Source organism: Podarcis erhardii (assembly GCF_964252035.2).
Source record: "Podarcis erhardii genome assembly, chromosome: 4".
NCBI classification, from domain to species: Eukaryota; Metazoa; Chordata; class Lepidosauria; order Squamata; family Lacertidae; genus Podarcis; species Podarcis erhardii.
In genome coordinates this window covers 58,580,138-58,652,226 of record NC_138508.1, presented here as the reverse complement: position 1 = coordinate 58,652,226, position 72,089 = coordinate 58,580,138, and the positions used below count along the sequence as shown (strand labels likewise).

The 72,089-nt window shown below is 42.5% G+C and overlaps 1 protein-coding gene across 5 annotated transcripts; it reads left to right on the top strand.

The window, feature by feature from the left end:
• The first annotated feature begins 41,662 nt into the window (after window positions 1-41,662).
• Window positions 41,663-66,867, top strand: DNMT3L (DNA methyltransferase 3 like). 5 transcript variants are annotated; one of them, XM_081858618.1, is made up of 14 exons: window positions 41,663-42,506; window positions 45,387-45,563; window positions 46,655-46,747; window positions 48,254-48,334; window positions 49,287-49,331; window positions 50,083-50,162; window positions 50,552-50,664; window positions 51,981-52,152; window positions 54,555-54,639; window positions 56,805-56,893; window positions 58,631-58,706; window positions 60,218-60,348; window positions 60,653-60,738; window positions 66,081-66,867. In XM_081858618.1, exons 2-14 carry the CDS (start codon window positions 45,509-45,511, stop codon window positions 66,223-66,225), a joined length of 1,251 nt encoding a protein of 416 aa, XP_081714744.1. In that variant the 5' UTR covers window positions 41,663-42,506; window positions 45,387-45,508; the 3' UTR covers window positions 66,226-66,867. The 5 variants fall into 5 exon arrangements, with proteins under 5 accessions (XP_081714744.1, XP_081714743.1, XP_081714745.1 ...); XM_081858617.1 differs by lacking the exon at window positions 41,663-42,506 and adding an exon at window positions 44,714-45,116; XM_081858619.1 differs by lacking the exons at window positions 41,663-42,506; window positions 49,287-49,331 and having other exon boundaries at window positions 45,258-45,563.
• The last annotated feature ends 5,222 nt before the right edge of the window (window positions 66,868-72,089 follow it).

The window sequence follows — 72,089 nt, the reverse complement described above, 5'->3', positions numbered from 1 at the left end:
CATAACCACCCCATGTCCTTAATCCATTCTCCAGAGCAGATTTGGGGAGGGTGCACGATGCGCAGAGGGACAGCACAATATTTGCATTGTATTTTCAAAAAACTTTGCAAAGTTTTAAATAAACTGAATTCAGATGTTCTGCTGAACAATGTAGATTCCCTAAATTTGCTAAATGTGTGAAACTTAGCTGCAACTAATATAACTAGATTGTACCTGATAGTCTCCCATAACTTAGTTGCAGGACTTTTTCCAAGTTTGCAGAAAGGAATCATACACACACACAGAGAGAGAGAGAGAGAGACAGAGAGAGAGAGAGATGATAGATGATAGATGATAGATAGATAGATAGATAGATAGATCTACTTTTTAGAACTAAAATACCCAACAGATGAAGTTAGACAACAGATCAACAGAGCCAGACTGATACCCAGAGAGAACTTGCTACAAGACAGACCCAAAAAAGAAAATAACAGAACACCTCTAGTCATCACATACAGCTCCCAAGTTAAAACAGTACAACGCATCATCAGAGATCTACAACCTCTCCTGGACAATGACAATTCTCTTTCTCAAGCTCTGGGAGGAAGACCTTTCATTGCCTACAGACAGCCACCCAGTCTTAAACAACTCCTAACCCACAATAATACTACAACCAGACTTAACACGGACACTGGCACCAGAGCCTGCAATAAACCCAGATGCCAACTTTGCTGCCACATACACCCGGACAACACCATTACTGGCCCCAACAACATCACACATACCATCTCGGGACTATTTAATTGCTCATCGTCTAACATTGTGTATGCCATCAAATGCCAACAGTGTCCTTCAGCTCTCTATATTGGACAAACAGGCCAGACCTTACGCCAAAGAATAAACGGACATAAATCGGACATCAGGAATCACAAGACAGAGAAACCAGTAGGAGAACACTTCAATCTCCCAGGACATTCTATACAAGATCTCAAAGTAGCTGTTTTACTACAAAGGAATTTCAGAAATAGACTGGAAAGAGAAGCTGCTGAATTACAACTTATCACCAAACTTAAAACCATGGAGAAACCTGGTCTGAACAAAGACCTTGGATTCTTATCTCATTATACATGACAAAGCCATTTTTCACCTTTTCACCCCTTGCTTTTTCCTGTAAGACCTATTGCAGTCGTTAAGAGTCGTCAGCAGGCTCATCACAGCTATCTGCCAATCACCCATTCCCACCACCCTTCTGAGTAATACCCCTCCCCACCTTCTCACTATATAGAAGGGTCTGGAAACTTCTGTTTCAGTGTATCTGAAGAAGTGTGCATGCACACGAAAGCTCATACCAAGAACTGACTTAGTTGGTCTTTAAGGTGCTACTGGAAGGAATTTGTTTTGTTTTGACTATGGCAGACCAACACGGCTACCTATCTGTAGATAGATAGATAGATAGAGATAGATAGATAGATAGATAGATAGATGATAGATAGATGATAGATAGAGATAGATAGATAGATAGATAGATAGATAGATAGATAGATAGATGATAGATGATAGATAGATAGATAGATAGATAGATAGATAGATAGATAGATAGATGATAGATAGATGATAGATAGATAGATAGATGATAGATAGAGAGAGAGAGAGAATCTGTACCAAACTTCAACAGAGAAATAAGGAAATAACACAGGAATAAAGCCTTGTATTCAAAAGTGCTTTTGCACAAGTGGAAAGCACTTCCTCTCATGCAATGAAGAGCCCCTACTTTCACTTTAAAAAAAATTCCCATACTATACAGGAACAGCTGATGGAGGAGCAGAGTGAGCTATTGCGGCTAGGTGAAAATGCTTCCCACTTGTGCAAAGCACTTCCTCTCATGCAATGAAGAGCCCCTACTTTCACTTTTAAAAAAATTCCCATACTATACAGGAACAGCTGATGGAGGAGCAGAGTGAGCTATTGCGGCTAGGTGAAAATGCTTCCCACTTGTGCAAAAGCCCTTTTGGATATAATCCAGCCCTCTGTAACCATATGTATTCCTCAAGCTGTTACATCAGTGAATCCTTTTTTGGATAACTACAAGGTGTTATGGACAGAAGCAGCTGTCATTTTGGAGCTCTAATCTGAAGCAATGATAAGGTGAATTAAACACGGATGAAGTCATTTTCTAAATGATAACTGAGCATGTGGTGCAATTTGAGGTTCTTTGAACATTCTAAGGCACCAGGGAACAAGATATCTAGATAGCTCATTTCTGAATCTCGAGTGTCTCCACTTTCATTTACAATGAACTTTCAACTTTTATCTACAAAATGGCTTGTGGGGAGGAAACCTTTGAAGACAGTAAAAACTCTAAGATCCTAGCATTGATTTTTTTCACCAGGGATTTTTTTCAGCTGGTACTCACCAGAACTCAGTTCCGGCACCTCTCAGGTGGATGCCATTGTCATTATAAGAGGACAAGAGTTCATGGTGAATTCCAGTCCCTCCTTTTCTACAGAAATAGCACTGGTTTTGTGTCTTCTTTGAATATTTGGAACAATTTCACTGTGCTGGAGAGAGAGAGGGAGGGAGGGAGGGGGGGAGGGAGAGGACCTGGGCCCCTGGTGGCAGGTTAGGGGATGGCAAAGTTACCAGTTTGTTTTACTACATACAGACACATCACCCCATTACTTGCCATGCCACTGCAGTTGCATGCTGTCCATTCTGAGGCAGTGATTCTGAGCTTCCCTAAAGTAAATTCTCAACCTATATTCCCACTCCCACCATTCCAAGCACCCCATCACATCGTCAACCAGCATGTTGGCTTTGCACATGAAACCATGTGTCGTACGGGAGGAAGAGCACACAGACATCCCCTTGTGTTGTAAACAAGCCTCATTGCCCTCACTGAAGCCAACACTGCTCCCCTTCCTGTGCCTTGAAGAGCTACAGAGCAGGTCAAAATTCAGCTTTTCCTTCTCCCTCTGAGGGGCAGGGGCTCGCCAGTTGAATTTCAGCTCATCAGAGCATGACCCTGCAGCCATGAGCAGGGCTCAACAGTGAGCTCTTAGACCCGCATGCTCATCATGCTAAACACCCCCTAATCCTGCCCATGTCCAGCCCACTGGACTGGCAGTGCTAAGGCCGGGGAAAGTGAAGTGATGGTATTCTTCCAGCCCCTCATAAAAGTTCACTTCAAATAAACTAAGTAATCCCTAAGAGACTGGAGCACTTCTTTGTGAGGACAGACTGTTGGTGAACAACAGCCATCAACTATCCTCTCCTGAGCTGGAATTTCAAATCTTTCAATGGTCACCTCATAATTTTACTCTCTTGATTTGCTCCCCTTGATGGTGTCTATATATTCTGGGGCAAATATTTTCAGTGTTGAAATCATGGGGTATATAAACTGAGACTTGATATCAATAATTTTCGCATCCCAAGACATCCTGAGAGCTGTCATATTTAGTCTAAAGCTGGAAAACGCACAGATGGCCAAAGGGAAGAAATGTGACACATCCACTAACTAGGCTAGGATTCACAATTCTCATGCAAATTGCAAACACATTTCATGATAATTGTACATAAGCAAAATATGCAAATTATTTGCTGTCCTCTGAGTAAGGATACATTTCCCACAACTTGTCCATGTTGAACAAGTTGACAAGACCCCAACCTAAGGCAAAAAGATTTTTATTTTTTTTAAATAGACTTTGCTATGCTGAATATGGGGGTGCAGGTGGTGCTGTGGTCTAAACCACTGAGCCTAGGGCTTGCCGATCGGAAGGTCAACGGTTCAAATCCCCGCGACGGAGTCAGCTCCCGTTGCTCAGTCCCAGCTCCTGCGAACCTAGCAGTTTGAAAGCACGTAAAAGTGCAAGTAGATAAATAGGTATCACTCTGGTGGGAAGGTAAACGACATTTCTGTGTGCTGCTCTGGATTCACCAGAAGTGGCTTAGTCATGCTGGCCACATGACCTGGAACAACTGTCTGCGGACAAACGTTGCCTCCATTGGCCAGTAAAGCGAGATGAGTGCCGCAACCCCAGAGTCGTTTGCAACTGGACTTAACTGTCAGGGGTCCTTTACCTTTACCTTTATACTAAATACAGGGTCAGAGAAATAAGTATGAGTAAATGATACAGAGCAGAAATCAGCAGTAAATTAAAGAAGTTTCCATTTTGAACAAGAGGTTGTCACTGTACTAAACAACACTGTAAAAAGGTAAAGGGACCCCTGACCATTAGGTCCAGTCATGGCTGACTCTGGGGTTGCGGCGCTCATCTTGCTTTATTGGCCGAGGGAGCTGGCATACAGCTTCTGGGTCATGTGGCCAGCATGATTAAGCCACTTCTGGCGAACCAGAGCAGCACACAGAAACGCCATTTACCTTCCCGCCGGAGCGGTACCTATTTATCTACTTGCACTTTGACGTGCTTTTGAACTGCTAGGTTGGCAGGAGCAGGGACCGAGCAATGGGAGTTCACCCCATTGCGGGGTTTTGAACCGCCAACCTTCTGATCAGCAAGTCCTAGGCTCTGTGGTTTAACCCACAGCGCCACCCGCATCCCTTAACCAACTCTGTACTCATCTATAAAAGTCATACAGAGATAACCTTGATAATATTTGAAAGAAACCCTCCTCCCATATCAATCTAGGCACAAAGGAGCTCCTAGTTGTGATCCCAATGCTGAATGAGGTCCAGAGGGCATGGGTGGGTGGAATTCATCCTCTCCAGGAAATACCATATACCAACTAAATTGACATTTTGCCAACACATAAGGATGCCTCTTTGCTCAGGCTTGGTAGGGGTGAAATTTAATGGTGAGTGGTAGAATTTTTATAAAGGTTTCCAATGCACATGTAGATTTTTACTGATGTTTTGTGTATGGTTTCGTGTTCTGTACATTTTAGATTCTGAAATATTGTTAACTATGTTTATAATATTATATGCATCTGTACCCTGGGACCATCTGGTAAAGGGTGTGCTGTAAATAGGCTAAATAAATAAATATTAAGAGAGTGCTAATTTTCCATGATGATATAGAAAAAGGCTCAATATACAAAGATATAAATTTATGGGAGTTGTTCTGGAGAGTTTCTAATAAAAATGGTATAAATCTGTTTGTTCACTATTTATATTCCTTTTCTGTCACTTTCAGTCCCTTGTTCCGGGGACTCAGGATGAGTGGCAAAAATCCGACATACAATAGAAAGCTGCATATTTCTATAAAGTAACTATATAGTAGCCACAAGCTCCTTCTCACCTCCATGCCTTCATGTTTTGTTATCTATCCTGTTCTGTGAGTACTTGAGGCTCACAAGAGAAGCAGGTAGTATCTCTTAAAGTTATTGTTACTAGGCAGGGGTCAGATCAAGGAGGTAAAGTCTAGTCAATGTAAGAAGGAAGTCACACCAGGCAAGGGCAGATCAAAGCAGTAAAAGTCCATTCAGAAACTCTCTTATGCAAAGATAAGCAGGACCTTGGATAGTTCCAAGTGGAGCTCTTTACTTCTAAGGTAGCTGCATGGAAATGTTGTCCCAGCAGAAAGCTGAAGTCAACTGAAGTAGGGTGGCCTATAGTGTGGTTGACTCCAACTCCCTAGAGGGGTTGGCTGGATTGTCAAAGGGCTCTTGGTCTTATTTTGCAGTCTGTGGGGCTGGGAGATGGAACTACTGCAGGACACTCACCCTATGAGTCCAAAGATGGTGCCACGGCTATCCCAGTTGTGGTATAGATAGTTGTCTGTCTGATGATGCAGCCTGAGCCCAATCCGCATCAGAGCCTTCTGCTGTGTACTGCGTGCTGCAAGGTAAAAAGGCTGAGGGCCCTGACTCTTTATTTTCTGTCATTTATTTATCCTGCTGAGCTGGATGTTGTTTTATTGATTTCTCCAGGGAATGCATTTTCATGTTATTGTTTCAGTGTTTGTTGCAAACCACCTTGAACATTTTCTTTAGCAGAATGGGCAGGGTGTCAATATGCTGGTGTACAGAAATGCTCTTCATTATTGTCGTGCTTATTATATAAACCCTGGTGAAATGAATAAATTATGTCAATTGGACCTTGAAACATAAGATGGTATGCAGAAATGTTTTTAAAGAGGTGTGAACTACAAAAAGGTTGTTAATAATTCAAAGTGTTATTGATGTTTTTATGACAATTTTCACTAAAAATAGGGGCTTTTGAGAGATTATCAGTCTGTTATGGATCTGAAACTCCCCCTGTTGGTATTTGCTGGGCAATTTAAAAAAAACACAACAAAAAACACAACAACACTAAAACTATGTTTCTACAATGGCTTCCTGAAGCATCTTAGATTTGCACAGACAGAAGTTATTTATATTTTTGTAGACCTGGAAGAGCTTTTTTTTTAAAGCAAAAATATTGTGGAACAGGAGAAAAGTGGCTGGGTAAAAGGGATATGCCTTTTACATTCTCCATCCACACTTCCTCACCCGAATCCATCTTTGTGTGTGTGGAAGCCAGATTTCCATGTGCCTATCATTTATTGGATATAAAAAACCACAGAGAGACCTCTGGGGTTTGATGCTCTCTAGGCAAATGCCCTTACACCTTTGCATGCACTTCAAAACGTGCATCCCATTGAAAGCAATGCAGGGGGTCATGGAGAGCATCCAGACTCGATTTGATGGACATCTCATTTAAGCCGAGCTCCTCTGTTGTGCAGCACACCTGGAAGTGGTTTGTTTGTTTTTAGTGCTGCCATGTTGCCCAGTTCATGAGGAGCTGGCCCGGGGGCAGACACTGCAGCCCACCTGCTCTAGCTGGGAAGTGCCCTGTGGCAAATCTCCCACAGATGGAGATGGCACTGGGGTCACACGCTGGAGGGTCTGCCTTCCCCAAAGTCAGTTCCTTCCATCATGTCATGGTCTCTAATACAGCAAGAGCTGATTCCCAAACACAGTTCCAAAGATTCCAGGGGGTGGAGTGGACAGGGGGCAGGTGCCTGAGGACACACACATCCCCTGAGTCAGGTTTTCTCCCCTTGGCCATAAAGCCCAAGCTGAAGGGAAGAAGAAAAAGAAGAAGAAGAGTTTGGATTTGATATCCCGCTTTATCACTACCCGAAGGAGTCTCAAAGCGACTAACATTCTCCTTTCCCTTCCTCCCCCACAACAAACACTCTGTGAGGTGAGTGGGGCTGAGAGACTTCAGAGAAATATGACTGGCCCAAGGTCACCCAGCAGCTGCATGTGGAGGAGCGGGGAATTGAACCCGGTTCACCAGATTACAAATCCGCCGCTCTTAACCACTACACCACACTGGAAGGAAACAGCAAACCACTAGCTTCCTTTCATCCTGCTGGCCCATAGGCTGGAATGCTGTTTTTCCATTGGAGAGTCATTTGCTAGCAGCCTAAAGGCAGTAAATACACATGCGCAGCGGACATCAGTTCACAGTATTCTGGGCTAGGGAAGGTTTTGGTTTTTTCTAAAGCAGGATTTGTCAGCATACCAAGGGGGTCCCTCATGCACCCTATGTGCCTTCTTCTTCCCTTGTGTTGCCGTTCTGCTCATCCACATACAGTAAATCAACTTTATTAATATGTGAAACTGAAGATGCATAAAGGAAGGTTGCTGACGGTGGGGGAAAGGAACCTTTTAAAAAATGGCCACCCCTTACTTCAGTCTGAATTGGTACAGTCCAGAATTCTACCACCTCATTCTCAGTCACATGTTGTTCAGCTACTTTATATGGAATGATGACCTTGCCTCCTTCCTAAGGCTGCAGCTTCTGAAAATTCAAATTACTGAATTCTTAGGTAAAGGTAAAGGTAAAGGGACCCCTGACCATTAGGTCCAGTCGTGACCGACTCTGGGGTTGCGGCGCTCATCTCGCTTTATTGGCCGAGGGAACCGGCTTACAGCTTCCGGGTCATGTGGCCAGCATGATTAAGCCACTTCTGGCAAACCAGAGCAGCGCACGGAAACACCGTTTACCTTCCCACCGGAGCGGTACCTATTTATCTACTTGCACTTTGACGTGCTTTCGAACTGCTAGGTTGGCAGGAGCAGGGACCGAGCAACGGGAGCACACCCCGCCGCGGGGATTCGAACTGCCGACCTTCTGATCGGCAATTCTTAGGTACTTAACAGCTATTTCATTCCAAACTCATTTTATCTTCCATTAGAGCACAACATTCCACGTTGTACCCAGGTATGGGTTCAAGGTTTTCTTGTTTTCATTTCAAGGACTGATATGTGAAGATGCACAGGTGTTATTAATGCAAGTGACAAAGGCAATAGAAGCCACCAGTAGGTGGCAGCACACAATTGGGAATGGGAGGAAACAAGGTTGGATTGTTTTTGCCCACAGGCAACATCCACACATCCACCTGTTCACATAAGCACATTCATGTGCCTTGATAGAATTTGCAGATACAAAGGCACACGAAGCCCCACCAATATGGTAAGTATTGTGTCATTACAGGCTGATGTAGCTGTCCCAAAATGTTCCCCATATTCAACATACAAAGCTAGGCTAGTCAGCCTAGACAGCTCAGTCGGCTAGAGTGTGGTGCTGATAATACCAAGGCTGCAGGTTCGATCCCCATATGGGACAGCTGCATGGGACACTGAGGTCCAGCGCAGAGGGCCTTCTGGCGGTTCCCCCGCTGCGAGAAGCCAAGGCAGGGATCCAGGCAGAGGGCCTTCTTGGTAGTGGCACCCTCCCTGTGGAACGCCCTCCCACAAGATGTCAAAGAGAAAAATAACTACCAGACTTTTAGAAGACATCTGAAGGCAGCCCCGTTTAGGGAAGCTTTTAATGTTTAATAGGTTATTGTATTTTAGTGTTTTATTGGAAGCCGCCCAGAGTGGCTGGGGAAACCCAGCCAGATGGGCGGGGTATAAATAATAAATTATTATAATCATCATCATCATCATCATCATTTTCCTGCATTGCAGGGGGCTGGACTAGATTATCCTCAGGGTCCCTTCCAACTCTACAATTCTGTGATTAACCAGGTTCCTCAGTGGCACTTTGCCTAATTTCCCGCTCACATTATCTAAACAGAAGCAAAGATTATGCAAAGTTTATGCCAAAACAGAAACATTGTCTAAAAGATGTCTAAAAGAATGAACCATATCCAGCAGTACAATAGCGGCATTCTGCTAGCACAATGGGACTTCACCTCCCTGTTCTCTCCTCATGTACCACTCCAGAGGCTTCCTAAACTTCACTAAACTTATTTTCTTTTCAGTTGCATCATTTTTCTCCATTTTCAACTTGAGGAATGTCGGGGTAAAGCCAAACTAAGCTTCCTAAAACTGAAGTGCCCTACAATTCAACAAACTGTGTCGAATATTTACTTGACACTGATTGTAACTGATGTGGGGAGGAAATATTTAACCAAATTATCCATATAAATAACTTGCCTCAGAGGTTGGTTCATACAGCTTGTGTTTGATTTTCTCGATTATTCTGGTAAATGAGTTTAGTGACATAAAAACACAAAACCAGCTATTTGGAAGCCATTATGAGAGAATATTGTAGGGTTGTTTTTTTAGCGGTAACTGCCAGGATTCCTGTCAGGCATGTCCAGCTGCCAGGATTCCAGTCAAATTCAGACAACAACATTAACTGAAGCAAGAAGAGGTGGTTAATACTACAACTGTCGTGTTATGGTTGTAACTGCTGGTTTGGATTTATTCCCCAAAATTTAGCTGGTATGTTTACCTAATGCTCCATGTACGACTCCATGTATGGCTCACACAGTGGCCCAATTCATTCTTATTCTTTTTCAGTTAACCTTTCCCCCCCCCCAAACGTGAAGCCTTCTTTAAAAGATAAGTTTTCAACAACTACCAGTAGCTAAAATGCTAGACACTTGTCAAGTAAGAAGCTGGTACCATACAGCTGGAACCACAACACTAAAAGGCTGGTTTCTAGTAAGCCCTGAGTGCTCACTGGAAGGACAGATCCTGAAGCTGAGACTCCAATACTTTGGCCACCTCGTGAGAAGAGAAGACTCCCTGGAAAAGACCCTGATGTTGGGAAAGATGGGGGGCACAAGGAGAAGGGGATGACAGAGGACGAGATGGTTGGACAGTGTTCTCAAAGCTACCAGCATGAGTTTGACCAAACTGCGGGAGGCAGTGGAAGACAGGAGTGCCTGCCTGGTGTGCTCTGGTCCATGGGGTCATGAAGAGTCGGACACGACTAAATGACTAAACAACAACAACAACACCCATTCTGAGAAATACAATTGCCAAGCAAGGGTAAATGGGGCAAGAGGGTCTCAAGCTAACCTGGCCCCAAATTGTATGGGGATTTAAATGCTGAAAGAAAACCCTTGAACTGAACCTAGCACTATACAGTGGTACCTTGGTTCTCAAACTTAATCCATTCCAGAAGTCCATTCCAAAACCAAAGCATTTCAAAACCAAGGCACCCTTTCCCATAGAAAGTAATGCAAAACGGATTAATCCATTCCAGACTTTAAAAAACCCCTAAAACAGCAATTTAACATGAATTTTACTATCTAACGAGACCATTGATCCATAACATGAACTGTATTGTAGATGATAAAAATTAAAATTATTTTTTTTGCTTACCTGCACTGATGATAGTCATTGTTTGGATGGGGGGCTTTTATCCATTTCTGCAGTCACACAATCAACCAATCAGTAGCTGAACTGGTTCCACACAGTCACAAAAAAACAAATTAACTGAAAAGGCCTCAAAAACACAAAATAAATAGCAAAAACAAAAGCGCCAAACTTAATCCATTCCGGAAGTCCGTTTGACTTCTGGCACAGATTCTGATTGGTGCAGGTGCCCCAGAAACAATAGCCAACAGCCACATCGGACGTTCTGCTTCTGAAAAACGTTCAAAAACAGGAACACTTACTTCCGTGTTTTTCGCGTTTGGGAACCAAGGCGTTTGAGAACCAAGGTACCACTGTACTGGCATCCCATGTGGCTTCCTTAGCAGGATGTGTTACATGCTGTCAGGAGGGCAGCATTCTGCACTAGATGCAAATTCAATGCTATGTACAAAGGAAGTCTTCTAAAAGAGTGGGTAGGTACCATATCCCTGACCCAGAGCACAGCATGCCTTCAAGAGCACCAACATCAGCTGCGAGAAGTCCTCAATACAGTGTACATTTTCCCTTAAACTGGCTTTATTCAGCTGAACCTGACATGTAACACTGATGGTGCAAAGTGCTGGTGCTTTTTTCCTAGGCATAATTTAGCAACCTGGCTATTTAATAGTAAACAGGATTTGCCTGATTATTTGCCTGCAGATAGCGAATAAACTTTTCTTAAAATGCTGTGCCATAGCTAAGCTCAGTAATGTGAACAGTGTGTGTCGGAATGAGCAAATCGTCAACAGAAAAGCCACTTTTGTAAAACTGTGATGTATGAAAGCCGAGAAGTCAAACATTAAATCATAATTCAATTTCTTTATGCTCTGCCACTCTCAGCTTGCTTCAGTAAAGCAGACCCTACCATAGGCACAACTGATAAGAACCTTTTCCAGCACTGGCAGACGTATAGTGGGGACAACAATTTTTTTAAAGAAATGTGAAAGTTTTCTAAGGTACATTGTCCCTTTGGTTAAAAAAAACGAGGCCACACCAGGGTTGGGTGGAGGAGGTGGAATCTGCTGTGCTAAGGAAGCATGCAGATAATCACTCCAGTCAAACTGGAATGAAACTGCTTCCAAGCTTAGGATTGTAGCCAACTAAGTTCTGCATGGAGTAAACCCATTGGAATTCATGATCCAGCGGCCTAGGTTTTTTGTCTAGCTCTGTAAGGATATATATTTTCAGAAAGATTAGGTTATGTCCCATTGCTGCCCTTCAGTATTGCAGCCCTCAGCAATCAGTCCTAAAGAGTGAGAGGATCCTCCAGAATAAGGTGGAAGGTGACCTGGGAGTCAGCAAAAAATCCCCTCCCCTCCTTTGCCAGGAAAGGAGGTGACTGCTGACTCAAGATTCCTCATGTTGACGATTGAATTCCACCCACTGATATTTTTCTCACACAATTTTCTTTCTTATTTTTATGATTATGAAAATTAACTCCGATTTTGATTTTGTATGTGGAAACTTCAAAATGTTTGTATTAAACACATTTCTATACAGTGGTACCTCGGGTTAAGAACTTAATTCATTCTGGAGGTCTGTTCTTAACCTGAAACTGTTCTTAACCTGAGGTACCACTTTAGCTAATGGGGCCTCCCGCTGCCGCCGGAGCACGATTTCTGTTCTCATCCTGAAACAAAGCTCTTAACCCAAGGTACTATTTCTGGGTTAGTGGAGTCTGTAACCTGAAGCGTCTGTAACCTGAAGTGTCTGTAACCCGAGGTACCACTGTATGGCCATTCCTTTTTGTAGCATATGATTGCAACGTTTTTTGATAACAATGGCTTAGAGAGCAATTCTAGGCATGTTTACCTCTGAGTAAATGGGTCCATGGCTGCAATCTTACAGCTCAATCCTATGCATGTCAACTTAGAGCCCATTGAGTTCAACTGTGGGGCTAACCCACAGACAAGAGGATATACGATTGCAGCTGTAGTCCACATACTAGATAGTCTCTTATCAATGTTCTTCAGTTAGTTCATCGTCATGTTGACAAAGCATGTTTTTGCCATGAAAGAAGAAAGGCTGAAGAGGCACAAAGGAAGTGAGGGAGTTGAATTTCACAAACTGATTTGAACTAACCAGCCACTGCAGAGGGTGGGAAGGAAGACAGCCCTCACCCTAATGAAGCCTAAGATATGGGAAAGGTTTGTGTTCTGCCAAGCATTCATTGAGACATGGTGTGTGTGTGTGTGTGTGTGTGTGTGTGTGTGTGTGTGTTGCAAAGCAGCCTGCAAAATTTTAAAGACAATGTAAAGAATCAATAAAACAGAACAACAACAGAAGGGTCTTTTTAGAAAAAGAAAAAAAAGAGAAGCCAGCTAAATGAAACATTCTAAAAACATCATTTGAAATGTAATTATTTAAGGTCTGTCATTAAAAACAGACACATGGAAGGACTGAACAAGGGCATGTATGCACAAACAAAGCATTCTAATGATCTGACAACAAAGCCTATTATTCAGTAGACTACAGATTGAATTGTTCCAGCTTCTAATAAATCCATGTGTGCTAGATTGTGGACCATCCATAAAATGGATGGCTTATTTCCAGAATTTGGTAGCATCTTTAATCTACTTGAGACTGCCAGTCATCTTTCTGGCCAATTTATGTCCCCCAGTTTGCTGCGTGAGTGGTTTCAGACCCATCAAATGAGGTTCTATATGCATGTATACGTTGCTGGCTCTTCCTATGGCTGATTCTTCCTTCTTTCCCCATCCTTGTAATGATGCTTTTGAGCAAGAGGGGACTTCCATGCACAAGCTCACAGGATCAAGTACAAGCACATGGGCCCAATCACACCTGAAGAACATGGTCTCAACTGGGCCATGAGAGAGACACATTTTTCCCCTCTTATAGCACCCTCTGCTTATAGCACCCTCTGAAGCAGGGCAAACATTAGAACGTGCTTCTTCACACAGCGCATAGTTAATATAAAACATTTTTCTTATGGCAATATAAATCCCAAACTTTTTTAAAAGAAAATCAGTTTCATTCCCTTTTTTCAGCTTCCCGCTTTATCTTCCTTAGCAAGATTGAAAGTATATTTCTTTAAGCTGCAAAAATCACCTAGGGTTTTTCTTCCTTTCTTGTTGAACATTGCTTTTAAAAATAAATTCCTTCCCCAGGTTTTCTTCTTCCTTAAATGTGGAATACATAAACACATTCACATTCTGCCTCGCATTGCTTCAGTGGAACTCACTGACTCATATCCTAAGAGAACTAATTCTGAAGAAAATAATAAGAGTGCCACAGAAATTTTGAATTGCATAAGTGAGTTTAAATGACTGTGATGCACAAAATGATCTTAAAAACTCTAAAAGCTGGAATTTTACAGGATCTACTGACTGTGCTTCAAATAATGTCACATTGAATATGTATTGCACTAAAATGTTTCTACATCTGCTTTAGCTTCATCAGCTCGGAAGTTGAACAGAATCCGTTCCGGAAGTCCGTTAAATTTCCAAAACATTCGGAAACCAAAGCACAACCAATTGGAAATCGCAGAAGCCCCGTCCAACGTTCAGCTTCCAAAAATAGTTCACAAACCGGAACAGTCACTTCTGGGTTTGCGGCGTTCGGGAGCCAAAACGTTCTAGAACTATGCTGTTCAAAAACCAAGGTGTGACTGTACAGTGGTACCTCAGTTTACAAACTTAATCCGTTCCAGAAGTCTGTTCTTAAACCGAAACTGTTCTTAAACCAAGGCGCACTTTCCCTAATGAGACCACCTGCCGCCAGTGCCCTTCCACCATTTGGATTCCATTCTTAGACCGAGGTAAAGTTCGCAAACCAGGAAACTACTTCTGGTTTTGTGGAGTTCATAAACCAAATAGTTCGTAAACAAGGCTGTTCTTAAACTGAGGTACCACTGTACTGAATTCTGAGATTTAGGACAAATCCCCACTGTGGCTTCCAAATCATAGAAGAAATGCCACCCTCTCTAAAACCAACCTTAGAATCAGCCTCAGATGAAACGAAGAAAAGCAGCCTAATAACAGAAATAGAATTTAACGTAAACAACTAATTAACTATGTGACTAGAAAATACATGCATCTGGCACCTAGAGTTTTAAGTTTCCCTTCACTATTTTTGACCTGAATGTTATGAAAAAGCAAGTCGGTACTCCCAATTGTTTCAGGAGTGAGGAAAGGTCACAGATGTCAAGAGAACTTGGACTCCTAAGAATTCCTCAGGGGACCCATGCAGGCTAACACAAGATCACATGAAAAGATGCCTGGTGCCAGCTTACGGCCTCTCATACCATGCTGCTTAGTTTTAAAATGAGAGGTGTGCACTCCACACAGACAGCAGGACAGGCAAAGGGCTGGTGTTGGGTGAAAGCTCTGGCAAATATAGGGATCCTTGAGGTCTGTGCCTTGAACTGGTGTGGAGGAAGCAGGAAATATTGCTTTGCTGATCAGGCAAAGGCAGAGTGCCAGAATCCTACTATTTATATTAGGCCTGGCAACCCAGAGGCTTCCCAGTGCCTAACAATTGCACTGGCTCACATTGCATCCCAACACACCCTTCTATGCCTTAAGTGGACTCTGAGACTTTAGTACACATCATTCATGGCAGCTCATTAGTAAAATTAATATTATTTTTAGCATAAAGGCATCAAGGGCGGTCTCTCTGTCCATCCTACTTGGAGCAGACTAATGAAATGACTCTGATCTGATGCTGCCAACCCATTACCCTAAAAAGAGACATGTGGCTTTATTAACTACATAACATAGGAATATTTGGCAGGAGCAACTTCTCTAAATGCTGAAATGGATAGGAAAAGCAGCATCTGCCAAGCTTCTCTGTCATGCAGCTATTATTAAAGAGACAGGAGCCCTTTTTGGATCAAGTGCTGACAAGCTAATTTGCCCTCCAGTCATCTCAGTGTAACTAACTTGCTTATAGCAGCAGTTTTTAGATACAAGCTAAAAGTCTAGAGCTTGCATTTTCCCCCTACGGCTTCTGAAATGCAGCCACATCTTGTACATTATTAGGGGACTTGGGACCACATCTCCTTTGAAGAAATACAAGGAACCATCACAGCTGTATTCAAATTGTGGCCTTTGCCAAATTCTTTCCGCATGGATATTTGAGTATGCTGGGCTTTGCAATATATTGATCTCCTCAATAGAGAGTTGTTGCGTATATTTCTTCACCTATAGTTGCAGCTAGCTGAATGTTCACTTTACACTGTAGATGACACAATGGCAAGTTTCTTTTTTATTCTGACTTGGGAAGTCGAAGTGCTAAACCATGGCAGCAGAACTGTGTATAGTTGGAAGAGTCAAAGTGCAATGCTCTTCCTGTGTGCTGAGCAGTAATTCTTTGAGTTCAGTGGGGCTTACTCTCAGGGAGGGAGATCTAGGACTGAAGGCTTTGGCTGCACTCCAATAACCACCTATCTGAGAATTAAGTCCCACTGAACTCAAGACAATATGCCTTACTTCTCAGTACACTGATAGAGCGTTTCGCTGTTAGTCTATCAGGATTGGGTTCTCAAGCTTCTGGTCTGAACTGCTGGTGTATTTTTATTCTTTTCGTTGATCATATTTTATTCTCCTTGTTTTTCATAAAAAGAAATCTACAAGCCTGAATGTGAATCTCCATTAATGGTCCAGCCTTTTGACATTCATCAGGGTTTTTGTGAGTTTCGTACAAAGAAAAATCGCAACTTTGCCGCAAGACATTTGAAGTCCTAGAAATTAAGCTAGCAAAACCTCCTACACACATTCTTTTTCCATCCAAGAAATTGTCAGTTTGTATAAGCATGTAGCTTGCTGCAGGAAGATGCTGAGGTGACTACAGAGATGTATTATTTCATGTTGACTCAATTGTCAATAAAAGCTAATATTTTATTTCACTAAAGCAAGTTTCTCAGCACTTTTGTCTTGCACTAGTCAGAGTATTGGTACTTTTAGATATGCAGTCCCATTATACTCCCATTTCATGTCAATAATCATCAGATGATGACAGACATAACATATTAAGAGCAGTATAGTTGGTTTGAGAGCCTCTTCCCTGCACTCACTCTAAGGGTGCTTCTAGGCTGTCACTGTTTGGGGGCGAGATTCAATCAACCATGCAAATTCAGTCTGGGCAGTTAAAGCTGACTTGCTGCAATTGTGCAGCAATACTATATTCCCACCCCAATGATTTTTTTTCTTAAGTAAACTAATGGGAAAACACACTGGAAAGTGTTGGATAACTCTTGTTACTATGGCTCCCACCCATCATGGTCAATGGTCGGCGATTATGAGAGCTGGAATCCAGCAACCTCTGGATGGCAACAAGTTCCCTGTCCCTGGTGTACACAAAACAAAGCCTCCATCAAGCAACTGTCAACATTATTGGCAGTCTCTGGTCTCAGCATTCTAGAGTAACAGCAAGCAAGACATGTGGCACCTGCAGCTGAATGAATGAATCAAGTCTGAAATTGAGTATGCAAGTCTCAATTTTCTCAGAAGGTTGGGGGGGAGGAATCAAAATTAAATTAAATAAGCAAATAAGCAAAAATCCTGACATAACAAGAAGTTGCCTTAGGAGAGGCAGTGCTTTCTAATAACCTATAGTACAATTTCAGCGTCTGCATGTAGATTTCAGATTGCATCCCTCAAGCCCCACATACCCCTGAGAGGTTGAAAGCCTTTATCTCTGAGAAATGATAGTGATGATTCACACCTTCTTATTCCTTCAGACCCTTCAGCTTCCACAGCCAGCATGCCTAGGGTTGTGCATGATTGCATCCTTTAAGCTAAACAGCATCATACCCTTTTCTTTTTCCCACGGCCCCCAGAATGAGCCACCAATGAACTAGTAACCCCTTTCACATCAGTAACCACAATGTTGTTATTTTCGAACTGAAAACAGGGCTGATTATTCATTAGTAATCATGCATTTTTTCTGCCTATGTTGACTAGTTAGATATTTGATAGCCCTCCACAGGTCCTTAACATCCATCTTCACTAGGAGGAAGAAGGAAAAGGTAGTGGCAGTACTAGGCATAGACAGCACTTGCTGGCGAGCAACAAGCTTTTAGAGACTACAGTGGAGGGTCCCTACTCAAGCAGAAGACTTTTGTTAACTTGATCCTATACCTCCAAGATGCCAAGGGGACTCCCAGCCAGTCAGTATTTGCAGGTGGGATTCAGTCACATACTGGCAAATTCAGGTTGCACAATTAAAGTTGATTTGGAAGTTTTGCACAGCAAACCTGCTTCCCCTCAGAATCAGACTTTGTGTACTAGAAAGTGTGGGGTAGTATTTGCTTGGTGCAACATCATATAACTTAGATTAACATCTCTGGCCAAATGTCACAGGCGGTGGTTGAACAGAACACTCTCTCTTACACACACACACACACACACACACACACACACACTTCATTTTAAAGGTTAAACAACAACATATATAACAATTGGAGAGAGTGTGGAGAGAGTCTCTTCCTTTAAATTCCTAAGAGTTTATCTCAGTGAAGACCTTACTTGGAAAATCAATACAACCCAGATGGTTAAGAAAGCCCAACAGAGACTCCATCTCCTCAGAGTATTGAGAAAGAAAGATGTCAGTCAACATTTGATGATCTCCTTCTACTGGTCCACAATAGAAAATGTCCTTTCATACTGCATCACGGTGTAGTACGCTGGTTTGACATCAACTGATAGGAAGTGCCTATAGAGGGTGGTGAATACAGCACAAGATATTATGGGCTGTCCTGTGAATCCACTGGATGAAATAGCAGAAGAACGTTGCTTCAGGAGAGTGAGGAAAATTCTCAGGGATGATTCACACCCTGGGCACTTTCTTGATCTCCTGCCCTCAGGCAGAAGATATAGAAGCATGTCTAGTTGCACCAACAGGGTAAAGAACAGCTTCTATCCATGGGCTGTTAGGCTGCTGAATGAAAATATAACAACAGGGCAACTGACTTTTGGGTTTGGTGGGTGTGCGTCAGTAAACAAGGGGAATTAAGACTAAGAGAGCTGAGTGGGGGGGGTGCTCGTGTAATCTCACTGTATACAAGTTGTACAAGTGACAATAAAGTATTTCAATCATAGCAAATAACCCTCCCCCTTAGTAACTAGGATGAAGCACAGACTATAGCAAAGAAAAGAGAGGATCCAGATTCCCCAATACAATAAAAGTAAAATAACACAGTATCAGAAATCAAACTAGCCAAAAGATTAGATATGCTATAGGAAGTGCCCATCTCATCCATATGTGTAATAAAACTGCAAATATGTCCATGGCTCCCCCACTTACCTCCTTGCCATTATTAGCTCGTCAGTTTTTCATTTAAAGCAATCTGCCATACCTTTTGGTAACATATCATAAAACCCATCCCTTTCAAAATCTGGCAACCACCAACCTAGCTGCTAGCAGTTAAGTGTCCAATAAACAGTCTAAAGTGAACATTCAGTTTTTCACCTTGAACGAAACTATTCTGTCTCCAGCAGAGCCCACCCTGGGATTTGCTGCTAAACCATCCTTCGATTGCCAGGGTTTGGGGTCATTTATTTACCATTGTGGAAATCATGTGCACAGTATGCCTGTGTGAATATCCTGATTCATGCAGTCACTTCTGTGTGACTGTCTTTCCCATAATAGCCTGAGAGGCCGACATGGTCACCTGTGTCTACCATTTATGCCCATATCCTCAAATACAGCTGTCTTGTTTGTGGACTTTTATTTCCTTGCAGGGAAGCGTTTGTAGGTTTGGTGGCACTGTAGCAAGAATGTTCGCTGAACTATTATGTCCACAGGACTGAAAGAGCAGCAGACCAACATTCAGACACAGTTCAACAAGTCACCATACATTAAACTTCTGCTCATGGTCCAGGTAGTTAGCTAACAAACTGGGGCTGAAGCTGCTCTGTCTGTTGTGGAAGGGCAGGAGGGAGCACTTGAAAGTCACCAAGCCCCTTAAAATGGTTTTCCCCCTTTTATTTATTTAATGCTTATCCCAACTACCCCCAAGGAGCTCAGGGTGGCACACAGACATCATTTCCCCCACCTGCATTTATCTTCACAACAACCCTGTGAGGTGAATTAGACTGAGAGATAGTGACTATCCCAAAGTCAAAACAAAATAAAAAAATTCCTTCCAGTAGCACCTTAAAGACCAACTGAGTTAGTTCTAGGTATGAGCTTTCGTGTGCATGCACACTTCTTCAGATACACTGAAACAGAAGTCACCGGACCTTTCTATATAGTGAGAAGGTGGGGAGGGGTATTACTCAGAAGGGTGGTGGGAATGGGTGATTGGCAGATAGCTGCGATGAGCCTGTTGACGACTCTTAACGACTGCAATAGGTCTAACAGGAAAAAGCAAGGGGTGAGAAGGTGAAAAATGGCTTTGTCATGTATAGTGAGATAAGAATCCAATGTCTTTATTCAAACCAGGTCTCTCCATAGTTTTAAGTTTGGTGATAAGTTGCAATTCAGCAGCTTCTCTTTCCAGTCTATTTCTGAAATTCCTTTGTAATAGAACAGCTACTTTGAGATCTTGTATAGAATGTCCTGGAATGTCCTATACAAGATCTCAAAGTAGCTGTTCTATTACAAAGGAATTTCAGAAATAGACTGGAAAGAGAAGCTGCTGAATTGCAACTTATCACCAAACTTAAAACTATGGAGAGACCTGGTTTGAATAAAGACATTGGATTCTTATCTCACTATACATGACAAAGCCATTTTTCACCTTCTCACCCCTTGCTTTTTCCTGTTAGACCTATTGCAGTCGTTAAGAGTCGTCAACAGGCTCATCGCAGCTATCTGCCAATCACCCATTCCCACCACCCTTCTGAGTAATACCCCTCCCCACCTTCTCACTATATAGAAAGGTCCGGTGACTTCTGTTTCAGTGTATCTGAAGAAGTGTGCATGCACACGAAAGCTCATACCTAGAACTAACTCAGTTGGTCTTTAAGGTGCTACTGGAAGGAATTTTTTTATTTTGTTTTGACCATGGCAGACCAACACGGCTACCTATCTGTAACTATCCCAAAGTCATACAGCGAACTTCATGGGTGAGTGGGGATTTGAACCTTGGTCATCCCAGTGCTGCTTCAAGGTCACACCCACATTTAAAACACTCTTATACTGCAGTCATGACTTCCCTGAAGGAATCCTGAGCACTGCAGTTTGTTAATGATGCCAATAATTGTTAGGAAAACCCCTCATAGAGCTGCAAATCCCATAACTCGTAACAAACTACAGTTCCAAGGATTCTTTGGGGAAAGCCATGACTGTTAGAGTGGTAGAAGAGAGCTTTACATGTATGGTGTGGATGTGACCCAACAGTCTATCTACTGCCTTGCCTGCCACTTTTTTCCAATAGCGCCACATGGTGCTAATTAACCTGAAAACCAATAGATAGTGATTCTACCACATTCAGGAGGAATGAAATACGTGGGGTTGATACAGCATGCATTTTTGAACAAAATTATCTCTCTGACAGTTTGTGCAATTGTTAGCAAATATTTTACTTGCTGAATAAATGTCAATTAAAATCTCAATTAAACTAATGCACTTCCCCAAACCATTCTTTAAACTGCTGGCAAATACTTGAACAACACATGGGAGAAGAGTGATAGGTTAATTATGTAATTTCATGTAAATAAAATTCCGCATTCAGCTGTCATCTGCCGTCTCAGAGTGCGTACAAAAGTACCCTTGATAATTCTGCCCTCGCTGCTGAGAGACAGTCCCTGGCACGCCTGAAAAGCAGAGATACTTTTCATGACAGTTGCAACTGAAAAAAGAAATCCATGTTATGTTGAATAGTGTGGTTCCAGGGATCCCTTCCAGCTGGCCAGGTTTACACAACAGAGAGTAGTAGCCATATTGGAGGGAAGTTGAGTATATTTTATCAAAGTTATGACTGACCTGGATTATCAAGGGCCGCCTGCCCAAATCCCAATCTTAAACAGGAAGTTATTTATTACAGAATATACACCATATTTTTAGCACATCAAAATATAAAGCATAACTATAATTATGAGCAACTTGCAGCCCCTGGCCTAATTGCATATGAGTAGGCAAGGAAGGAAAAATGGTGAGGAGTGGAGAGGAGAGGGAGAAAGAGCTGGCTTCAGGTGCCACACGCTGCCAGCAATGTGGTTCTTGATAGAAGGAAAAAAGTTCCGCTGGTGTGTTTGCACCCCTTCTACCCAGTAAGCAGCAGCAGTGACTCAGCTGTCAGGAGGTGAGGGGAGCAGCACCATCCCACCATCCCATCTTCTACTTTATGCCCTCAAATTTAAGTTAAACAGTTGAAGTTGATTTGGTTCCCTTGGGCAACAAACCGACTCCTCCCCCCCCCAAAAAAATTGGACTTTTTGTGATAAGGAAAGTGTCAGGAATGCATTAGGAAGGGTGAGATAACAATTGCTCCACACAATGTCGCATCACCTGAAGACGAATTCCTGAAAACAAATCAGAATGAATGCTCAATAAACAGCCGTCATCACCTAACCTCCTTGCAAACTCGGTGCAAACACATGAGGATAATGCTTCACAGACATGTCATTTGAAAGCAGCCTATCTACTTAGAAGCAATTTCCACCAAGTTCAGTGGGCCTTTTTCCCCAGGTAAGTGTGCAGTTCTGTACAAATATACTTCCAATTCACTCCTATGCATATATACTTGGAAGCAAGCACCACTGAGTTCAATGGGGCTTAGTCCCAGGAACAGTGTGTGTAGGATTGAAGCTTTAATTACCAGCCATTGGAGACCATGAAGCACACCTTGGATGACATTGGGCCAGTCTTCTTGGGCTGCCTCACAGGGTTGTTGTGAGGGTAAAAGAGAGAGCCATGTTATGCCACCTTGAGCTCCTTGAAGGTAATGTTGAACATAAATGGAATAATAAACAAATGTTCTGTTAAGCTTGAGACCCTGTTACTGCACACTGTCCAGATTGAATATTGGCATATTGTAGCAACAATCCCATTTCAATTTAAGAAGATGGGGAGAAAAGGCAGCTGTCACCCCCATTATGAACTGCTTGCAACCCAATCCCATTTACTTGTCTCCCATGGGTGACCTGGCTAACCTTGCAAGTGACAGCTCTGTTTATAAATACCCAAGACTCACGAGGTTGTCCCTTTCCCACTGTCACAGCTAATTAACTCCTAGGGATAATGATGGGAACTATTTTATTTCACCGTCCCCAAACACGGACCCATATGGAGCGGGTCTACCTGAATGAGCTGAGAAAACCTCCCCTACTTCCTCCACAAATAGAGATGTACCAAAATGTTGGAGGGTGTGCAGGAGGCATGACTAATGCTGGACACCCATCACTTGCCTAAGCACTGAGGCTTGTGATTGAAGGGCTTACTTACAAACACACACACACACACACACACACACACAAAGGGCAAGAAAAGGGGAAGGAATGTGTGAGCCTTAACAAAAAATCATCTCAAAGATATTTAGACGATAGCTATTCTAATAATGATTGATGTCTTCATTTATTTTTTAGTGAAGATCACACCATCTTTATATTGAAAATATTTAGAAATGTGTTGTGTGGTTAAAGAAACTTGCATTTTTTAAAAAAGTAGGATGAATTGGTATGCTTTCAGATTTCAATATGACTATCCCTATATTTGCTATGAATTGAAAAGTATCATTGGCATCAAATTGGCAGCCCCCTGCCCTATTTAATCCTGCTGCCAACAACCCATTTGCAATATTTCAAGGACCCATTCACAATATAAAGTCTCTGCCAAGCAGCACCTCCAGTTTATCTAGTCCAGGCTTCCTCAACCTTGGCCCTCCAGATGTTTTTGAGACTACAACTCCCATGATCCCTAGCTAGCAGGACCAGTGGTCAGGGATGATGGGAATTGTAGTATCAAAACATCTGGAGGGCCGAGGTTGAGGAAGCCTGATCTAGTCCATCCAATCACAGGCATGCATGTTCACACAGTGCTTTCACAAAAGAACCTCAAGACGACTTACAACAAGAACATTAAAATAAAATGAATTATAAATATATATATATCACATATTTAATTAAATTGAAACTATAAAGATACGAACAGTATAAGAACACCAGATTAAAAAGATTGTGTGGATGGCTTTTCTTTTCTTTTTAGCAAGGAAGAAAACAGATGACTTGATTCAAATGGGTTTGCTTTTTCTGAAAGCAATAAAGACAGAAGAGAGGAGGCCCTAGATTCATATTCCCCATATTCACTCACCTATGAAGCTTGCCAGGCGACGCTGGGCCAGTCTCTCTCTGCCCATAGCCTGTCTCACAGGGTTTCTGTAAGAATAAAAGGGGTAGAAGGGAATCAAAGAACTAGAAGGAGTCTTGTGGGCCACCTAACCCAACCTGCTCTTTGATGGAGGAAACCCTGAGCTAGAACATTTGCAAGAGAATTGTGGTCCAGCTTGGAGAACTCCTGCAATGGGGAGGCCAACACCCCACAAGATAATTGACCAAACTGGTCCTAACATCATCATCATCATCACTCTACTGCTTCGCCAAAATCTACCCTCCTGTAACTTAAGTCCGTTAGCTGCAGCCCTGCTTTCTACAGTAGCAGAGAGCAAGCCTTTGCCCTTTTCTCTATGACAGCCCTCCAAGTATTTGAAGACTGTATCACACAAACCCTTATGAATGTCCTCTTTTCCTATACAAAAACGACATGGACATTTTTGGTTGTTAGCAAACAAATCAAGCACACTTGTAGTTGGTTTTCACCCATTCAAACTACCCATCAATTTCTCCAGAAAGCAGTTAAAAAATAATAATAAATAGCGAAAACAAGGCAGTGTTTAGATGATGTAAGTGAAGCGAGTGAGAACAAACACCACCTGCTGTATCCTAGAAACTGTTTTTTCAATCCAAGACTGCTTTTAGAACAGCAATTATTCAGAGAAGACTAGAGCAGCCTCCCCTAACCTGACATCCTACAGATATTGGGAATTCATCCCTTCACCTGCCAGGTGGAGGGCACCCAGGGCACCCGGGTCAAGAAGGCTGGCCGAGGACAACTGATTCAGATGATAAAGCAAAAAAGCTCCCTCCCCCAAATGATCTTTACAGACCAACTATGGTCACATCCATACCATACATTTAAATGACATACCGGTAGTTTCCCTCAAAGAATCCTGGGGCTTGCAGTTGGTTGAGGTTGCTGGGCAGTGCAGCTCTGTGAGAAGTAAACTACAGTTTCCAGAGTTCTTGGGGGGGGGGGGAACCATGCACTTCAATTTATGATTGAAGCATTAAAGCATTGGCTGTGTTTGCAAGTCACAGCAAACCATAGTTAATGGTTTATCATGAATACCAAGTCGACTCTCAGTTCACTCCTTCCATGGTGAAAGAAACAGGAGCATGTACAGGTGCAGGTGCTTCTAGATCATTGGGAGTTGAACTCTCCCAATTCATTTTTACAAAATGACAGTGAATATATAGTGAGTCGGGAAAATTAGTACTAAGGCTTGACTTCCAGACCAGAAACCACAGGAAATATACCTGTTTCCAAGATTCACCACAAATCTGAAACAGTTTCATAAAGGAATGTGAACCACAAAATTTGGATGGTCTGCCAATTCCCATGGATTTGCAGTCCAAAAATCCAGGCTAAACTGCCTGTTAAGTTTCTTACAACCTTAAAAGGAACAGTGGGGTTGCGGGGGGGGGGTGGCAATCCTAGTGATGGGGTGTTCCTGTATTAACAGAAGTCAACATAGTGATGTTATATATTGCAACACTGCCAGCAAGCCTTGCAAATTTAGACTGGCATTTTATTTTTTGTAATTTAAGTGGTAAAGAAGAGATTCCATCACTACAGAACTGTGAGACAGACACTGTGGAGCAGGAATGGGTGAGAAATTCAGTTTGGTTCACATTTAAAGTTGAACTTGCCTGAGTTGCACTTCCCAAAACAATTGGTTGGCATCTGCCTGTCTCGGGAGACAATGGAGAGCGAGCCTTTGGGGTGATGTCCAACTGTTAGAAAGTTGCAACGCCTACTGTGGCTGTAGAGACATGTTTTGTTGCAGGTACGGCAGATGAAGGCGTATGGTTCTGCTGCTGCAGAGGCACCATGGAGTGTATTTTCTCTATGCTCCCCCCAGTGGTCATTCCTCATCTGGTCATTACTATGGATGCATGGCCTTTCTGTCTCCAGGCACTGTGGTCACCTGCAAGGGATTCCCAGCCTTGTGCATTCCCTAAAGCAATACACAAACCAAAACACAGCCATTCTTCAAAAAGTGCACTTCTCCAAATTTTGCCGTGCCATTCTCCAGCCAAGTAAGGCATACAAAAATGTGCATACCAGAGTAGAGTGTGCATTAAAATGTATGCGTTACTTAAAACAAAATACATTTTGTTAGAGGAAAGTACATGTAAAAATTGTGCACTCTGGGCAAAACGGCTTGCAAAAATGTGTATATTTGCACTAAAATGCCAATGAATTTTCACGACCACTTGCTTTTTAAAAAAAATTGCAAACTGGTGCTGGAAAAATGAGAAACCGAAATCAACAAATTTGCCCATCCCTAATAGGGAGTTTCCTCCCAGTAGAAACGACAGCAGGATTTGAACTGAAACAGCAGGCTGCATTTCTGGGCAAGGTCTTGGTTTTGTCTTGGAAGGCATCTTTGTGAATCAGCAGAGCAGGCATTACTGAATATAAGCCAGCTGAATGTAGTTCCGGGAAGGCTGTAGAAATGCCAGTTTGAAGCCATCAAAGGAACTGCACTCGGCTAAATACAAGTGCAGCAGTTTTAGCAGCTCCTGGGTTGGCCTGCTTTGCACGTAAGTTCAGTATGTGGCAGCCACTTCACCACCACCACACAGAGAACATCAGAAAGAATGCCAGCAAAGGATTAGCCTTTAACATCTTGATGATGGCAAAAGCTATGGGGGTGTGCACACTTTCTGTATGGGAGAGTGATCGCCATGCAGAGGTGGAAATAAGCAGCAGCCACACTATGAGTGTGCCTGGAGAACTGCCTATGCAGCTTGCCAAATCTTGTGATTGATTTTGCAGAAACGCTGTCTGTAGACACTTTCAGCTGAAGCAGAGATCAGCAGAAAACACAGCCGCCCACCTCATCTTTGACAATTACCACTGAGCCATCCAGTCTACCTCTACTAAAAAAAAAAAGTCTGGTAGTATCTTTGTTGCTCTTATTCCATCTGTGAAACATTAGCATTTACCCACATCTCAAGTGTGATTTCAGGCTTCATTTGAAAAGAGAGTTTCGAAATTCAATATAATGGAAAAGAGTTTTTCTGTTATAATATCAAATAAAATATTTCTGCTTCTGTTCCATTTCCATAGATCAGGGGTGGAGAACCTGTGGCTCTCTAGACATTGTTGGATTCCCATTCGCATCAGACCCAGCCAACGTGGCCAATGGCCAGGGATGATGGGAGCTGGAGTCCAAGAACATCACAGATTCCTCAATCCTGGCCTTCAGGTAACAACACTATTGCCATATATGCACTAACCTTATGCCAGCACTCTGTATCTGAGTACACCTGTTAGCTTTGGCCACTGAGCAGTCATTATCCACTATAGGCATGTACCGTTTTCAATCATGAATATAGCAGTGACCACATAAGCTTCTGCTGCTCTAGTTCCTTAATAATTTTGTTAAATAACTACACATTAATTGTTGCTTCTCGAAAAAAAAATAAAAGGAAAAGAATTCTTAGATGCCAAGTTTGGGACAACTACTCTTTGGTGAGAGAACCCCAGCAGAGATGCACAAAATATGCAGCAAAGTTAAGTATGAAAATATAGACTGTAAAACCTTCAAGATAAGCCCTTTCAGGTGAGTTCCAAAACTGTCCCCTTTAAAAGTTCCTTCCAAAGTTTCCCTCTCCTCCAGCATAGGAAAAGAACATAAGTCTGGTAAATTGAAAAATGATTTACATACAAACTCTCCAAAGTTCAGATTCATATGGTTTTCTGTACATCAGTCAGAAAAGTTGCACAGGCGGTAAAATATAGTTTAGCAACAAAGTGGTAAAAGTTCCTGAACTATTGGTATAGGAACACAAGAGAGGATTGTGAAAGCCATGTGGCTGAGCTGGAACAATCAGCTCAGACCTCCTCACACACTGAATTCTCAGGTAGACTGGAGGCAACAAAACCTTGATTACCTATTTCCTCCCAAATGTAAGGGCAAGTGACATAGTTAAGCCTGGAAGGACAGCTTACTCTGTGGTTTTAACCCCTTCATGCATTAATTAGACCTAAACATGTTGTTTCTAAAGAGACACGGGTGGCGCTGTAAGTTAAACCACAGAGCCTAGGGCTTGCCGATCAGAAGGTCGGAGGTTCAAATCCCCATGACGGGGTGAGCTCCCATTGTTCAGTCCCAGCTCCTGCCAACCTAGCAGTTCGAAAGCACGTCAAAGTGCAAGTAGATAAATAGGTACCACTCTGGCGGGAAAGTAAACAGCGTTTCCGTGTGCTGCTCTGGTTCGCCAGAAGCTGCCTAGTCATGCTGGCCAGTAAAGTGAGATGAGCACCACAACCCCAGAGTCGTCCGTGACTGGACTTAATGGTCAGGGGTCCCTTTACCTTTACCTTTTATGTTGGTTCTATAAGACTACTTATCCTACAGTAGTTGGACCTGGTAACTATTTAAGTTCATAGCATCCCATCTTGATGCCTGCTGTGATTCACTAAGATCCCGGTCAGCCTGGCAGAAGCTGCTTTGATTGCTGCCAGGGTTGGAAGCTCAAGGCAGCCTTAACCAAAGAGCCAGAGGTTATCGGAGATGCAATCCTACAACATCTCAAGGGCCACAGATTAGTCACTCCTACTTTAGATGCTCATTTCAAAGAACTGATCTACACCGTTTTATCATGTGGAGGCCCGTGGAACATGCTGGCCGGAGCTGATGGCAGTTGTGGAACAAAACAGCTAGAGGGCACCAGGTTGCAAAAGGCTGCAGAAGACCATTGAACTTTCCAGTCCTTCACCCTCACATTTTCAAATATACAAATATTTTTAATGAAATGCTGTGCTTTATCATGCAATATTCTAATAAAATGATGCATACATCCTGGGGACTTTTATTTTGTACTGTGGGAAACACTGGCCTGCGAGCACTCCAGTTGGAGAACAGCCTTTACCAAAGGTGTCATGGGCTTTGAAGACACTCGAACTCAGGACTCAAGGGAGAAATGTGCTAAGAGGAAGGCACACTTGGCAAATCCACACCGTGATCAACTCCCGCCTGGAAACCAATGTCCCCACTGTGGAAGGACATGCGGATTCAGAATTGGCCTCCACAGTCACTTGTTGTTGTTGTTTGTTGTTTAGTCGTTTAGTCGTGTCCGACTCTTCGTGACCCCATGGACCAGAGCATGCAGGGCACTCCTGTCTTCCACTGCCTCCCACAGTTTGGTCAAACTCATGCTGGTAGCTTCGAGAACACCATCCAACCATATCGTCCTCTGTCGTCCCCTTCTCCTTGTGCCCTCCATCTTTCCCAACATCAGGGTCTTTTCCAGGGAGTCTTCTCTTCTCATGAAGTGGCCAAAGTATTGGAGCCTCAGCTTCACGATCTGTCCTTCCAGTGAGCACTCAGGGCTGATTTCCTTAAGAATGGAGAGGTTTGATCTTCTTGTAGTCCATGGGACTCTCAAGAGTCTTTTACAGCACCATAATTCAAAAGCATCAATTCTTCGGCGATCAGCCTTCTTTATGGTCCAGCTCTCACTTCCATACATCACTACTGGGAAAACCATAGCTTTTACTATACGGACCTTTGTTGGCAAGGTGATGTCTCTACTTTTTAAGATGCTGTCTAGGTTTGTCATTGCTTTTCTCCCAAGAAGCAGGCGTCTTTTAATTTTGTGGCTGCTGTCACCATCTGCAGTGATCATGGAGCCCAAGAAAGTAAAACCTCTCACTGCCTCCATTTCTTCCCCTTCTATTTGCCAGGAGGTGATGGGCCCAGTGGCCATGATCTTCATTTTTTTGATGTTGAGCTTCAAACCATATTTTGCACTCTCCTCTTTCACCCTCATTAAAAGGTTATTTAATTCCTCCTCACTTTCTGCCATCAAGGTTGTGTCATCTGCATATCTGAGGTTGTTGATATTTCTTCCGGCAATCTTAATTCCGGCTAGGGATTCATCCAGCCCAGCCTTTCGCATGATGAATTCTGCATATAAGTTAAATAAGCAGGGAGATAATGTACAGTCACTTACGGACTGTTAAAACCGTGTTTATGGAAAACAATCTTACTCGGCTACGAGTGATTGCCAAAGAAGAATACATAAGCACAAGCACAAAGTGACACCCCTTTGCAACTTTGGTGAAAGCATTCAAAATGCAAGACTAATAAGGGACTTGTTTCATATGAAATCCACAAACAGCTTCAGTTATCCTGACCATAATTATTGTGTCAAAAAGGTACTCTGAGCAAGAAAGCAGACTAGTGGAGCAAACCATCTTAAACCCTCCTCCGTTCCTCTTTGAAATCAAGGCAAGTATTTGCTGCCCTCAAGTGGCCCCAAATTCATTCAGTGCCATAGAAACAGATGCACTGAATGATTGCTTCTTCCTTTCTACAAAGCATCAAATGCAAAATTTGAAGAAAACGCTCGTGGCACTGAATCATCAGGCTTCTGCGTGAGAAAAATACATTTGCCATGATCCTCAGATCTGTACACACAATGAGTTGGTTTTCCTTTTCTTCCCAGAAAGTGCAAGCACTAGGCTGCCAAGATGCATTTTATTGTACAGAGAGGCTTAATGGTGGTTTTCTGTTAACTTCCGGCCTATCTGCTCATTTCTTTTATTTTTATTTATTCGATTGGATTTCTATAGCACTTAGCTGTAAAAGCCTTTAAACAGTTTACTTGTATGCACACATTGCACACACACACACACACACACACACACACACACTGACGCCAACAATTAACTGCCTTCATACATACTAAATAATTTTGGTTTTTAGAAGAGCTAACTCTGGGTACTTTTAGTTGTGTTCCGAGAGTGGCTGTTTTCCTTTAGCTGCATTCCATTTCAGGACATGGCAGTCATAGAACAATAGTGGCCCTTGCCAAATAGCATGTCAGCCCATGCTGAGGTGATTGCGTATGATATCCTTTGCACAGAGGATTCTGCTTTTGGCTTGCAGCACAAATCAAGGAACAGCCATACAACCAATGGAGGATCCAGAACATGCTCACAACCATGCAAAGGCAAAAGCATGTTAACAAGGCTTTTCTTAATCTTCAAGCTTATCAACACTTCCATTTGTGCTGTGATTCCTTCCATTTCTGCTGTGATTTCTAGCCACAGGTCTCCGTCCGAGAGGTTCTTTTTTTGTCCCGCTGCTCTCCCTGGGGAAACCTGCTCTTTACTGCTGAATCAGAACAAAAATCAATCAGCAGAAAACCTGATTGGCATTTGTTCCAATTCAACAGAAAACAGTGGGTTTTCCTGGGGAGAGGAGAAATCTTTCTTTTTTTAATTTTTATAAATATTTTTAATTGGGTTTTACAAAAACAAATTCAAAATCATAAAGAGAAAAAACTTTTACCATATCCACATATGAGATTCTCTGAATCTTGTGACTCCCCCCCCCCCATCCCCTGCATGGGTCATTAACATAATTTTTCTAAAACGACATATCACGTTCTTCACAGTTTTAATCTCTCTGAATTATCCAATTTTCCCCATTCTTTTTAAAAGTCATTATCTTCTTGATTCCTGAGTCTCCCAGTCAGTTTTGTCATTTCCACCTAATCCAGCAGTTTGGCTTGCCATGCTTCCTTGGTTGGAACTGCTGGTTCTTTCCATCTTTGAGCTAGTAGCATCCTTGCAGCTGTTGTCACATACAAAAGCAGTCTTTTCAGGTCTTTTGGGCTATCGGAACCTGTAATTCCTACTAGAAATGCTTCTGGCTTTTAAAGAAATGTTATTTTAAACCTATTATTCAATTCCTTGTATATCAGTTCCCAAAAAGACTTTGTTATCTTGCTTGACCACCACATATGAAAACAGGTATCCTCTTTTTCATTACACTTCCAGCAAATATTGGAACTTGTTCTATACATTTTGGATAACTTAGGTGTCAGATACCACCGGTACATCCTTTTCATATAATGTTCTTTCAGCAGGAACCTTTCAGACCCATTACTTGAAATCATGGGGCAAAGTGTGGATGAGCTCTTCCATATGCTGAAGAACGAATCCTATTTGGGGGCTTCCCATTGGCATCTGCTTGGCCATTGGAATAACAGACTGCTCGACCTTTGGTCTTCTGAAATTGTTTCAGAACTGTGATCAGAACGATTCTTTAATCATTCAGTAGAACAGTTTGCATAGAGAGATTGCCAGCCCCTCACCATGTTCCTTTGGGCAGGTTGAAATACATTTATTTTCTTATAATCTAACTCAGTTTTAAGATGCTGCTATTTATTATTTTATTGCCTGTTCTGTTATCATCAATAGATTTAGCTTGGTTTGTAAGCAGCTTTGAGTGTCCTGGTTGTAAAAAGATGGGGCACAATTTGTAGCAAGACAGGCAAACAAATAATCCACAATCCTTTCCATCTGGAATCCCGCTTAGTCTGTGCACCCTAGTGTATACTGAGTCAAACCATTGGTCCAGCTAACCCAGGATGGCAATGGGTCTCCAGGTTTCAGACAGAGGGCACTCCAGAGCCTACTCAGAGGTGTCAAAAATTGAATACGGGGGGGGGGGGGGGGCTTTTGTTTGCCAAGGAAATGCTCCTCCTCTTCGCTCTGTTTCTTGCCCAGAAGTTCCTTTCAGTGGTAACAATGTGCATGCAACTCCATGCAATAAGAGAGGTGATTCTCACCAAGGAGAAACCAAACATTTATAATAGTGGATCCCAGTTATTATCCTTCATGCTGCTGACAAAACTGAGTGTTTTATCTCATAAAAACACCCACTGAAATGTGCTATTCTGTCTCTGAACATGTAGCAATTATCTGTTGCCAAAAGAATTGTTTTCTCTCCAATATACTTTGTTCTGTTTTCCAGTGCAGCAAGGAAAAAAACACAGAGATGGAATTAAAAATGAAAAGACAGATTGTTCGACGTTCCTTCTTTTTCTGTGTAATCTATAAGAGAAAATCCCAACTCCTTTTGTGAATCAGTAAAAGGTCACTACTGTTCCTGATGTTGAATAATTAGGCTGCTTTCACCACTGAATAGTATCTTTTTAGAGTTGGGTGAGCAACATGCTGTTTTTACTCTTCCACCGCATTGTAACATCCAAAATGAAGTTTTGCATATCCACACCAGGAGTTAGATGTTGCTCCTGACTCTTCTGCTAAGGACCAAACTATACCTAAGGACTGGTGAATCTGTCCAGTTTCTCTTGCCCCACCCCAATCTATATCTTATTTCTATATCTGTTCACATTTGTTTTTAAAATTTACCACTATTTCGGTGTGATGTTCTCTTAATATACACAGGCCTGTGTGCAACTTGGGCCAACATACACATTTTGGAAAGGGTTTTTTCCTAATTCAGTGGTACCTTGGGTTAAGAACTTAATTCGTTCTGGAGGTCTGTTCTTAACCTGAAACTGTTCTTAACCTGAGACACCACTTTAGCTAATGGGGCCTCCTGCTGCTGCTGTGCAGCCACAGCGTGATTTCTGTTCTCATCCTGAAGCAAAGTTCTTAACCTGAGGTACTATTTCTGGGTTAGCAGAGTCTGTAACCTGAAGTGTCTGTAACCCGAGGTACCACTGTAGACATTTTTGTGTGCTGTTTTCACTAACGTATGCATTTTTATGCACACTTTAGTGTATAATTTCTGTATAAATTATTTGGCTGGAGGACTGACTGCATTGCAAAAATGGGGAAAGTGCGAATTTTGAAAGATGGCTGAGAGTTGGTTTGTGTATTGTTTTGGAAAGTGAAAATTAGTTAACTTTGCCTTTAAATCCGAAGGGAATAAACTTTCTCCCACATCCCAGAACGATACATGGTGAACGCTTTTTCTTTCACAGATTACCAACACAAGGTCCCCCTCCAGATCAGGACCCTGAAGATGGAATCCAACCTCTTCCTGCAGTTCCAGTCTGGATTATCCTCACTGAGCCTGAAATCACATTGTCTCAGGGCCAGAAGTCACAAGCATTGCACTATAGGAAAGACTAAAATTATGTATTTATTTTACATTTGCATCTATAGCTACAGAAGTATAAGCAAACCTATGTGCTTTGTGTGTGTGTGTGTGTGTGTGTGTGTGTGTGTGCGCGCGCGCATTACTGGCTACCCTACCTGTGAGATGGGCTTTTCTCCCAAGCAAGATAAGAGAGAAGACATAATCCAGGCTAGTCTTTCAAACTGGTGCAACATCCATTGTGTCTTGAGAGCAACTCCAGTTTAATCTCAAAAAGCCAATAACATTGATGCAAGAAATCTTTATGGATTTAATAGTCTGGTCCAGCACCACTTTTAAATTTCCTTTCTCACGGTTGGTTTGACATACACTCCTCTCGCTGCAGCTCTTCCATGCTCTCCAAATTGATTACATCAGTATGAATAATGACAAAGGAACCAAGCACCAAGACATTGGCATGAGTTGTGCCGGGTAAAGTATACACAAGGAAGAGTTTGTGACAAGCGAAATGCTTCCAACATGCAACGCCTAGTAAATTGTTGTGTCGGTTAAAGTTTTAATGCTGTACTTCTCAACATTACATCCAGAATCCCCAATTCTCTGATTGCCTACAGAAGCTAGGTGCACCAGAAAGCCATTACGAGTACAATTAATGCTACAAAGGAGACAGATTCCTCTGAAAGGAAAACATCTCCAGTGGCATTGCCATCTAAAATTCACACCAATTACAGTATATGTACAACCTGGGGGGCCGTGTACCAGGGAGTGATGGCATTGAAGAAATGCATTATTCAGAATTTGTTGCGTCATTGGGGGGTTCAGTTACTAGCCCTAGAGAAACAGCTGAGATTTTATTAGATCTCAACTCATATTCTCCATATTATAAAATTCTAACAACTAGCAAGCATCATTTTATTATTCCCTAATCAAAGCTGATAAGGAAAATAAAGTTGCAGCCATAGCCTCTTGAGGGTGCCATTCAGAATAGCAAAGACGGAGAGAAAAATGCTGCCCAAGGTGGAGTGCTGATCTCCCAAGAAAGCCACAGAGGGTCAGCAAAACTTTTCAGCAGGGGGCCGGTCCACTGTCCCTCAGACCTTGTGGGGGGCCGGACTATATTTTTGGCGGGAAAATGAACGAATTCCTATGCCCCACAAATAACGCAGAGATGCATTTTAAATAAAAAGACACATTCTACTCATGTAAAAACATGCTGATTCCTGGACCGTCCGTGGGCCAGATTTAGAAGGTGATTGGGTCGAATCTGGCCCCCGGGCCTTAGTTTGCCTACCCAGGCCCTAAACAATACCCCAGTTCAGCAGCCTCAGTTTTTGTAGCTGGAGTCCGCAGTAGCAGAGGAAGGCGGGCAGAGGGGGCGGAGTGCCACGGGTGGCACTGGGGTTGCTCCCTCCTGCACTGGGGCCGCACCCTCCAGTGCAGGACGCATGTGATGCACGGCCTACAGGGCCTCCCAGCCACTGCCTCCCTCCCCGCCACCCTCCAGCTGAGGTGGAGGCGGCGGGTGGACTCCCTGCAGGCTCCATGCAGCGTGCCCTGCCCCCGTGGGCGACTAGCCCCGCCCATGGCAGCTAGCCCTGACCCCTTGCACGGTGCGCACTACTCTGGGCATCTGAGCAGGTAGCTACACAACTGGGAGTCAGTCAGTCAGGGGTCCACCCTGCTAGGTCAGGTGGGAAAAGACCTGCAAGGCAGGGAGTAGGTCTTCAAGGACTCACAGCCAATATATTCAACAGCAAGTATACATATGCCCAAATTAAAAAGGGTCTGGCTTGGTCTTACCACAGCCTGATGATTACAGGCTTGTGGTGATGCAAAATCAGGCTTTTTCACTGGTAGCACCAGTGTTAGGGGTTGCACTCCCAGATGAAATATGAGAGGCAATCTGTATTGGTATTCCACTGGCTTTTGAAGACACACCTGTTTATACAGTGGTACCTCAGGTTACAAACACCTTGGGTTACAAACACTTCGGGTTACAGACTCTGCTAACCAGGAAGTAGTACATCGGGATAAGAACTTTGCCCCAGGATGAGAACAGAAATTGTGCCCTGGTGGCACAGAGGCAGCAGGAGGCCCCATTAGCTAAAGTGGTACCTCAGGTTAAGAAGGGTTTCAGGTTAAGAACGGAGCTCCGGAACAAATTAAGTTCATAACCAGAGGTACCACTGTATAGGAATTGCCTTGATCTATGGGCTTGAGTCTGCTGTTTTAATCACTGTTATTTTAATTAGATTGCTTTATAATGTTTTTTAATTGCAAGTGTTTCTACTTTAATGTATATGTAATGGGTTTTATGTTTTGTAAGCTACTTGCAAGTCTAGTCTGGCATTAATAATATAATATAATATAATATAATATAATATAATATAATATAATATAATATAATATAATATAATATAATATAATATTCTGGTATTAGGTGGATAACAACAACAACAACAAACAACAACAGTAGTGATCCTGATAAAGTTACCTGGGTGTGGAAAGAGTCAAGTGGAATATCGGGGCGTCTTAGGGTTCCATACAAAGAATCCAGCACAGAATGCCACTGAGCTGACCTGTCAGCAGACAGGTCCATTTAGGCTCATCTTACAGCACCAGCACTGCTGATCAAGACTCATACTCAGCAGTTGTGTAGGTAGACTCTTGGAAAGAATAGTAAGATGGATCTTATAAAGACATAAATCCCCACAGTTCTTTCTCATCCAGGAAACCAAACTCTGGAACTGCCCACCACTGAGTGGGTGGGGAGTGTGCTTAACACAATATGAAGGAACTGCGACAAAATGAAATGAGTCAGAGTCTGCAGGAGTTTGGCTGCCTTTTAATGGATTTTTAAAACCAGATTTAGGTAATTATGCCGATTCCGTTCTGGTAAGTTTGCTATTTGTGTTGACTTGTTCTTGGGGCTAGATGTTCCTGTTGCATGAGGGAGGGTGGGAATTATATTTTTTTCCAGAACCTGCCACTGTTGAAATTGTATATGTATCATTTTTCCTTTTTCATCTGTATTGTTTCCCAAGCATGTTAGCTGGGGAGGCTGTGGCTATGTAGTTGCTTACTGTACTACTAAGGAAGTTCCAATAGGTCATGCACTTCAAACTCTGGTTTATGATTAACATAGATTGTTTAGATCAACCATAGTTAAAACTAACTGCAGTTCCTGATATGAACAAAACAATAACCAGTGCTTCGTTTAGAAAGAGAAATGGATGCCTCCAATCTCCTCACTCATGTGCCAGAAGAGGGAAGGAGGAAGTACACAAACTCAATGCTCTTGCGTGTAACATTAAACTATGGTTTAGCCTGTTGCTCTGTGCCTCCCCAACCCCTTGTTAAGATTGCTCCAATATAATATGTTTATGATAATAAAGTAATTAAAATTGTGTTTTAAAAAAGAACATATTTTGACCTGTTAGGACTTCCAACAAAGAGGGGGAAATTATGGTCAGTATGGTGTGGGAATACGTTGTTCATTTTTACCTTTCAAATTCTAACAGTTCAAGATATTGGTGATACCTGAAGGCAAGGAGGAAGAAATGGGATATCAATGGATCACTGTCCCATTTGTTTTCAAAACTTGCAGGTGCCCTGTAAAGATATGTCTACATGTGGGTGGCTGCACACATGCATGTGAGTGGGCATGGAAGAGAGAGACTGAGGATATACACAACAGGGATGAGGGACCTGCTGGTCTCCAAATACTGTCAGGCTGCAGTCCCCATCATCCTAGACCATTGATCATGTGGGTTGGGACTGATGAGAGTTGGAATCCAACAATATCTAGAGGGTCACCGGGTCCCACACCTGGTGTATATTGAACAAACTAATCATTCCCAGTTGCATTCATAAAATCATTACTTGGGAGAATACCTTCCTGGCCAAAACTCAAAAAAGAGCTCCATCAATCAATATAAAATTTCTACTCCTTAGAGAAAAGTAATTGGTGCATTGATCATTCAGTCATTCATTCATAACAAGCTTGGCTTGGCCAGAGCTTTGATTGTGGGACACCACGTTTGCAAAAGGCTCTGCTTGCTTTCCGTGGTTTCTGGGTTAAGAAAACATCGGCTGTCTAGACTGACACACTTTGCGTGAATAAGCCTGGTTTGCCCTTTCTGAACTACAATCAGCAGGAATACGCAGCTCTGCCCAGCATCCTAAGGGAGTACTTAATAAAGTCTGTAATAGGGTTTAACATTAAGTATTGTCATGTCTGGATCTGCATGAGATAATGTTTTGGCCATCGAGATGTCGTAATTTGCGCAAGCATATGATTCTTTAGTGGCTGTTGTTAAAACACTCAAGATTAGAGCTGTTAAACGTCTCAAGACGTTTGGTCATACAGTTGGAATTTGACAGGATACAAGAGAAGACATGCGTGAAACAACTGTGAAACATTGGGGGGTTTAAGAAAACAACAACATAGAACACAGTACTCAGTATACAACTGTTTAGGTATAAAAAACAAAGTGTAAAATGGAAAGACTGTTGTTGCAAATGGGAGAACTCCCACTCCGTAGGTGCAGCTTAACCAAAACTGTTATTCAAGCCTCATAAACAAAACCATCTTCTTATGCTGTCCTGAAAGGAAAAGAATAACTATAGATTACTGGTGCTTGAGCACCATCTAGTGAAATGTTTTTTCCTGTGCATGTGAAGAAGCACAGGCATTGAGAATGTTAGTGATGTGCACCAAGCACACACTTCACTTCAAAGCCTTTTAAAGAGTTTTTCCTGGAAGGAACGGCCCATAAACCGGCCCAAATACCAGGAACAGGAGGTAGCAAAAGATGTGTCAAAGGAAGGAAGCCTTGCTCCAACAAACATTATTTTAAAAGGATGTGGGACCTTATTTCTCAGTAATAGGTTGTGAACTTCAAATGCTCCTGTCATATGAAGAAACTAAGAGGCTGTCATGTGAAAAGTGACTGGGCTTTGCACCCAAACAAAGAAATGATTATGAGATCCTGGACTAGCTAGAGAGGGACTCACAATGAACACTTTCATTGATGAGGAACAGCAAGCGAACCACTTGTACCCAGAGTAAAATATTCCAAATTATTATTGTTTTCATTCTCCAAGATTTACTTGAAAACAAAACTGAAGCAGACAGGAAAGAATGAAAATGTGGGGGTTTTTTCAAGAGAAGGTGGCTGAAAGAGATCCAGAATGAGGAGATATTTTTCTTCCTCTCAACCATTTAGCAATGCAATTCCAACCATGTCAGTTCATAAGTAAGACCTACTGAGTAAGAACTTTATCACAGGTAAGTGTGTATAGGTTTGTAGCCTACAAAGCCAAGGGTTAGACCAACTAATCAAGGGGCAAAACCACACCTTGGTACTTCACTTCTGGGCGCCAGTTCTAGAAAATATCCTTCCCCTGAAGCAGAAGAATGATAATATTCCTCCTAAGTTATGAAACATTAAACAGGACATGGCTGTGGAAAAAAAGTACAGCAGTGAAGTAGCAGTCCTTTAAATATTGTGGTTGCATCAAAGACTCACCAGGAAATATGGATTAGTATATTTCTAGAAATGACAAAAATAAAATCCTGTGACTCATTCACAACTTTTTTTTAATGGCTGATGAATCACTTTTACTGTGTATTTAGTGACTGCCTGGCTAGAAGCATATATGATGAAACATTCTCTTTCATTTAGGACATGGTCTGGCAACTGCAACCTGGCCCAGCTCTTCAGTCGAAGGTGGTCCTGAGCTCCCTCTTCTGTTGGAAAACAAGCCAGCTTCCGCTGGGCTGACTGACCTGGATCTTGGTGAATCAGAGCAGGCATCAGACTGACCTGATGAGTCAGGACAGGGCCCCATGGAAACACTGAGCTGATGGCGTTACCAGGCCCAATTAATCAGCAGTTATGCAAGGTTTGGCTTGTCCATTAAAGAAAATGGGCACTACCCCACCAACCTAAGTCTACCTCCACCAGCCCCCATCTGCCCTGCCCTTACCATCTGCCTTTGAGTGTTGTAACTTGTGTTGTGAACTGCTCTGAGACCTATGTGTACAGGGCAGTGTACAAATTGCAATAACAACAACCAAGGGTCAAAATAATCAGGCGTGCTCATGTACAGAGTGCTGGCCTAAGGTAAGCAAAGGTTTGGCAGTATCATCAATAGCTGCAGGGGGGAACCTCAGGCCTGGGGAACTGAATGTGGTCCTCTAGGCCTTTCTGTCCTTGGGACTCTCCCAAGGCCACAAGCATCACCAGGCCTGTTTCATACCCTCATGACTGGAATGTGTCCTTGAACTCTAATGCTCCTTGCTTGCCTGGATGGGGGATAAAGAGGGATCTCTGAGGGCTCTTCCAGACTTGCTGTTGCCCTGCCACTTCCTCTCAGAGCAAATTGCTTTTTCTCTGGATTGACATTTGCTCTGATTTAGCGCTAAAGAGCAGGTTTGCCAAGGGAAAGTTATGGGGCAAAGACAAAACCACTCAGACCTGTGACCTAGAAAGTGTTAGAGAAGTGGAAAACCACTTGGACCCATGCTTTCTAGGAACGGGACAAGTGCAAGTCTGGGTGAGCCCTAAGTGTGTGTAGAAAACAGGCGTCCTCAGAACCCCAAGTGGTCTCTTATTCTCAAGAGCCCTTTCTTTACTTAAAGAGTTTGGTTTCTCCATTCTGTCACAGGGCACAGTTTGTTTGGTTTCACATACAGTGGTACCTTGGGTTAAGTACTTAATTCGTTCCGGAGGTCTGTTCTTAACCTGAAACTGTTCTTAACCTGAAGCACCACTTTAGCTAATGGGGCCTCCCGCTGTTGCTGCACCGCCGGAGCACGATTTCTGTTCTCATCCTGAAGCAAAGTTCTTAACCTGAAGCACTATTTCTGGGTTAGCGGAGCCTGTAACCTGAAGCGTATGTAACCTGAAGCGTATGTAACTCGAGGTTCCACTGTACGTCTTATGTCCTATCTTTCTTCTTTTTTTCTCCCCCTGCCCTTCCAGTTTCCCAGTCTATTGTCTATTGTTTACCTTTTCACCACTCTCTTCCTGTATACAGTTTCTTTTCCTGTCTCCCCTCATACGGTTTCCTCTCCTGCCCACCTTTGCACCCCCTCCTTCTTACCAGCATGTCACATGGGTCAACAGCCCCAAACTCTTCCATCAGATTACTCTTCCCTTTTCCCCTCCTCAGCAGCACAAATCCCCTTTTTCCTCACCGCCTCCTCCATCTCCTTCCCTCACATCTTGCCTCCTCTGGTTCCTTTACCTCTTCCGTGTTCCTCCTCTATCACTCCCATCCCTCAGTCTTCCCCCTGCTCGGACCTGGCTCAGACAGGTCCTTGTGTGTCCTCCCAACGTGAGGCATTCCTGCCCACCACACTACCCTATTGTACAAAGGTAAGAATTATATTTATTGCTCGTGTCCCAGAAGGGAATGCCGCCCTCAGGCTGAAGAAGGCTCCCCTCACCTGCCATAAGCAAAGGCCAGGAATGAGGAACCTAGATGTATTCAGTCTACAACTTCCTATCTCTCTCTCTCTCTCTCTCTCTCTCTCACACACACACACACACTATCTTCCCCATGCTAGCTAAGGCTCATGGGAGTCAGAGTCCAACAACATCTGGAGAGTCGGCAAGATCCTCATTCCTGCTGCACGCTTTCCTGTTGCCTGCCATACTTGCCATTGTAGTCCTCCAATTAGCTGATTGTCTCTAAGAGCATTAACTATTGCTTTTATTTTTTAAAAAAAACAACAACATTGTTTTTATATAGAATCCATCATGTGGTGACACAGACCAAACACAACATGTTTTAAGAAAATATGTGTAGAGTCCTCACAAAATCTACAAACTGTCATTATTTTATCTTAGTAGCTCAGGGAGCTCTTATAACAATCTGGAACTGTTGAACAGGTTTGAGTTTAGGGTGTGTATGATTGACATACCTCAGAAATGGGTACCATCTTTCATAGAATATTCCAGGTTTCACATAACCTTTTGCAACCAGGAGTGCCAGCTTGACCCTGCAACCGTAGGTGCCCAGGGCCATGGGTGCCATGCAGTGTGGATGGCCCTGTCACCTAAATTTGTGGGTGCCCAGCCCCTTAATGGGAAACTTTGTGTGTGCTTGGGCACCCAGGGCCCCAGGGAGCTGGCACCTATGTTTGCAACCGTCATGTTACAAAACCTTGCCCATGAATAAATGGCCTCCCCAACTAACCCTTGATGGAAAAGTCTGCTAACGTTTTCCAATGAGTTGTAACAGGTGGCACCAGAGTTTAAACTGCCCCTAGGCAGACTGTGTACTTGCCACTTGCCCTTCTTTTCATGCCTATCCCCTTTGTGCTGCTCCTCTCCCTCTAACCTCCCCCACCTACTTGCCATCATTTCTTGTGTCAGGTAGACACAGTTTGAGAGACACTCCACTACTTTGGAGCTAAAATGATATTCCCTGCTAAAAGGAGTGCAGGTGTTCAGTGGTGCAGCCAGCAAGGACATCCAAGGACATCCCACTGCACTCCCCTGTACTGTACACTTCTGGGGGCACTCGCCAGCTGAGATCATTGTTAGAAGAAATACTCAAGAAGGGTGTCAAAAGGAGAGTAAATATGAAGATTCATCAATTACCTGTAGAAATTTAAAAGCAGGCAATAAATACAAATACATTATATGAAACTGGGATTCAGATAATCCTTGCATCAGCAGGGTTCCCCACCCCCATCCTGCACCCTGATCAGAACATTCTACAAAAAGAAGCCAATTTCAAGGTGAAGGTTGGATCAACCAAGTTCAGTCTTTCCAAGCAACCTATACAATCTACTGTAAGTGCCATTTTTATAAGCATCTGCCCTATTGTGAGTGTTTCAAGGCTCCCTCCCACCATTCCTTGGCTTAGAATTTGCCTTTATATGGCCTAGCAGTTGAATCACAAGCGCATCCCGGGTAAAATGCCTCTGCTCACTCCAAATGCCAATTGCTTCAATCGCTGCAGATTTCAAATAGGAGTGCCACACTGTTTCATCCATTTCCAATGAGTACTTTACATGTTGGCTAGGAAACCGCTTGGTAGCAAACATGGGACTGAACACAATTGCTCCGGATTTCTCAGTCCCAAATTCCAGCACCAGATAAAATGCAGCATAATGATACAGCACTCCACTGCACTGATACATTACTCCAGGCCAGGTTGGCAATAACTCAGATGAAGACTATAATCTGGCCACTGTAGTTTATTTCGGCCTCATTTACTTCTCCCGCTGAGTGGAAGTCCCACAAAATGCTGCAAAGCAGAGAAACCTATCAAATCAATGGCAGTATTCTGTGTACCCTGTACTTCATGGCTGGAAGAGAAGGGAGAGAAAAGGACGGTGAATATTAACAGAGAGCGCTGGATTCCAATTTCATGGTGCATTTGCAACCATGGCCACAGAAATTCTCTGATCTGTGGCAATCTTACCTTTATGGTGCAGTCCTATGCATGCTAACTCAGAAGTACATCTCACTGCCTTCACTGGGGCCGACTCCTTAGTAATTGTGTTAGGGACATCAGCCTTGGCATCTAGTATTTGGTAGGCAGTTCTACTGTCAAAACTATAACATGTTCCGCTATTCTACGTGGCTAGCCAAAATGCACCTAAAACATACAAAGGAAGCTTCGGGTCTAAAAAAACCATAAAATTAATTAATATGGACATTTATGTTTATAAGAGATTATAAAAGTATATCCAGTGCTTGTTTTGTTTTGTTTTGTTTTGTTTTGTTTTGTTTTGTTTTTGTTTAGGAGTACTCTCATTTTCCTACTATTATTGAAATACTGCCCCTCAATGAGGCCAAACTTAGATTCACAAAATGTTTAGGGGTATGCGTACCCCTGCATCCCCCCAGAAAAAAGCACTGAGTGTACCTATTAATGAATATGATAATTCTACACCCCATTGCCCACAGCCATTTCACAAAGAGCTTTTGGCAATCTTCACCAGTGGGGGTGAAGCTATTAACAGGCAAAGGAGTTGAGTGTCTTTGATGAGGAATTAAAGCTTCTTTCCCATCGACAGGTGAATATTGTCAGCTACTTCATTCTTCATGCTAAGAAAAATTGAAAGCGAGCTTCACAGGCAGTGGTGCGCCTAGTGCATTTCAGCCTCTAGACTTGACGGTCTCACCTGCTCATACCTTTAGATAGCAATAGGTGTTTTACTTCGCTTACTTCAAAATGATGCAATCCATCCCTGATGCCTTTGGGAGGCCTTGTGCTCATTCTTCTGAGTGGAGCCCCAAAGTCCTGTCAGCATCATTTTGTGCGCACAGGGCTGGAGAAACCTACAACTTCAGACACCCCTGATGATGATATTATTATTATTATTATTATTATTATTATTATTATTATTATTATTAGTCACAAACGTCCTTAGCTTTATTAGGGCGTGTGCTTCCGCACTGCGACACTAGGGGGCATGCGAACGTCACCCTTCCTCTTCTATTTTTGCAGCCGTGGATTTCGGTACAGAAAAGGGGTTGCCAGATACCTGCCTTGACTTGAATGATCCTCTGGATTATGGTGAAATGGAATGGACCGTCCCTTATGGACCTGATCTTATTTGTCCAGGGTTCGCGGTCCGTAATTGAAGCCGAGGAACGCCAACTGAAACAACCTATATTCGGAGGCAGGTGGAGCGCCCGAAGAAGGTGCCATCTGATCTGCATACTTCTGAACGGACGGCGAGAGATTCGACTTCACTGGGTACCAAGTGCATCCCAAGGGGGCTCACGGCAGGCTGTCCGACCACTTGGGTGCAAATCGGCTGTGCCTTTCCCCTCGGGGAATCGGACAGCGCTACCGGGGGAGGTGCGAAAGAAGCTGTGCTCTGACACGTGTGAAAGGCTCAGAACAGTGTGCATCACTTGGGGGGGGGGGAGCGCGACCCCGTGGCCTTCCAGGGTGCTGTCGAGGGCCAGCTCTCACCAGCCCCGGTGCGCGTGGCAAAAGGGGAGGGGAGGCGTGGCCCCGCAAAAGCCACGAGGACCCCGCTCCTGAATGAGATCGTCAGTATTGAACCCCAAAGTTAGTTTGTCTCTGGAAACACGTGGTGGAAAAGAGACGGTTGTTGTGCTAAGAACATGCAGGAGTTGTTGCCCTGCAGCATCCCTGACCAGGCTGGCTAGGACTGAGTCCAACAGATGTTGCTCCCTGCTTTAAATGGTGACCCTCCATTTATGTATTTATTTTGGAGGTCAACCCACAGCCCCGTCTTCAGCGTCTTCTCATCCAACATCAGTCCCACGGAGTTCTATGGGACTCAGAAGTCTATAGCTATGCACTGGATTGCCGCATTGATCCGGAGTACGAAAGGGAGCGGAGCGTTGGCGCCAGCAAATTCTCCGGAAGGCGCGCGCGGCTCCTTCTCCCTGTGGCTCCTGCGTTCTGGACAGGGGTCCCAACTTGAATAAAATATGGGGGGAGCAGGTAAGCCCCGCCCCACCTAGTTGATCACATGACTTGGCACACGCACACTATTTGAATGGCAATGCCCATCATTTGGGGGGACGTCAAATATTTTAGGCGGTGGCAAGAGACCTAGGTCCTCTGGAGCTGGCTCCTATGCCGGTTGATGGGAAATCCACGATTTCTTTTATACATATGTAACAACAATCCACATTACTGCTCCCGTAGTAAAACGCTGTGGGGTTTTCCTCTGCACCAGATGATTCAGGGATCTCCTTGGGGAGCGCAGCTTCCCTTCGGCTCTTCCATCCAGGGTCTTCATTCTCCGACGACCCGGACACGCCCCAAACGCTCCTGGCGAGGTCGCCGTCTGCTGCAGGGATGGCCGTGGTGCTGGACAGTGACTCCGGGGAAATGGGCAGCCTCTCGGAGGCAGGTGAGTGGAAGATCTCTTGGAGTAGACCCAGATCCACTCCTTTGCAGGAGCCCATAAAGCTGATGAGAGCGATGAAACCGATGGCCTGGTCACCATAAGGAAACCACACGAACCCATGGAGTTAGATCCAGACAAAGGCTTCCTACACACCATGTGTTTACAAAACGTTTAGAGCACACACCACACCCAAATAATAATAATAATAATAACAACAACAACAACAACAACAACAACAACAACAACAACTGTAGTTTGTAAAGGGTGCTGGGAACTGTAGCACTGTAAGTATACTACTGTTCCCAGGATTATTATTGGGGAGGTATGTGAATGTATGATGTGTACCTTAATTTGCACTTAGTTCCCACTGAAATCTGTGGGAACTGACCAGATGCCAGCCATGGGATATAAGATGGTGCACCACCACTGCACCGCCTACCAGCTGTGATGGTGCCCACTGAAACTAGGATTGGGCAGCATGGCAGCAGGGACAAGGGATGCACCAGGTTGGAAGCAGCTGCCACACACCTGTGCCTGGCACCAACAGCTACCCAGTTGGGAAGACGCATAACCTCCTTGAGTATGAATCAGAATGATGAAATGCTCAATAAAGAGTGCGCCTTGTATAACCTCCACATTTTAACCTACTATTTAAAACATAAATAACATTTTTTTATATATAGCTCCAGTCCTTCAAGCACATACAGTGGTACCTCGGGTTACATACGCTTCAGGTTACATACGCTTCAGGTTACATACTCCACTAACCCAGAAATAGTGCTTCAGGTTAAGAACTTTGCTTCAGGATAAGAACAGAAATCGTGCTCCGGCGGCACGGCGGCAGTAGGAAGCCCTATTAGCTAAAGTGGTGCTTCAGGTTAAGAACAGTTTCAGGTTAAGTACAGACCTCCGGAACGAATTAAGTACTTAACCCGAGGTACCACTGTATGTCTGAAATGTTTCAAGCTGCACTGTTTCCCAGCCCATTCAACTTTGCTGGAGCAGTCATCATGAGCTGGGTAAGTCAAAAAGGTCACAGTTCCCATATTGCTCTGATGTCTCTCTCTGTGTGTGTGTCTCTCTCTCTCTCTCAGCTCCATCATCCAATGGAGGAAGTTTCCCTGATATCATTTCCATCAGTTCTGAGGAAGAAATGTCTCCTTCAAGAACCCTAAGGCCAAGCACAAGTAATGAAATTACAGTTCAATAAGAATTTAAAAGTTATGACCACAGAAACAGGTTACAGATCTGTAACAAAACTTGGTGTTGTGAAGAACAACTCCAGAAAGAAGATTTGCCTTGTGTCCCTCTGTTTTGGTACCTTAGTGCAGTACTTCCAGAGTCCAAACTTGGCTGTGATGACTCCTTTTCTTGTGGCATTCCTTGAACTTTTTTTTTTTTTTTTAAGATTCTTTTAAAATATTTTAGCTTCTTGTAGATTGTTATTTTCAAATGATAGCACCATACTAGATCCTTTCAACAGTACGGAAATGTTTCACTAGCAAAGTTGCCCCTTACCCTTGCAGCTAGTATTGCATAGACCTTATAATGTCTTTTTATGTATAATTTACCCACCCATCTACTGCCACCACTTCTTCATTGCAAGGAAGTCTTGCCAATATTCACTGCCCTGATTTTGACAGCTAAATTCAGTAGTCAGAGATCTCCAGCAAGACATTCCCCATTTATTCCCTGGGTACACTCTTATTTATTCTGATGCATACACTGCTAAGAGCAGCCATGTCCAAAGTCCGGTCCAGAAAAGTTGTTTCCCTTCATTTGCAAGGAATCGTACAAAACAAAGTGGCACTAATAAAGAAAAGTTCCAGGGTGACAACAGAAAGCAAACTAAAAGTGTTTTTTCAGTTCATCAAAACTATCCAGCAATATCAGGTTATAGGAAAACTGGTGCTATTAACAGTAATCCTTCTAGTTGGTTAATTGGTTCGGCAACTTGACATGTGATGCTAATTATTTCCCCCAATGCACATGACATGTAATGCTAATTAATTCCCCCAAGAGTTAAATGATAACTAATCAGAGGCAGCTACAGTTGCAAATGGCAACAAAATATCTGTGAAAGGAAGAGGAGCAGGTTTGCTCAAGTGTGTTGCAGGTAGAAATACTGTTTGTAATGAAGTGAGAACAGTAGTTTACTTGCTCGAATTAACAAATAAGAAAGTTTTGAGAATTTAAATTCTAGATTAAAATTGATTACTTAATTGAGAAGAGGATTGTAACAAAAACACTGGGGCCTAATTTGAATAGTAGAGTGCCTAGTATCTGGTGGGCAGACCAAAGCACTCATCAGGAGAGCAATGAGATTCAGACGAGGGTCAGATGCCTTGTCAATCCCAGCAGGTATATAACAGGAAGACCCGGCCTGCCCAGGCAGCTAACCATTAGCCATGCTGGCTGGGGGTGGTAGAAGTTGGAGTCCAACAACATCCAGAGGGCCTCAGGGTATCTGTCTCTAAGTACAGTGTTTGTGTTTATATGCAAACATACACATGCAGGTATTTATCATCATCATCATTATGTATTAAATTTATTAGTCACTGTTTTGCCAATGCAACCCAAAGCAATTTACAATAAATGCTTTTGCTGAGACATATTGTTGCAGTTTTGCCACATTCAAAAATAGCCATCATGTACCTCATTCTGTCTCTCTCTGTCTCTCCCCACACATCTAGCTGTATCACTGGAGAAGTATAGTTCTGGTGTAATTTCTATAAGTTCCGTGGAGGAATCAAACACTCCCAAACCAAGAAGAGGTAATCTTGTTTTCAAGAGGCACTAAAAGCAATGCTAGCTGAAGATTTGTGTGCCCCAGTATAGATTGTATCTGCTGCGGGAATGAACCCTTTACCTACCTGTTTGTTTCCAATTTGCGGTACAAAAACAAGTGAAACCATCTAATGTTGAAGAAGGGATTGTAGGGCGGGTTTATCTCATCTAGCTCTGTTCTTCCTTTGAATGAAACTAAAAGCCTTTTTAATTAGCAAAAGATACGTAGAAGGAGAGTTTCAAAATACTTCAGAATAATAAAGAGAAAGGGGCAATGTATATAAAGAATTGTGTAGAAAAATAAGATACATTAGCTAATTTTTATTAAGTAGAATTGTTCTCTGAGTCTCAGTGGTACCTTGTGCCCATTGATAATAACAGGACAGGAGGTAGGGAGACGAACAGTGGATGGAGCCATAGCCAATTACAGGCAGAATTTTGTCCCATCCTTCTTCCTGCTGAGGAGTTCAAGGTGGAGCAATACTAAGAAGGAGGAAGCTGGCAGCCAGTACCACCTCCTGGACAGGCAGGGCAGAGCCAGCTGGTGGCAGACAGAGGTTGGTGGGCCAGTGCTGCACCTGCCATAATGGAACAGCCTCCACTGGTGATCCTGAAATTTATACCCATTTACATGGGAGCAATGACATTGAATTTGCTTCTTACATCTTAATAAACTGTATAGGATCACACTGTTTTAAAGCAAGTATAATTCACACCCCTCTCTGGTGCTGAGCTTATTTTTATTGTAATCTTAGAGACGACTTTCATGCCTGATACAAAAACAAAGTTTTGGCTCTTTCTGATGCTGTCTGTGCCACACGTGATGAATGTTGGCATGGAAGAGCAATCCAGTGCACATTCTAGTCAGATTAGATTGTACATTTAGCAATGCAAGCAAGCCTCGCTTCCGAAAAGTGCCCTGATTTTTTTCCTCCGTAGAAAACATTGCATATGAAGTCAACTTCAAGGAGAGGAATATTGAAGGTACTTGTTGCAATTGTTTCTGCTATAACTGTCTTTACTACAGATAGCTATTAGGAGGACTTCAGTGTTTAGTCAGCCAGTGAGATTAATCGGTATAAACCCCTTTGGTTGAGTGACAAGGTACTACCCAATTAATCAGGCTTACATGATAAAAACGTAGTATGTATGGATTATTTAAATCCACATTTATTGGGATAGAAACTGTGTCTCTTTCATATACTGCTTCACAAGTCATCCCAATCCCAGATTGTAGAACTGAGAAGAAATTCAGATTGCATAAACGATACTAGGCCTTTTTAGCCCTGTATCAATTAGGCGAATGGACACCTTGTATATATAAATGCTTGATTATCCTTAAAAAAAAACCAACCTAAACAACTGAATGAGAAAATGAGAAGAGAACAGGCATGGTCCTCCTAAGAAACATATTCTTTTATAGGCGAGGAAAAGCAGCTTTCTTTGTGTGTAGGGATACCATTCTTGAAATGTTTACTTATTGTTTGTTTGTTTGTTTGTTTATGTCTTTTTTTCCAAGGTCAGCTTTTTTCCTCCTGCATTATCAGTGCAAATCAGCAATTATATTTCTAATTTTAGTGGAAAATATAATTTTAATCATTCCTTATGTGTTTTATGTATTCTTAACCATGTATTGTGTATTATTTGAGCAACGTATTTTATTTTAAGAAATACAGTAAGCTCTGGGAATTGATGCCAAAAACAGTGTAAGATGTGTATCTTTTGTGTTTGGTAGAAATCTGCATATGCTGTGGAAGCCTTGAGATTCGCACTCAGCACCCTTTGTTTCAAGGAGGAATGTGTGCTCCATGCACAGTGAGTAGCTGATTTGGGTCAGACATGCTACACTTCCTTTATCTAACAGGCTGGGCAACTTTTCTTTAAAAAATAAAGGGGAAAAGAGGAATCAAGGAATTGCTGGAAAAGCCAGTGTTAGATTGTCCACCAAATTCTAAAGCAAATAAATTGCATCTGTCCAAAAGATGCTGGCAGTCTCCAGTTCAACTCTCACTTTAGCCACAAACTCCCTTGGTGGCCTTAATTAAGATGTTTTTCCCCACCTCAGATCCATCATCTGTTCTAGGGGAAAAATGATGGTTGCCATCTTTAAAGGGTTGTTTTAAGAAGTACTGAGCTTGGAACAGCTGAAATGCTAAATCTCATTTTTAACTAACTACAGTTTTCTGCTGCTGCTGTTTTAAAAGGAACATCTTTTGGAGAGATTTTTCCTGTGTGACAATGATGGGTACAAGACTGATTGTGCCATATGCTGCTGGAGCAAATCTCTCATAATGTGTGATGATCCAACCTGTAACAGGTAACTGACCTCCCAAACCACATTCAAGTTTATAGCAGTGCCTTTGGATATGGGATTCAAATGCTGTTGCCGTAAAACCTGGCTTCCATATTCAGATAGAATGTGCATATTTACCTCTCTAACAGACTACTCTCCTTACACTTGGTGGAGCATATCTGCAATATCTTCTGCCTCAGAAGTTCTAGCCATGCCTACTCAAAAGTATGTCCTTTTGAATTTGATCACACATACTTCCAGGGAAGTGGGGTTGGGGGCACAGCCTTACAAGCCAAAGTCTGTAGTTCAGTTGTGCCTCTCGCTTTCATAGTTGTGGAGCCCCCTGCAACACCCCCAGGCTCTGTGTCCAGTGTGATCGAACCAGTTAAAGGTAAAGGTAAAGGGACCCCTGACCATTAGGTCCAGTCGTGGCTGACTCTGGGGTTGCAGCGCTCATCTCACTTTATTGGCCGAGGAAGCCGGTGTACAGCTTCCAGGTCATGTGGCCAGCATGACTAAGCCACTTCTGGTGAACCAGAGCAGCACACGGAAACACCGTTTACCTTCCTGCCAGAGCAGTACCTATTTATCTACTTGCACATTGACGTGCTTTCGAACTGCTAGGTTGGCAGGAGCTGGGACTGAGCAACGGGAGCTCACCCCGTCACGGGGATTCAAACCGCCGACCTTCTGATCGGCAAGTCCTAGGCTCTGTGGTTTAACCCACAGCGCCACCCGCGTCCCAGCGTGATTGAACCAGTTACACTCCCCTAAATCCGCCTCTGGTGCGTGGATTGGGTCCCTGTGGTGCTGCAAAGGAATGAGGTGTTCTGTGGGGCACAACTGCTCTATTCTAGGATGTGAATCTTTGTGATGCAGGGATACAGAGTGGAGATAAGAGTATCATAGAGCAACTCATTTGAGTGTCCAGTTGCCCAGTTACCTGTGCACCAACCCTCAGCTTCAAACTTCCATATCTTTTTAATCTAAGTCAGTTTTGTGTAAATCAGGTCCTTAGCCAAGGCTCACTCAGAAATTATGAATAAGTGGGAGGAAAGGAAGTGCAAGTCACCCATACTTCTGCTTTTGCATTGCTGGTATAAAATCTAACAGAGATGCTCACATGTTTTTCCTTGTACTGAAATGTGTGAGCTCTCCCCACATCAAAAAACATGCAGCACTCCTATTTAGATGCCTCTCCCCCATTTGGATAATTTTCGAAACTCCAGCAAGAACAAGTCCCTGTACGAAACAGCAGCGAATTTTTTGGATGTATGACAAATATTTGAAATGTAAAAATGCCTTCAAATCATATTTCGCTGTCTGTTTCAACAATGCAGGTGTTTTTGTGAAGAATGCATGGACAGCCTCGTGTGTTCAGGATTCTCAGACGAGATAAAAAAGAAGTCTCCCTGGATATGTTTCCTGTGTGCAGCACAACGAGCATATGGTCTACTCAAGAGGAAGAGAAGATGGCGTGCAGAACTGAAGCGCTTCTACGATCAAGAGTCTGTAAGGGAAAGTTCCGTTGCCTTTTACAGATGTATACAGGAACAAGTCAAAGGGCTGCAGATCCTTGTATTAACTGGGTCACTTTTCAGCAGCAGAAGTGGGCAACCTATGGACCACCAGATCTTAGGGTCACTGACCATTGCCCATGCTGGCTGGGGGTCAGGGGAAGCCATCTGAGGTGAAATGGGAAATGCTGCCTCCTGCCCCCCTCCCCCGTGCCCCACCTACCACCACTTCTGCCACCACTACACCTTGGCAAAATTGGCTGAAAAAGAACTACCGTATTTTTCGCTCTATAAGACACACTTTTCCCCTTCTAAAAAGTAAGGGGAAATGTGTGTGCGTCTTATGGAGCGAATGCAGGTGGGAGGCTCCGCTCAGCACTCCCTTTAAAGAGCCGCGTGGAGAATGTGTGCGGCTCTTGGGGCCCCCAAGAGCCGCACACACACTCCACACACTCTTTAAAGGGAGTGCGGCTCTTGGGGGAGCCTTAGCCTCTCCTGCGCAGCCTCTCCCGGGCAGGGGGAGAACTCATGTCGCTGCCTAGGAGAGGCTGTGCGCGGCTATCCCATAAGCCAGGACAGCAAGCGGGATCGCTGAGCTGCGATCCCGCTTGCTGTCCTGGCTTCTGGAATTCAGATTTTTTTTTCTTGTTTTCCTCCTCCAAAAACTAGGTGTGTCTTATGGTTTGGTGTGTCTTATAGAGCGAAAAATACGGTAACTTAAACTAGATGCTCCGTTTCCAGCAGGTGGCAGCAAAACTATTTCAGCTGACCTGAAACACTGCATGGTCATTTACTAAAATGACATTTTTAAAGGGGGCGGGGAGAAAGGACCCTGTTAATTGGAGGTTTATGCCAAGCAGCCCCAATCTCTGCTTTCCTTTTCACTAGTAGTGGTGCATATGGCGAGGCAGAGCCACCCTCCCAACACCAGCATCACTGCAGCTTACCTGGAGAGGCCTGGGCTGGGGTGCCAGTGAGGCTGGAGCTGTGCAGTCAAACTGGAAGGAGTACCAGATTGACAGGTGGGGTTCCTGCAGGTCCAACCACGTCCCACCCCACCCCCCCTTGAGGCTTCAGCCTGTCCAAGTAAGAAGCAGCAGGGCAGCTCAGCTCTTCTGACTTGGTATTGCCAACACGGACTGGCAGCCATCAGGAGCCCTTCCCAGACCTATCTGAAGATGACGAGGTTTGAACATCAAGCATTTGCCATATGATGCATGTGCTTTGGGGCCCTGACCTGTGGCCCTTCTCATAAGCCTTTAACACCATCCTAGAGAAAAGAAAGTCAAAGGAAGGAAGAAGAATCAGGAAAGCCACTGCCAGTGTGAGTCGCCAGTAGTGAATTGAACAGAGAGGCCGTTTGGCCTGCTGTAAGGCAGCTTTCTAAGGAAGTGTGTGGCAGAGGTTGGGGGGAGAGTCCTTGCTTAAGAAGAGAGCATTTATCCTTTGCCTGAAGAGCAAAGCAGTTGATACATGTTGTCCACTCATCATGTGGTCTCTTCCCAATGATAAATTTCTAATACCCTCCAAAGAGCTTCTCCCAAGGGATCTAGCAATGGGTAGTGGTGCCACATTTGCCTTTAGTTAGACACATTCTTGGAGAATATGGCTAAGTTATTTCTCCACCGTATGCCTCCAAATGCCAGTTGCTGGGAACTGCAAGTTGGGAGAGTGCATTCTACTCAGGTCTTGCTCAGGCTTCCCATAGGCACCTGCTTGGTCTCTCTGAGAATAGGAAGACGGGTCTTTGGCCTGATCCAAAAGGGCTCTTCTCATGTTCTTCTGTATCACCAAGGAAGGCACGGTGGGCATTTGCCATTAGGATGGATCCATGAATCTCAAGGTCATATATGTTAGGAGAACCTCAATAGCTTATTGTTTTGCAGGGATTTAACTGCTACAGTACTGGCCCCAAATGCAGGTACTGAGTAGTCAATATTATTTAAGCTGTGGAAATCGTATGGTGATTGTTTCTGCATTGCATTGTTAATGTTGTTTTGCATTTCTTAGCCCTGGTGCTGCAGCTACCTGTGACTTAAATAGCACCTGCATCCCTGTTGCAACTTGATATCGATGTAGTAGAACCCTTGTATTTGTGAATGTGCTAACAACAGCACATCATTCCATTATCGAAAGGCTTCGATATGATCAGAGTAGCATTTATATATTTCCCATGAAGGTGGGATATAAATAATTTAATACAGTTTAAATAAAATTAATAAATGCATTGATCTATAGAGTGCTGTCAGAGCCTGTTGATATCCAGTTAATAAAAAGTATTCATGTTAATACATGTAATAACTAAAATCACATACTACTTGTTCGACAAGTTTTGACAACAACAACAACAACAAAAGCACCTTATGAAAACATGTATCCTTTTATCAATTGTGTTAGAACCATCTGTGGATATATCAGCCTTTGCAGACATGGGATAAAAAACCAGTCCGTGTGCTCTCCCTTTTTGACAATATTACACAAGGTACGTAACTGAGAAATTAGGTTTGCAACATGTTAACCCTTCCCCTTTATCAGAGGTGGGAAACCTTTCTAGCCCAGAGGGCCAGATTATTATCTCCCCGAATTTCACAGGTAGGTGAAACTTCCTACCTGTCAGTCATCTGATGTCACAGTGACCAGTCCCCCCCCCCCCCACAAGGGACTGCAGAAGTCCCATTCAAAACACTGCTAGCAGCACCTTGTTGGATCTCCAGAAGCTAAATTTAAGGAGCTGGTTAAACGAAACTTCTGATGATTTAACAAGAGTTCTTTGAAAGGGGCTTCTGATATCTGTGGCTTGGCATAGTTGTTAGGATGATTGGGAGCTTATCTAAAGATGGGGTGCTAAAAAAAAGTCATTGCTTTCTGAATGTTGCTTTTTAAAGTGGTCTTTGCTTATATTCAAAATATAACATGGCAATTTCTGTCCAAAAATAGCCTCAATCCAACTATACTTGGATAGCTTAAAAGTCTCTCCGTTTCAGTGGGAGATAATGAAACATGTGCTTTAGCTCCTCCATTGAAACCAGTCCCATTTATTATAGAAGACTGTGAAAAACTTTTTAACATGTTTACCAACCTTTACTTATAAGTAAGGTTTACAAAACAAAAACCATGAAATTAAAGCACTGCTTACAAATTGGAGAAAAATGGGTGCCCCTTGCCAAGTGGAAGAGAAACAGCCAGTTTGGGTGATCTTTATCTTAATCCTTCCTGACTAGCTCCTTGGGTGCATTCCATACTAAGCAATTAATCCATAATTGTCATCCTTCATTTACTCACTAGCTGCTGCTGCGAAATCACTGCATTCCACTGTTTCCTGTCTTCCCACACCCACTCTTTTTGAGACCTAATTTGCGGCTGTTCTTTTTCCACTGAAAAGGCAATTGCATCACAAACCTTCTAGTATGGACTGGCAAAGCACTATTGAGAAACCTAATGGGGTTTAATCGTAATGTGGATTAAAAAGTTGTACCTGGTTTGAAAACCATCAGAAATCCCGCAACTTCCCTTGCCCCATTACTTTTCAATAATGGTTTGCCAGTTCACATTTATTCCATTTATTTTAGCTTATTTTTATATTTGGAGCCAAAGTAGAGATTCCTGCAATGTTGTCCTAGGAAGGGGAACAAATTGAGGAAGGGTGTCAGAGCCTCAGTGGTGGTAGAGCACGTGATGTATCTGCAGAAGATGCCAGGTTCAATCCCTGGGAAAGGCTCCTGTCTGAAACCTTGGAGAGCTACTGTTACTCAGAGTTAATACTGAGTTAGATGGCCTAGTGGTCTACTTTGGTATAGGGCAGCTCCTTATGTTTCTAGCCACTATTGATTGCACAATTCACACAATTAGCTGAGTAGCGAGCAAGTGCAACTGAGTTGAGTGAGGTTCTATTTTGAGTAGACACCTGTCAGTCTGCACTATGTTGTTGTTTTTAGTCTCCCATCTTTTCTGTGCAAAATAAAATATAATGTAGCGAAGAAAGAAATGGTGGGATAGTGAGAGCACATTTGCAAGTGATCTCCCCCATTCCTAGAAATTCTAGGGAATGTTGTGGCACTAAAGAAACATGCACATTTTAAAAAGAGTAGTGGGAACTGCAGTAATTTTAACCCCTTCCCAGAACAAGCCTGCTAGCAATCTGCTCTCTCTTAAAAATAGGAGAGGAATTTCTTTAATTCAGAACATCTCCCACTCTTCTCTAAATCCAGGGAAATGGCAGAGGGAATCTCCATAGTCTAGTCTAGGAGACATTGGAAAGAGAAGATGAGAAGGAAGCTCAAGTCAGCACCCAGGAAAACCTATTCTCCCCGCCCCCACCCAAGGAGATTGAATGAAAAGCCTACATTAGGAGCGAGAAGCCTGTAGCTCTCCAGATGTTGTGGCATAGCCAATGATCAAAGGTGATGGGAATTCTAGCGCAGCAAAAGGCATGCCAGGGTCTACATTTAGGTTCCAAAGTCCAACATTGAGGGGCCACTGCAAAAGTGCCACTGCCATTTTGAATAACTTCCATCCAGCACACAGTAAAGCACTTATGAAGCATTGTCTGCAAAACTCCTGTGTCTCCTTTAGGGCACCTCATCAGTAAAACACAAATGTGTCGCGTTAATATTGGTATTCATTTAGGTCCTCATTTCTATTCTCCAGAGCTGAAAAGTTTGGGGTTTCTGGGGGAAAGCAAGGGCAATGGGACACTGAAGTATTTGGATGATGTCACCGATGTGACACGAATACATGTAAGTAAATGTCACTGAACTTTGTACTACTCATATTTCTAATTTTGTTAGATGGGTATATTCTTTCTGCTCCTAATATATTAACTGTATCTTACTGGGATAAAATCAGATTCGCTTCCAGTCAAAGAATTACAAATTCTTTCATTGTTTATTATGTTGAAGTCAAGGAAAGGACAGTCTTGCCCCTTTAACACCGGACAATCTGAAAACTAGTCATAACTGTTTGATGCTGGTAATAACTGAAGAAAGAATAAGACAGGGCCAGCACAGGGAGGCAGTTACCCCAGGCAGCAGATCCAGGTCCATGGAGTTCGCTACTCACTACTGCACCCCTTTGCCATGGCCATAGACCCCTCCATGTCTTCAGCCACACCCACAACCCTTTGGTTTTGTCCTCCCGCCCACACCACACACCGCACAACCTGCCACGCCACTGCACTGCTGCCACCTGCTCCTCTCTGGCCTCCTTTTTTGTGATAACAACATGTTATTACATAAAAATGAAGTTGAAATTGGTAGTAAAAAAGATGAAAATAAGCAAAAATCTGGAAAACTCTCTAATACAATAACTAAGATGCACAAATCTATAAACAGAACATATGCCACAGTAATATTTCTGCAATGGATAAAGAACTATGCAATAATCTGGATACAAAGAAACCCTCTTTACAGTGCATGAGTTATACTTACGTTTATTTAGAGCAGCGCTTTAGATAGCTAAAATACCAGTATATTATGTTCATCATTCAGATTTTCTTGATAACTGCAATGCCAAACACGCTTCAGCTTGTTAGGCTTCTTCAGTGGTCTATTTTATTTTATTTTAATATATACAGCATCCTTGATGCATGAATTCAGCTTATCACACATTGTGTAGGTTAAATAAAATTAAACAGTCTGAGGAGCTGCCAAAGGGTTAAGCATCAAATAGCACTGTAAGGAATTTCTTCAAGAATAAGTTTATTTAAGTTTATTACCATCAACTTCTTTGTTCAAACACTGCTGTTTAATCAGTGTGTACAACTGGTTCTTTTGTTTGTTTTGGATAAAAAACAGCCTACCAGAAATTCTGGAGAAGGAACAAGAAGCCATGGGTTTTGATTACATTGCGATGGTTAACCTGTGGCCCTCCATATGTTGTTATATTTCTGCTGTCACCATCCCTGACAATTGAGTATGCAGTTGGGGCTGATGGGAGTTGGACAGCAACATCTGGAGGGCTGTAGATTCTCAACATCTGTTATAGATGGAGGGAAAACTGTCTATTTTTTATTTATTTTTTTCTACTTAACATTCTGTGGGTATTCTGCATGACAGGATTATTTATCTTTTGAACTGCCCAGAGAGCTTTTATTGAAGGGCAGTATATAAACATAAATAGGTTCAGAAATTAAATTTAGTATTTCTAATACTTAGTGGAGCACGTCATAGTCACCCTGCGTAACACCACTGGCAGTTTAATAGTTTTGTCATTTGTCAGAAGAGGCCAAGCTTGGACTAATCCGAATAGTTAGTAGCAATGTGGTTAAAGGTAAACTAGTTGGTAAGGTTAGGTTGGTTCTGTGACTAGGAAGTGGTAGTAATCCAGATCCAAAACATGCCCATCAGAATGTCTATAAAGCAAACTGGTGCATTTCTGAAAGGAGGAGGAGGAGAACGAGAACCCATGTGAAATTAACAGATGAAAGATGGGATCCTGCATCCAAACTACTGTGATTGTTTTGTTCTGTTTATTAGATAGAAGAATGGGGTCCATTTGATTTTATATTTGGGTCTACGCCACCCATTGGAAACTCTTATCAACAGCCCTCTGGTAAGAAAAGCAAACATGCATGAAACTGTAGCTCTTATTGTGTCTCTCTGATTCTGGTCAGTTCCAAGAGATGGACCATTTCTCTCTCCACTCTTCTCCAAAACAGGTTAAATACTGCAGCTCCAACATACAGTATTTACTTGGGAATAAGTTTCACTGATCTTGCTTCCTTATAAATATTTGTAGCTAAGCTGCACAATCTTAAGCATGATTCCTCCAAAGTAGGCCACACTGTGATAATGGGACTCAGTCCCTGGTGATTGTGCACAGGATAGCGGTTGGGCAGCATGAGCCTAGGGCTCTGCAGTGTCAGCTAACAACATCCCTATGCACTTCCAGTAACTCGTGGAAAGCAAAATGATGCAATATATATTGTAGGAGCACTGATACAGGAAACGGGAGACACCAAGAGCCACGGCTACAGCATGCTGTGACAGTGCTGCATCATACATCAGTCATGATCGCAGTCGCTGACTACATTCCATGTTAACAGCAAATCAGACATGCTTGGAAAGTACCTGCTATTTGGCGTGTGATGTAACCTCATCCTCTACTAGCATCTTGCTCTCATCCACAGAGCACCACAAGGAAAAGCTGACAGTGACTTCTCCCTGGCCTTCCCCTCCACCTGCAATCTTGCCTCATGATTTTGTTCCACAGCTAGAGGCTATATAGCCACTAACCGCAGAACTTCCTATAGACAGATATTCAGATTCCCTAGCAGCCCAAATACAGACAGGCACAGGTTATACAACAAAACTCTTTTGCTGGGGTTTCCTCAAGCCAGTGGTTCAGAGGAAGTCTGTACTGACCTGCACTGAGCATAAGTTTCCCACTGACCTCTGCCCTAATGGTAATGCTATACTGGTATATAAAAAAGGAGGTGTGAGGGCTCAGACAGGGTCCTAGAGTCTTCCTGTCTGCTTCCCAAAGCTGGGCAAGCACTTACCAAGCTTTGGGAAGGAGATAGGAGGGCTTTAGGGCCCTGCCAAAGCCTCTTGCCTCCTCCTGAAAGCCGCTTAAGCTGGTTTTGTGAAAACTAGACGGAGGGTGTCAAATGTTTGTCTCGTACCATATTACCAAGATACGCCCCTGGCTGGAGACCTTCTTTATACCTAAAGTGTATAACTAAAGTGTCCAGTCCCTGTCAGCAGATGGATGGAGGGTGGATGCCTAAGAGAAAGGAAAGCACACACCCTCGGGCTTTTATATTTTGCTACCTGCCCCACCTTGCAATCTATCTCTAAACATGAGACCTGTGCAGCCTCAGACTCCTGCTGTTACATTTGCATGTCTTTATAACATCTGATCTCTTCAGGAGTAGCCATTTTGGCACCCATAAGCACCCATTTGCCTCCAGAGGCTTTCCCTGGTGCCCAGAGGTGGCTCTCTTCCCCCTTTCAGTCATTCCTTTCTTTGAAAAGGAAGCGGGTGGGCTGGAGCACCTTAGAAAGGCGTTTTCAGAGACCATCTTTTTATAGCCTGTTTTCTCTTCTCCCTTCCCTTTAAAGCCTGGTATTTTTACCAATATTTTCGTATTCTTCAGTATGTGACACCCCCAGAAAGGATGTTTTTCTGGATGTTTGTGGATAACCTTGTGCTGGAGGAAGAAGACCGAGATACAGCTTCTCGATTCTTTCAGGTGAGTAGCAAAACAAAATGCCTTCAAGAGGTGAATGAAGAGATACAGTTTGCTTCACCGCTCATTTGCAGACATTAATTTAATACAGATTTTCAGTGGCTCAATTCGCAGTTTGAAACAACCGTTTTATTTTATTTATGTAATTATTTGCTGCATTTCTTTATCTCTTGGAGCATCTTACTTCAGTATTATTCAATCTGTATTGGCTCCCAGATTTTGAATTCTGTATTATATTCTATTGGCATCAAATGAGAGATTTAGTTCTAGTTCTTGAGGCATATGTATGGTTTTGGTCCTTTTAAAGATGGAGGCTGTGCTCAGATATAAGCAGCATGATGACACCATCCAGAATGCAGTACACATATGGAGTAATATCCCATCTGTTAACAGGTAACTGCTTTCTCAGATATCCCAAAAGTTTCTGTGTGTGTGCTTGTGTTAAAGCCAAACCAGCTGCAGAGCACCTAAGATTTTGTTTTCTACATCTGAAAATCCTTAGGCTTTTCAATGTTCCTATGGCTTCCAATTCACTTTTACAATAGAATCAGAGGACTGCAAAATTGGAAGAGGCCCTGAGGGTCATCTAGTCCAAACACTGAAGTACAAGAATCACAACTAAAGCATCTATGACAGATGGCCATCCAAATTCTGCTTAAAAACCTCCAATGAAAGACATTCTACTGCCTTCTGAGGGAATCGATTCCACTGCCAAAAACTCTAACCATCAAGAGAGTTATTCCTAATGTTTAATTGAAATCTCCTTTTTTCTAACTTGAATCCATTGGTTTGGGTCCTACCCACTGGAGCAGCAGAAATCAACTTTGATCCATCTTCCATGTGACAGCTCTTTAGATAACTTGTTAATATCATCAAGGGAGCGCTGTGGATTAAACCACAGAGCCTAGGACTTGCCGATCAGAAGGTCGGCGGTTCGAATCCCCACGACGGGGTGAGCTCCCGTTGTTCGGTCCCAGCTCCTGCCAACCTAGCAATTTGAAGCACGTCAAAGTGCAAGTAGATAAATAGGTACCGCTCCGGCGGGAAGGTAAACGGCATTTCCATGCGCTGCTCTGGTTCACCAGAAGCAGCTTAGTCATGATGGCCACATGACCTGGAAGCTGTACGCCGGCTCCCTCGGCCAATAAAGCGAGATGAGCACTGCAAGCCCAGAGTCGGCCACGACTGGACCTAATGGTCAGGGGTCCCTTTACCTTTACTAATATCATCAAGTTGTTATTGTTGATACAGTAATCAGAAACGCAATATTCAAAAGCTGTAAATAAGCTTGAATGAAGGGAGACTGCAATGTGAAACCACTGAAATAAATACATCAGGATTTCACTTGTGGATTGAACCCAAACCCAAATGAAGACAATTAATTTTTAGCACATTTTATGTGTTAATTGGCTTACATAATTACATTTGCCACTTTTCTGCATTTCCCTCTGACCTCACTTTTAACAGCCTCTTCCCTTACACCAACCAAAAAACAACAACAACCCCATGTGATACTCAGGATAACACTTCATGCATCTGATGAACCGGTGGACTGTAGTTCACAAAAAGTTATGGCATTATAAAGTTACTAGCCTTTTAAGATGCCACAAGACTCAAAAGACTAATGCTGCTCCTCTGGAAATCGTTACAACTTGTTCACCGTCCTGTCTCAGTTTGTGTGGGTCTGAAGGCCTGTTGAAACTAGAAGGCAGCGAAAAAAGAGGAAGAAACTCAAGTTGCTTGAAGGAAAATACATTTGAGGCCTGACGTGTTTTGGAACAATACTTCCTTTGCGTCACTATAAATATATAAATAATACAAGCATTTATCTAGTAAAACCAAATAAAAATAGAACACCTAAAAACAAGGCAAGTCTTACATCTTCCGCATTACAGTATTGGTTTTCTCATTGTTCTCCATACTTAAGAGGTTATCTCATTTTTACCCCAAATCTGTACTGGTAGAATGGCTTAGGATGACACAGAAGTGTTCATCTGCTTGGTGCTATTTCTTCACTTCTCTCAGTTTAATATAGTTACACAGTCCCAAGCTAAGAGGAGTTGTCTCTCTTTTGGAGACTTCTTTAACGCCCTCTTTCTTTTGGAGAATTCACAGACAGATGTACAACAGAACACAAATGGAGGTAAACATGCACTCTGACAACATAGCAGCAGATCTGAAACCCCAGATCAGATTGGGAATGTGCTCCCAAACCCAACTGGGGCCTCATGCTGGTTTCCTGCCAAAAATGCCTCCCTCCGCTCCTATTTTCTCTCAAAGGGACTGTATGCAGTAAATAACACCTTGCAGTAAATAACCATCATTATTTGCAAGAAATTGGTGCAGGGCTGCTCTCTACTTTGGATCTAGGCCCCAGAGCTACCTTTACTTCAACAATAAAAGGTGCTAGTTTAAGGAAGCTTTTAAAACAACAACAACAACAACCAATATTGTCATATTGCGTAGTTTGGGCCATCCATGTGTTATAAAAAAGTGACATTTTTATTCCTTACAGGCCAGAAAGAGACCCAAATTGTGCAGTGGGATGAACTAAATAAAATGCAATGGAGAAAAGGGATAATACTGGAATGGGGGAAAGGATGAGAAGTAATAATGGCACAGACTGAGTAAGGTGCTATTGAATAAAGGGGTACAAATTAATAAAATAGTTTTCTTTGTTTTTGCCTTCCCCTTTGGCCCTTTCTCCTTTGCCTCTGGCCCTACCTCTTTGGCCCTCAGAATATTGGCCAGGTTACTATTTATGCCAGGTAAAGATTTGGCTGCTAAATTTCTCTATGCTGGGCTACTATTAAAGGCATCGCAGTGACAGTAGCATTTGGTCCAGAGAGCTCGTCATTTTGAAGTGCACAGCTCTCTTTCGAAGGAACAACATAGTTACATACAGTGGTGCCTCGTAAGACGAAATTAATCCGTTCCGTGAGTCTCTTCGTATAGCGGTTTTTTCGTCTTGCGAAGCAAGCCCATTGACAGCTTAGCGGATTAGCGCTATTAGCGGTTTAGCAGCTTTTAGCGGCTTATCAGCTTAGCGGATCAGCTGATAAGCGGCTTAGCTGCTTAGAAAAAGGGGGGAAGGGGGAAAAACCCGCAGGAACTCGCAAGACATTTTCGTCTTGAGAAGCAAGCCCATAGGGAAATTCGTTTTGCGAAGCGCCTCCAAAACGGAAAACCCTTTCGTCTAGCGGGTTTTCTGTCTTGCGAGGCGTTCGTCTTGCGGGGCACCACTGTACATTTCAGAGGTATTGCAGAGATGAATCAGTTTGTGTCAATGACACTTCTAGAACATTTGAGCTATAAAAATGCTAACAAAGCATGAATAAGATTATTAAGCTGTTTGCAGACTATGGTCAATGCTGGCATCTGAGAACAGGCTCTTGTGAAAGGAATCATTCACTCTTCCTCATTTCACAAGCTCCTTATCTCTGCAATATTCTCCCCCATGGCTAGTTCAACAAGTCCATGGTTCATACATGCATGTACATCACTTGATATCTGAATACTCTTGATGAACTGATTCCATTGAAAAGTTGTGTTTTTAGATAGTGTGAAATATGCCATTTCACAGCTAACTTGTTTATACATGCAGCTGTCAAGTGGTGTGTATTCATGCATGAACTAGACCTAAACTAAATCATGTCAAATCAAATGAACTGCATACACTTTTATCTAGGTATCTAGGGATGGAAAGTTGTGCCAGTTTCGGTTCTCTCAATTTCCATGTTCCCCCCCCCCCCACCTTAAATTCAGTTCTCTACTTTTCTGCAGCAACGTGCAGCTTACTCATTTTTAAAATCCTCATGAAAATTCTTCCACATTTTAGTGTGAATTTCTCCAAATAAGCACGTTTGTAGTGCAGTTTTGGCTCATATACGTATTTTTGTAAGCAGTTGCTTCTAATATAGTGCATTTTACATGTTATTTTCACTAATATAATCATTTTTATACACACTATTACCAATGCATTTTTGTAACCATTGATTAGAGAACTGCATCACAAAATCTGAATATGCGCAAATGACAAAGGATGACTCTTTTTTGGTTCTCAACATTGTTTCAGAAAGTTCAACATTTGTTAGCTTCACGTTTAAATGTGAACTAAATCAAATTCTTCCCCCATCCCTAATTTAAAACTGAAGAATCATGTATTAGCTTTGGCTTCTGGCATGTGGGTTTAATTAGCTACTCATACAACTATTTTCGGGATGCGGGTGGTGCTGTGGTCTAAACCACAGAGCCTAGGGCTTGCCGATCAGAAGGTCGGTGGTCCGAATCCCCGTGACAGGGTGAGCTCCTGTTGCTCGGTCCCTGCTGCTGCCAAGAGATCGCTGACCGTTAGGTCCAGTCGCGGACGACTCTGGGGTTGTGCGCTCATCTCACTCTATAGGCCAAGGGAGCCAGCGTTTGTCTGCAGACAGCTTCTGGGTCATGTGGCCAGCATGACAAAGCTGCTTCTGGAGAACCATAGCAGAGCACGGAAACACCGTTTACCTCCCCGCCGGAGCGGTACAAGGGTGGAGTAGCTGGCAAAAAACAACAACCACCATCTGGCTCCTCAATAGATTGCTGTTCTCCAGGTGCAGCAATAAGTAACCAAACAAACTCCTGTGTTGCAAAGAGAACATCAGCAATGTCTAGGCAACACAATGACTCTGTACATACGCAATAGACAATCTTTATAGAATTCCTTCAAACCATAACAAGTACAAAATGAAATCTTCCGGATATTGACTACTGTTTCATAGAATTCTTCGTCAGCGTGGTGGGAGGCTATAGAATTGCTTCTACATTATTACATTATTACATGAGCACTGTTCCACAGCATTTGATATCTTCATTTCTATATAAGATGGATTTATGAAGCAATTCTATATCCTCCCACCACGCTGACAAAGTAGTCTACGAAACAATAGTCAATATCCGGAATCACTGTTCAGTGTTGGACACCATATTTGCTGAATATACAAAGCTTTACAGCTTGTCTTTCATCGTACAAAGTCTGGTACCTCGCTTCATTTAAAGATTTTCAGAGACTTTGAGACTAAAGATTTCATTTTGTACTTGTTACGGTTTGAAGGAATTCTATAAAGATTGTCCATTGTGTATGTACATGGTCATCGTGTTGCCTAGACATTGCTGATGTTCTCCAGGTGCAGCAGAAAAGAGCCAAGGAGGCTAAAGCTGATGTCCACATCCCAGAGAGCAGTCGTCCTGTTGTTGCTATTGTATTGTCTCTGAATGCATGGCAGTCCCCAAATAAAAGCAGACACTGTCACAGATTAGTCTCTAACTCACAAATCAGACTTTAATCTGTGAGAACGTTTCCCATAACTTTGAAAACCAAAGTTGTGCAAGAGGAAAGCAGCTCATGCAAATGAACTTTCGTGTCCCTTCCTTCCCCCTAAACCTCTCCTCAACAGCAGAGGCTCTGGTGCAGCTGTGACTGCATTTGAGAAGTCACCAAAATTAGATGGAGCACTGTCAGGAAACAATGTGGCAACCCTAATCAGTGCACCGCTAATAAGGGCACAATGAGATGTTAGAGCCTTTTATATAGGGAAAGGGAAAGGGACCAGGGTGTGGAAGGAGCATAATTTCCTGTATGGCCTGAAATGTAAATATAATGACAAGTTGTTTATTTCCCGTTAAGGGAAAGAAAGAAGTCACGTCTTTTAACATTTTTACATGAATATTGTGGGGTGTTGTTTTTTATTCTCCAGCAAATATTCTGCATCTGCCTTGTACGTGGATTTGTCTCTGTTGGCAAAGAACATCCTTGAAACCAGAATCTTCTCTCGGCGTCCAGCCACTCTGATTAAGGACTTTTTTGTGCCCTTGAAGGAATATTTTAGGACATTTCCATAAGACATTCTTTGTACTGTAGATCAGCCTATAAGCAGGGTTGCCATAATCAGTTGTCCCTTTAATACTGCCTTGATATTAACAAGAAATATTGTTATCTCGATGCAGAGAAATTTCATCTACTGATTTATTCATACCAAGCTGTTTTCGATGCATAGGAGCCAGCCAAGCTGTTTTTCTTCTAATCAGTTGGCCATCATCCTGAAAAAATATTTTTGGATTGTTGATACAATTCCTATTCCAACTGCCTTCTGCAGGATTCTTTATTTTATTTTACCTGGGTTTGCATCATACATGTACACAAGCTCTAATTGTTATGATATTTTTCATAATTTAAAAACTTTATAAACTGCCTTTCTGCCCTAACAAGGGCTCGCAAGGCAGAATACAAACCCAAAACAAAAACAAAATGTAATACAATAATATAGTGTACATATTTATGCTGTACATATTTTAAAAATATTTAAATGCTAGAAATTCATTAATGGTGAGGAATTATCACAATTAATGGCTGCAAAATGTTCCATCAGGAGAATGAAAAACTAAAATTTGCAGTGTTAAGAGAATCTTAAAAATTACTTGCTTTTGAGTATATTGTACTTGCTTATGCTTTCCGAAGGGTACTTTTAAAACAAATAAATGTTATTTTGTCATAGGAGAAATGCAATGTTAAACTTGATTTGTTTGTCCCTGTTTAAGGAAACAATTTATAAAGTTCTTTATCTGAAATTCATATCACATGACAGTCTTGATCTTTTTTATGACTGAACCCCAATGAACCCCTAGTGGCTTAAAATGCAGCAAGGCTAATAGGTTTTTAAAATAAAATTGGTCGGCTTACAAAGTAAAAATAGCTTGGAAGCTGGAGCTAACCCACCATCCATTGTCAGTCTTGTACACACATCACTAGCATTGCTTAAAAGAGTAAAATAAATTACACAGGAATCTCATTGGTACTGAAAAAGCTGTTACTTCATATTCGCAAGGAGAGAGGAGGTTTCATGGCTGTCTCATGCAGGAGGAGGAGAAAGGGAGGATGATGGAGGAAGGGGTGGAGGTTAGGTGTTAAGTGGAAAACCACAACAGTGTATTTTCCCTGACGATCTGCTCATCAGGGTAGGAAGGGATGTCTTCACCCAATGTGTATTGCCTGATTTGTTTCCCTGCACATTCAGCTTCCCCCTTGCACTCCTATTCAATGCAGCTGTCATCTGCACATGTGCAACAGCTGTCCCAAATGTACACACCTCAACTTACCAGTAACCACAGCTTACCTTTCTAAATCAGATGGAAGCTGATTTGAGGAGAAACACTGGAAATGGGAAAATTTCTCAAGGAGCTACAAGAGACCTATGGATTGTGGTTAACATAGTGTGTGTTCAGCTCAAACACCTGTGCTAGGGGCACACTGGAGCCACCATAAATGTTAATGTATACTACAGCTGTAGTGTCAGTTATTTGAATTAATAATTATATTCCAAAGCACAGTGCCGGGTTGAAAATGTGTATATCAAAACAGAGAGGTAATTCAAAAATGTATGTTTCTATAAAGGTTTCTGTTTACCAGAATTTTAATTTCCTGGAGGACCAAGCTGATCAACAACATCTTCATACCAGAATAATGTGTTCAGGGTTTTAATGTGCCACCACAGTGAGACACTGTGCAGATTTTTGTAGCATGGGGTGGGGCAGGGGGCAGAAATCTGACCAGCACTGTCTGTCTATGTTTGGAGCAATTTCAAAACTTTTCTAAAAATTATTTAAACTCTTTAATATGTAAAAGGGTGGATACACATGCACTCATGCAGGTTGTTGGGTTTTTTTAATTGTGAAATTTCCTTTGTGGGGTAAAATTAAACTCAATTCTACTGAAATCTGCCTAGATTCTAGATTATAAATCTATTCTGTACATTCCAGGGCTCTGATCAAAGGTTTCAGGGTTGGTGAGTCATTTTCACAGGTTTTTAAGAATTTTATTGAATGCTATCCCAGACAAAGGAAAGGCCTAGGGCAACTTTACCAGGAAATTGAGATATTAACAAGACTCTGGACTCTGACCAGGTATGTCTCAGGAGACCTACACTGTTCAAAAACTCATTCACAGATACCTTAGTCAAGTTAAAAGGAACTCAAGAGACATCATCCCACTCAAATCCAAATGCCAAAAATCTCTTCATGTTATCATTTAGTCATTTATATTGATATGTATAGAATTAGGGAATGCAACTGGAATGAAGACAATTATGGAATCTTGTTTTCCCCCTGCCTCAGTGATACCCCTCCCATCCTTTTGTACAATTATCCAGCTGTAAACCTTTAAATACCAGAACAAGAGCACAGCTATGGAAGCAGTAAGGGGGAAGAGTCTCCACAATAACTATTCTATTACTCTTTTTGTTGCTGTTCCACCATAAATATAGTTGTGGTGAGATCAGAACTGAGCCCCATTTGCTATCATAAGAAAATGTCTAAAAACTAAAATAACATTCTTCACCCTGAAATGGCCTGTTGGGAACAAATAAACATTGACACAAGCACTCTCTCTACTTCTGCCAATGTGGGAACAACTTACAAGAGCTAGGTAATTTGTTAACTCTGTATCTGTATCTGTGTTTAGTGATGGATATGCAGTTCGAAAGCATGTCAAAGTGGAAGTAGATAAATAGGTACCGCTCCGGTGGGAAGGTAAACGGCATTTCCGTGCGCTGCTCTGGTTCGCCAGAAGTGGCTTAGTCATGCTGGCCACATGACCCGGAAGCTGTATGCCAGCTCCCCCAGCCAATAAAGCGAGATGAGCGCCACAATCCCAGAGTCGGCCATGACTGGACCTAATGGTCAGGGGTCCCTTTACCCTTTAACTTTATGGGTCAATAAATTGAAGCTGAATCCTTTTTTTATATAAGAGGTTATTAAAGCTTTTTCATAATACAATAAGATAAAAGAAACTAATCTAAATAAAAGCAAAAACAGAGAGAGATAAAACAGTGTCTTTTCTCAAAGGTGTTCTTAACCCTTGTATAACTAACACAGATTCAGCTTCAATCAATAAATTGAAGCTGAATCCTGATAAGACAGAGGTATTGTTTTTCTCAAGTTCTCCAATCTGGGGATAGTTTGTTGTGGTATCATGATTAAAATGAATTGTGTTTCTCTTGTATGTAAGCATAATAATAATAATAATAATAATAATAATAATAATAATGATGATGATGACAATATGTAGCAAAAACCATTAAATAAACTGGCTTGTTTTGAGTACCTTGCAGTATCTGCAGTATTGGGTTACTCCTTAAAACAACTGAATATGATGAAACTTTTTTTGTTTATTTTAAGGGATCTAAGGTTCCTTATATATTTTTAGCAGGCCTTCTCACTCCAATGTTAATGGTTCTAATGCATTTAAAATTCAGGACTTCTTTACTTAAGATTCAATTTGGTTTCCCTCAAGGCTAGCCACTTGTTTATTAGGAAACATTTGATGTCTTTAGGGGTTAATTTTTTGGGGAAATCAAATCTAAGCAGCAGCTGCATAATCTGTGAACATGCCAAAAAGCCTGGCAGGGGTTGTTTTTGTTGCTTAGCCTGTTTATAAGTTAAAATGTGAAATTTAAACAACTGGTGAAAGCTGAGAACACTAAAGTAGGAATCTGCATTTCTTAAGGATCGCTCAGTTGGCTAGACTGTGGTGCTGATAATGCCAAGGTTACAGGTTTGATCCCTGTACAGGACAGCTGCATATTCAAGTTGGACTAGATGATCCTCAAGGTCCCTTCTAGGGACAACAGAATGCCTAAACCTATTTTGTCATATGCTGGGCCAATAGCAAAATAGCCACACACATCCTCTGAATTCCATAGCTATGTTTCTGTTTTAACAAGGGCAACAGAAGGAAGAATAAGGACTTTTACTTATGTGTATTCTATATATTATGCTCAGGGTGTTTTAGAATGGAGGTTTTGAGATTTAGCAAACACAGCACAGCTGTGATATTAAGGGTACCAAACACAGACACTTCCTTTCCAGTTTCCTGTGTTTGTGCTATGACTGAATTTTGAAGAAGTTGCTTTCGGGAAGTACCCTGTATATTGTAATAATGTCATTAAAAACATACAATTATATAAAATATACATAGTACAAGTGACATGTCTAATGGTGTGGGTTGTTAGTCCATATCTTATCTTCTAGTACCTAAATTCTCTTATAGCCTTTTGTGGAGAAATCCTGCTTATTTGAACTGTATTTTAATGAGTACTGTGAATGTATCCTGTCAGTTCGATAGGGGAAGTCTTCTGTCTTGTCAGGTGAAACTTTGTTTAACTGTCACAGGGGAATCTTAGCTGACAGCTGAGAAGCGTTAGGAGACAGAACTCTCAGTTTACAAAAGAAAGACTGTCTAGCTGGTGGTTGCAGGTGTAGAATTCCTAAGTTGATGAAATAGCTGAGTCTGGGCTAGAGAGGCCTGAAGAAGTGAATATACAGTACAGTGGTACCTCAGGTTACATACGCTTCAGGTTACATACGCTTCAGGTTACATACGCTTCAGGTTACAGATTCCGCTAACCCAGAAATAGTACCTTGGGTTAAGAACTTTGCTTCAGGATGAGAACAGAAATCATGCTCCGGTGGCGCAGCAGCAGCAGGAGGCCCCATTAGCTAAAGTGGTGCTTCAGGTTAAGAACAGTTTCAGGTTAAGAACGGACCTCCGGAACAAATTAAGTACCTAACCTGAGGTACCACTGTATATGGCTAGTCTGTTGTGGGACAGTAACTGTTGGTTGGAGAGAGTCTGTGCTGGTTGGTGCTTTGTTTTCATGGTGGACAGTGGGGAAAGGTTCAAAGAAGGAGGAAGAAGATCTGAGAGGAAGGCAAAGTGGCTTGCGAACCAAAGACTTTCTGGGGTTGCCAAATTACTTGGCTCAGGCTTAAGAGAGCCCAGAGAAGGAGTGGGAAGCAGTTTGGAACGCTAGGCAGGAAAGCCAGAGGAAGATTCCAGGACCAGCAGGACAGCAAAAACTGGCCTAACCTTCAGTAGGGATTGAAAAAGGCTTCAACAAGAGTCCTCAGTGAAATGTTGGCGAGGCTTAACTGGGGTGGAGTAAATACAACAGCAATCTAGAAAAATGCATTTAATAAGGTTCCTCAAAGCTGCCTTGATTTTGTAAGAAGTGTAGTGTAACATAAGCTGTATTTAAGGAACAAGTTATAGTGTATATCCGTTTAAGGAGACAGTTCTAAGCTATATTGCAATGGCTTTATACCACACCTACATCCCACAGTTTGCAGGGTTATTGTTAAGTTTAGGGTGCGAAGCATGTCAGTGATATTAAATGGTGGCAGTGGTAAGGACTGAGGAAAGCTGAAGTTGGGGTTTGTTAATAAAACATGTAAGGAAATAACATCACCCCTTTCCCTTCACACTTTTAAGGTCATATTCTTTTAAATACTACAAAGTACATGTTTTAAAAAGAAGAAGAAAGGAACATACAAAATTACTGACTGAATTATCCGAGAGTGGGGGGAGATTCTGTTAAAACAATACACACCTCAACACCAAGTTTATTAGCTCTCTAATGTGAATTCCCCTTGTGACTGCACCATTCATGGAGGAATAGCTGTTGGTTTGAAAGCTTATTTGGGAGCATGATTTTCACCTACAGAAAGTAACTCACAATGTTCTTACTTTATTATGAGCTTTCTTTGTACAAAATGATCATGTACACTCCCAGAGACACACTCCCAAAAGGACCAATAAAGTTTTCCGTATTTGTTTATATGTTAGGGGTGAGTTGACTGAATCATTACAATGAGAAATCCAGGGGTCAGTAGGTTCTACGGCTTATAGTTTAAAAATGATTTACTGGACTGAT

Bases quoted from the DNA above. Each gene is read 5' to 3' on its own strand.
- DNMT3L (XM_081858618.1), top strand. From the start codon at position 45,509: ATGGCCGTGGTGCTGGACAGTGACTCCGGGGAAATGGGCAGCCTCTCG. The intron at 60,349-60,652 runs GTGAGTAGCAAA...GTCCTTTTAAAG, and splicing joins CAGCTTCTCGATTCTTTCAG to ATGGAGGCTGTGCTCAGATA. The intron at 60,739-66,080 runs GTAACTGCTTTC...TTTATTCTCCAG, and splicing joins AATATCCCATCTGTTAACAG to CAAATATTCTGCATCTGCCT.